At 49.0% G+C, this 72,089-nt stretch overlaps 1 protein-coding gene across 2 annotated transcripts; it reads right to left on the reverse strand.

Moving 5' to 3' along the window:
• Window positions 1–7,708: 7,708 nt before the first annotated feature.
• LOC122369405 (homeotic protein proboscipedia-like) lies at window positions 7,709–44,471 on the reverse strand. Of its 2 annotated transcripts, none has more exons than XM_043344169.1 (2): window positions 43,742–44,471; window positions 7,709–10,351 (listed from the first exon to the last, which is right to left on the reverse strand). In XM_043344169.1, exons 1-2 carry the CDS (start codon window positions 43,950–43,952, stop codon window positions 8,694–8,696), a joined length of 1,869 nt encoding a protein of 622 aa, XP_043200104.1. In that variant the 5' UTR covers window positions 43,953–44,471; the 3' UTR covers window positions 7,709–8,693. The 2 variants fall into 2 exon arrangements, with proteins under 2 accessions (XP_043200104.1, XP_043200187.1); XM_043344252.1 differs by lacking the exon at window positions 43,742–44,471 and adding an exon at window positions 31,500–31,991.
• Between the last annotated feature and the right edge of the window lie 27,618 nt (window positions 44,472–72,089).

Below are 72,089 nucleotides of genomic sequence, written 5' to 3' on the forward strand. Positions count from 1 at the left end.
TACAAACCGGGCTCAGCTGAGACGGCAAACTAACAGTTGATGGAACTTTCACAATCTACAGGCATGAAATCTACATTACATCCTAGTATGAAAAGCGTCCAACCATTACCATACAGGACACCAACTTCACGAAGCCTTTCCAGTTTCCATCCCGACCAGGGCGCCACACCCGTCAGTGACCGGCCCGGCGAACGGAAGCTTCTCTCTGCTGCCAATAGATAGCGCGCAGCTTCTCCGGACTATCGGTGTCGCCCCAGAGACCCGTCATAAATCTTATCCCAGCACGTGGTTCCTGACTACTTGTAAACATAGCACCGGCGCACGTGCGCTTACGGCGTCGTTAATATGTATGCTTGGCAAACTTTCGACACTAATGTAAAAGACGTTTGGGACAATTTTGCTGAGAGGAGCATGGACTTTCGCTGTGCCAAAATGCCTAGGTATAAGTAATAGGTGTCCAGCTCATGTGCAGGCAAAGATGGAAAATATTGAAAAATATTAAATAGATACGAAACTGAGCTGTCCGACCCAAGCACTGGCGCTGCCGGATGTCAACGATCCCGTGGAGATATTTCACTTAGCTTTGGAGAGGGTATTTCTAACACCAAACGATTTTTCATCGCCGCGTGTGTTGACTGGTAAAACGTAAGATAGATGGCTTACGCTTGGAAAATTCCAGCATTTTGATGCCGGCCGCCCTGACCGGGTCATGGATACTTTCCGGATTGAGGACTTTTTGAGGACTTTGTCATCACGTGATTTATCGTGGGCTGCCATATTTCACTTCATAATTTCGCACCATGTTTCAATTTTTACGACATTCGCAGATTTATTGCCGCCGTAAATTGTACCAAGGCGTCGTAAATTCTCCAAAACACCGAACTCTGATTGCTGTAATAATGTAAAATACCATGAAAGAGTTAGCAAAATTATATTGTTTGAAAATAATTGAATTTGAGGGGCCGATTGAAGATGACGAATGGCGCGTCGCACCGGGCGTGTGTACGTGCGTCGCATCCGACGCTGACGGCGCGACGGGTGGCGCGCGCGCGCGTGCGACCGGCGCGGGGCCGCTGCTGCCAGAGGAAGCGGCGACGAGCCGTCCAGATAAAGGGGGAGAGCGCCGAGAGGAAGCCCGATGATGGATGGCCCGGCAGAAGGCTACAGCACGATGACAAAGCAAAGCTGCGGGGGACACGTAAAAATGAGAGGCGCGCCGCTCGCCGCCGGTCGATGGCGGCCGCTTGACGTCCCCGCCGGCGACTGGAATCGATCGTCGCCGGCGTCGAACTGCCGCGACGCGACGCGACGCGCCATGTCTGTCGCGCGCGACGAACGGCGGCAGAGCGGAGAGGGGAGAGGTGCCGGGGACCGGCGCAGTGGGCCGTCCCCAGAGACGGGTCACCGGCGGCCGTACACGGCGATTACTTAGTAAATGAAACGGGGGATTTGAGCTTAATGCTCTTTGATTATTTTGTAACTGTTTTTAATCATTTGATGCTTTTCACTAGGTATTTGAATGCTAGGTATTGGTCGCAACGATAGTAAAACAACAATCCTTTAAGGCATTATTCTGAATTCTAGGTCATAACGATAAAAAAACATTTTACGACAGCAGTAAGCTAATGACGGATAATTGTTACAATATGTTTATTTGAACACTGACCACAGGGTCTCGCATGCAACGGTTTGCAGAATATGAACAGAAGGTGCTACGTCAAAAGCGATACGGGGACTAGAGACATAAGCTACAGAACAAAAGTTATGTTTTATCGTTGTCTTTTTTTTTGAAGAGCATGGCCTTATTTTCTCTGCCCTTGTTTCTCAGCTTCGTTAGAAAGATAAATGAACAAGCATTCAAAACATTTCCCCGGTAATGCGGAACAATAGTGCAGTAGCCGCAGCATAGCGTTACAGTATGGAGAGCCTTCTCACGAAGCGTGGGACTGTCGGGTGCAAGAAAGAACTGTCAATGCTGACTGAGCGCGGCCACAATTTATCAGAGACGGGGACAAAGGCATCACAAACAATTACTTAGACCGGCGCCAATTTAGCTTATATGCTCCATCTGGCGTCTCCCATACGGGCGACTTCACCCGGCTGGACTTAATTCGGGCCGCCGCCTGCCAACGGATGGCCCCAAATGGCCACGTTCACGAGAACGCATCCGTCAACATACGTGGCGACTGCCGCGGCCGGCCGGCCGGCCAAACTGCAAGTAACGGCGCGCCGTTTGTAATGTGTGGTTACGTGCTGTTCGGACCGTGGGGCGTGGCGGTGCAGGCTACCACGGCCGTTCAAAGCGGCCATCAACGACACACCAGCCCAGCCCGGCCGCCACAAAACATGTGATGTTGGTGGTTCAGCACCCACAAAACACAACTCTGCTGGTATGTTACGGGCTTACCGGGACAACACTGGAAAAATGTGGCGTGTTTGGAAATTCACAGTAGTTATTCATGGCATCCACGATCCATACAAAATAGTTCGAGCATATTATTTATAACAAATGTAGAATATTGTCTCGCACATGATCGTTTATGAAATTTATGAAACATTTAAAACTTTTAACATTGGTACCATTTACATACTCACTAATGTATTCTTATATATGTCTCTTTCCGTCCTCTTATCAGTGTATGCAGAGATAAATGTAAAGGTATGGAATCCGCCATTTAATGAATGCATTGAATGACGGATATCAAGCTTGCTTTTGAAACTTTGTTCATAAGTTTGAATGCAAATATGCAAGTCCAATTACCCCCCAAAAATAATGTGCACCACCTCATCATACCTCCGCATGCGACACACTTCATTCAGCCCGAATTCCTGTATTGCGCTTCCCCGTTCATCGGTTTTAGTTCAGACCAGACACGAAACCAGCCCTAGAAGAAAGTATATGGTACTATTGTTGCTATTATTGTTATACTATTGTTATACTAAGTACAGAAGGGTCCGAAGCGTCTCTCCTTCACGATCTGCCATTAGCTAAGCATCGCAATGTTGAACGATTGGTCACCTACCGATTGATACAACTGGTTTCTGCAATAAAGAGATACGCTTATTGCAGCGTGCAGAGTCCTACACGATGTTGTTGACTGCATCACAAATAATCAAAATTTCTAGCGCTTTGCTTTTCCTCCCAGTGTTCTGATCACAAACGGATTCGAATAAGCCTTCCTACGCGTTGTCCGTTTTGTAATGTCCGTGTAGGAAAACGTCATTCAGGCCGTAGAAGGCGGTAAGTCACACTGTCTTCAAGCTAAGCAGTCTGCTAATTTTCTATCAAGTTAAAAGTGTTTCAGCCTAGCATAAATGGATGAACGAGAAAGTACTTTTCTTGGGCCTATGTCCAAGGTGCTGAACGTAAATTATGCAATGCAAGACGTAAAAAACACAAAATTGTGATGGCCCATGTTGGCTCTTCTGAAATGTCCTCTTCTGACAAATCACCATGCTTGCCTCTGTAAGTGTCTTAACCACATAGCTCGGATGCGACTCTTTGAGCTGACTGAACTCCTATCGATACGCGTGCAACTGAGCAGGCTCTCGATTGGCGTGTGTCCCGATAAGCGGCGAATCTGCCAGCCTCCGCGGTAGGCGTCCGGTTCGGTCAGTTTGGTATCGCTCTGTCAATCTACCGACACGGGAAGAGGCTGGGTAGATGGGGATGAGTTACCCCGTCTGAGCTGGCCAGATCGGCACTGTCTATCTACCGACTCGGGGAGAGACTGGGTAGATAGGGATGAGCACCGCCACGGTATATAGAGAACTGAGCACCGCCTGACCTGAAGAGCACACCGATGAGAGTTGGGCAGCTCGAACTAGTTTCGAACGCGGAAGACGCTGGACAGTTGAGGAATCAGTTATTGTGATAAAGTTTGTGTAGTGTGTAGCGAGATGTAGATCAGATGAAAAGCAAGTAATCCGTTTACACAGTACATTACATGGCGTTTCTCTTGATGACTGCACTGGGTCAGGTGCTCTATAGCTTTTCATTGTTCAAAATAAGAATATAATTTCATTACCCACACGATTAATCATTAGGAAAGTAAGGTACCCTGTCAACACCTTTCGGTGCGAGCCACCTTAACCAGTAATTCCCTGCCTGTCCCACAAATGACCGCCAGCTATTTGTCAGTTCCCGAAGAAAGCAGCGTGCAATGCTCAACTGCCGACCAGCCCTGCCCGATCTCCCACGAACTCACCAAAGAGTGCAGCGTAATCGCTGTGCACCCGGCGAACATATGACATGGAAACTGACACAGTCCAGTGACGGCGCAGCGGAAATGTCACAGCGTGAGATGACAAATCGCTGTATACATGCTTGAATGACAGTGCCACCGCTGAAAAATGTACATGATTTGTGACTTGCTGTTTTGAACACATGCAAGGCGCAGTTTGGGTATGAGGTTCCACTTGCGTTCCTGTCGGCACAGTCATTTTCTTTATTATAGGCATCCAGGGTCATTAGAGCGACAACTTGCACCATTGGAGCGAAATATCACATCCTTTTGTTGCACAACCTCTCATCCTTTCACAACAGATTTGCCAAAGATTAGCTGAGTGATGTGTTGATTTCACTCGTTTATGTTTGAATTGTTATCAAGAAATGAAGATATAAAGGATTTCAAGCATATTACGGTCAAGGATCATCAACAAATGTATCTCGACCACGGAGCGACTTCAACATGTTTGTGAGAGAAACGCAAAGAATGTAAATAACAATAAGCAAGTGAAGATGTCATTCAAACACTGCACGCTGCACAGTGCATACTGGTAGATCCAAGGATTCAAGGGGGACAATTGCCCCTCCCGCACTGTCCGAAACTGACAAAAATGCTCTCGGCGTATTTACATAGAGAGAAAACTTAACAAGTTTTATTAGAGAAAAAGATTGTTTTGCATTGCACAGCAACGATTCAGAAAGCGAAACCTAGGGGGTTTTCTTTTTTTACAAATAGGATAATCTTTTCGGCGAGTATGGGTATGCCCGCGCGGCGTCCTAAACAATCGCTCTGAATCAGCCAGTGACACTTTAATAGCCCTTTCTATTGGATATAGCTAAGACAACAGTGATCTGTCAGCGGTCTTGTAACAACTCCGCACTTCAATGTTTTCCTCCTCTCACAGTGCAGTGTTCTCTCATCGCGTGACCCCGACAACCGGCGTATACCTGTATAGCTGTGACCCCGCCGCCCGCCACCGCTGCCGTCTGGACCCGCTAAAGTACCTGTTGCGGAGAGCCTCCGCGTCCGCCGGACCGACAGCCATTGTGACGCTGACCGGTACCGTAGCCGCGTATTAAGTCATCCATCTACGGCGCTAATCATACGAATCCTCCTCACCGGCATCAATAGTTCTCACCCGAGACGGCGCGGCGCGCTCTCGAGTGAGAACAATCGCACACACGCACCTGCAGTACGCCGATAGACACCGCACAGACAGGCAGACAGACGGACAAACCCGAGTCGCAAAAAATGAGCCCAATTGCCGGCTGGTCGTTTGATTAATCGTCGCCGAGGTAACCAGAGGGCGGATATGGCTAAAAGATAATTTCGGCCGTTTTTTTCTTCCGCGTGCGCCGCGCAGAGCGTCATCAGTGAGAGACGGTTTTTGTTGTGGAAGCCAGGCGGCTGTGCGGCAGTGCTGCGGCCCAAGGCCTTCAGCAGCAGGATATCATTACAGACCGGCCGCTGTAATGATGGCAGGCATGCGAGCGGCGCCGGCGACGGTGACGGCACGGCGCCGGCAGTGACAACGCGATCCCGGGCCGCCGCCGCCGCCCCCGCCCCCTCCACGGCGCGGCGGCGGCGCGGTGCTCTACCACTGCGCTGGTTAGCTATAGCGGTTGGACCTATGCGGGTCTGGTGAAGGATTAGGGGTTTGACAGCGAGCGTCAGTTATATGCAGCCGCACCCTGACCTGGGGTCACTAATTTGGCGGCACTTAGCCTGGATTTCACCAGGGAACTGTGCTATTACGAGGGATTGTGACAGAGAGCTTCCGATCGGTGCGCTACAATGTAGGACAGTGGTGGATGCCTTTTGAAGGTTAACAATGATAGGCATAGATAATTTTCCTACATTTGCTTGATAGAGCGTATTGGTAAACAAACTAGTTTTTTTTTCGAACGTGCATTCAAACTTACTCGTACAAACTACAGCCATATTAGCTTAAAAAAAAATCATGAATGAAATTGCACCCTGCATCCCAGGTTTTGAGTGCGTTTTTTTCCAGCTCCATTGCATTCAAATCAGCATTAGGACCACTACTTTGGTCTGTTCACCGTCCTGAATTTGCAGCCTCCCCCGTCGTTCTATCTGGACTCGCAGTGCGCTCCCACCCCGGTAAAAAGGTGCCGGCGAGAGAGGCGGGGTGAGCGGGGAGGGAGCGGGGAGCGGCCGGCCGGCTGAGCCGGCCGTTCTCTAGCCGCCAGATAACCCCGACAGGCCCTTGTCAAATGGAGCCGATTGGTCCATTCAGGACATCGATAGCGTCCGTCACCGGCTCGCGGCCCCGACCGGTTCGCCGGGGGGGGGGGGGAGGAGGGGCGGAGAGCTTCGTCATCGTCAGAGGTCTGCACGCGGCTGGTGGGCTGGAGTGGCTGGTCGGTGGGGACCCACAGGCTGTTTACTGGGAGCTGCTCTGCTGTCAGGTCAGAGTAATGTTCAATGAGAGGTATGATGCTGCATTCTGGTTAGAGTGGGAGCGTTATACTGCCTCCGACGATATAGCATTCCATTATTGTTTCCCAAACGTTTGTTTTATTGAATGGCAATGATAAAGACTGATGAGGGTATAATGCTATTGAAGTTTCAGTATCAGTGAGGTGTGCTTGAAATTGTAGAAATAGCCTGCCAAGTACCTACCCTAAATACTTAAATTTGAATGCACAAATGACATTCGATGCGAGACCAAATCCACGATTTTTCTGTGACAATTACACGTCACCTACGCAATATTGAAATCAAAGTTGATTTGATTTCAAATCATTTCAGAAAGAAAAATCCGTCAATAAAAAACTATCGTGATCAGTCTGAAATGCAGCTAGATGACGCCCCCAAGCCACACCTTTTTGTCCGTCAGTTCTCATTGCATCACCTTACAACCCACGCCTCGCAAGTCGCAGGCCTGCTAAACGGGGTCACACATCCCTCGCAGCCAATGGGTTGACGACTGGGCCCCTGTCATTGGACCATCAGATCAGATACGGTGCCGGGCTCGTGCTAGCCGTTACCATGAGACTGGGTTCTGTGGCATCCCGCAGAGACCCGACGCAAAGAAGGCGCGGCCGTCATCTACACAGAGGGGTGCATCCTACCTGACCGCTCAATTAGTGAGGCTCGGCGATCATGTGACCAGACACTGTTGCCAACGCAGGCGTGTGGTGAGAGACAGCAACGTGTCGCGAAGTGTCGAGAGACCAGTGATGCAGGGGTACTCGTGACGTCGTGTTAGTGTGACGTCAGGAGACGACGTCGTAAGACCCGCAGGAGAGCCGAAGAATAACAGTGATTTGTCATGCTGCTGGCCGAGCTCCGTCGCGACATCGGGCGTGTGTTTCTTGTCAGGACTTCCGGTCATTTGAGAGCCTTCCATCACCTACCCGCCAGTGCTGAGCTGTCCTGCACCCCAGTCCGAGTTATCTCGGACCTCAGCTCATCACCAGGCGCCCCTGAATCAGCAATGTTGCAACAGGCCGCGATGTTCACCGATGTTTTATTTCACGCATTGCCACATGACCAGCCACAAACGACACAACAATCAGGTTGCCTATTGCCCCGAGCGAGCGCTCACTGCGCGCCGATCACGCGTCCCGTGCACCCTGCAACGATAACATCCAAACGTCTCTAGTTAGGGCATTCGCTCGCCGCCGCCCGGCCGGCGCTATTCTAGTCTGTGTGACCGCCAGGGTCGCCTTGGGCGAGCCGTGCGTCGCGAATATGCCTGGGGCGCCGAACGCGGCGCAGTCAGTCCGCGGCAAGGCGTGAGTCGTGGGGTCAGTGGCGCAGGTCGCGCGGATAGCCAAGTGTTGCTGGTTAGCTAGGAATTGCCAGAGAGTATTACACGCAACGCAGAATAAGATCAGCGAGTCCTTAAATACGAGCAGTAACAAAATAAGAAGTACAACAAACTGAATTAGAAGCGCGTTCAAAAAGCATGAAGAAGTTACACATTGAAAATACCAGTTAAATATAAAACAAACAGCGAGATAGTGCGCCTCTGACAATGGTGCCAACGTTCTGATCACGGTCATTATGGATCAAGTTCAACTCGACCCTCACTCAGACATGACGACAGCATAAGAAACAATCTAACACAGCTCCGCGGAGAACCCAAGTCACGAGTGCCGCCTCCAACTTCCAGGGAATCCGCGGCCCCCACTCGACGTCCGACTCCCCAGTCCAGCTGTCTCAATCACTGTCTACGTCACCGAATAATACTGCCTGCTTCTCAGAGCGCCCTTCAGTAAAGCCCACACTTTGTATCGCACCTTTGCCACGCGGCTATCGCCAGCCTAGCACCGTCTCTTGCAGGACCTCGTCCCAAGAACGGGAGGTCCCAGCATCACGCATCAGACTGCCTACCACACAGTGACCCTGTTAGCCAGAAGCTTCCACCATCGTCGTCAGCGTCGCAGCTGACGCTGCCGCCACTACAGCATACAACAGCCCACACAGCGGCAGTCGCTACTCCTTGCAGATCGTTGGGAAGTAGTGCGACGAATCGTCCGTCATCAGTTTCGACAAGAAGTTGAAGTCGGTGGCGGTGCTGTCGCCGCTGCTGTCGAAGTAGCCGTACTCGGCGCTCGCCTGAGATCCCGACCCCGCGGCGTACTCGCCGTAGCCGCCGCCGTGCTCGCCGTACTGGCCGTAGAAAGCGGCGTGCTTTGGGTCACCCTTGGCGGTGAACTCGGCGATTTTCTGTACCTCCTCTGGCGTGCCCTGCGTCTTATAGTCCATCGCCGCCTTCGGAGGCACGGGCGCCGCGTACTCCACTGGACACATTTTGTGCCCGGTCGTGACGTAGCCGGTCGATTTGGCCACGGCGGCGTACTGCGGTCCGTAGCTGTTGGCAGCGTACTGGACGTAGCCCTGCTGCTGCTGAGCGGCCGTGGCGTGCACGGCGTAGCCGTTCTGGTACCCGGTGTACTCGCCGTACTGCATGTACTGCCCGCCGGATTGGTCGTAGCCGGGGCACGGCCGGCCGTACCCGGCGTACTGGTCGCCGTATCCATCACTGTAGCCGCGCTGGTACGGGTACTGTCCTGCGGCGGCGGCGGCGGCGGCGGGTCGCGGGCCTCGGGCGGTCGTCGGGTACCCCTGGGTCGGGTAGCCGCTCGGCCCTGGCCGCCCGCCCCCGGCGGGGAACCCACCGTACTGCTGGTAGTAGACCGCCGCCTGGTCCGGTCTCTGGTACTGCTGCTGGTGCGCCGCATACGTCTGCGGGTGGCGCGCCGCTCGCGCCGGCTGCGCCACATACGCCGCGGCTGGCGGTGGCACTTGCGGCGGGACTGGCGGGACTCCGGGCGATACCTGGGCGGCGGGAGCAGCCGCAGGTGGAGAGACAGCCCCGGCGAACTGACCAGCGGCGACCGCCACAGGTCCGACCGGTCCGACAGGACCAACGGGACCCACGGGACCGCTGATGTGACCCATCGGACCGGCGACCTGACCCACTGGACCACCGGCGGCGCTGGCCGAGGCAGTGGGGTTCGGAGCGGGTCCCGCGGACACCATATCTGCCGGAGGCGAGGCCATGGTTTCGGGCGAGCCGGCTCCTTGCAGAGACGTGGGCGAGAAGCCCGCCGGACTCTCGGGGCCTGGTCTCGGTGAGTCGCGACGACTCTCCGAGCCGGACACTGTGTCCTCCGCTGGACTGGCTGCCGCCTCCGCCGCCGCCGCCGCCGCCGTCGCTGCAGGCGTCACCGCCTCCGGACTGGCCTGCTGAGTGTCCTCGGTGCTGCTGTTGTTGTTGTTCCTCTCGCTCTTCATCTCCTCGGTCTTCTCGATGAGGCGCTTCTGGTAGTCGGGCGGCAGGTCGGGGGCTCGGCAGAAGCCGTTGACGCCGCACTCCTCCTCGCACCGCTGCTTCTCCACCTTCTGCAGGGCTCGCTCCTCCTCCGAGTCACCGTTCTTCGTCAGCGTCTGCCGCTTGTGCTTCATGCGCCGGTTCTGGAACCAGACCTTCACCTGCCGCTCGGTGAGGTCGAGGCTGGCGGCGATCTCGATCCGGCGCGGCCGACACAGGTACTTGTTGAAGTGGAACTCCTTCTCGAGCTCGAGCAGCTGGTTGTTGGTGTAGGCAGTGCGCAGGCGGCGCGGCAGTCCGTTCTCTTGCACGGCAGCTGCGAACAAACAGAATGGAGGAACGTCAGTGGGCTGATCCCGGTATCTGGGCGATAGGAGGGATGGTTAGGTGATGGCGGGTCTTGTGGCTGTTGTTATAGAGGATTTGAGTCAGCAGCGTCACATAAAGAATACTACTTTTTAACGCAGTTTTGGCGGTGATTTCACGAGTTGTTGCAGACTTTGAACGAATCATTCATAAATGCTGCCAGTATTGTGGTTTACCTGCACACACATCATTCGAGACAACTACTTCGTCTGCATGCATTCGCAGGCGTTTGAGTATGTTCATCAGGTTAGTCATTAGTGACTGTTACAAACGTGCAATGACAGGACATGCTCGAATCACACTACAACAAAAGCCTCAACAGCCAACAGGTGCTATTGATGCTCCAATAGTCATACTAGTCATTACATAACAGTCATGACCCACCCACCCCACATCACATTCTTCGATATGCGCGCGACTCATCTCAGGACTATCAGCCACTGGGTCATTTACATTCCTATGCACTCCCATCAGGAATCACTATTTAGCCCACTCCATTGTCCATGCTGTCACTGCACAGCAGAACGAGGTCGGTTTCTAAATCAGAACGCCGCCATGATTTGAGAAGCAGTGATTGCATTCAGCCGCTCCTTTCTCTCCCCCGGGCGTCCAACCGTCCCAGCGCAGCTCGTCTCAGCGCAACTCGCCCCTTCTCCCTAGCCCCTCGCAGTCCGCGCCGCCAGGAGCCAACAATGCAGTGTTGCCGCGGCCAGATTTTACAGCGTACCAAGAGCGCATCCAAATCGTACCAGATTGGCTGTTTCTGGCTGCGTACCGTACCAGATCGTAGTAGGTCAAAACGTTTTTAGTTCATTACTATAAAATAGCCATAATTGCGGTATGTTCATGCCAGTAAGTAATTTATGACCCATTTGACCCAGTAATTCGACTCATTCGTCTCCCCGCGTCGCCCCATACAGGCAGAAAGGTGCTCTTCTGAAAGCCCGAATTCATGTGTAGGTACCTAAAATTGGCCTAAAAATAAGATCGAAATTCTGCCCTTTCGAAAGGGGGAGGGGGCACTTAAGTGTACCGTTGAGACTGGCGATTGTACCCAGGATCCTAGCTTGCAGTGAAGGAGCGAAAATTGCCACAGTATTATGCCAGTGATAATGGAAAATTATTATTTGTTGGGTGTCATTTAGTTTTCCAACCAAATCGCACAATTTTGGGTCACTGATTCAAACAAGGCTCTTTCCTTATCACTTTGACCGTCGACGCAACTCACATTTCACTGTTCACAATACATTACAACTCCGATTTCCAACTCACGACACAAACTCTTATATGGCCTTGGATGCAACCTGTAAGAATCTTGGATACAACTGCCTCAGCCTGCAGCCGACGGCCCGTCCTTGGCAGCCGGCGTGGCGCGCGAATTTCCCACTTGTTTACTTCTGCTAGCACACGCAACAGTAATAGGTAGGCCTATTAATAATTCCGAATTTGATGCATGACAAATTATGATAAGAAACACCATCCTCCCTGACTAAAATAATTGTTTTTTTTTAGCTCGAAAGAAATATTAAAATGCCAAGAATGCATTTCGGCGAAAAAGTACCAGATTTCGTTCCGGCGTACCTCGGTACCAGAAAGGTCGAAAAAGTACCAGATCTGGTACTATAGTACCAGGACGGCAACACTGCAACAATGACGGACTTAACGCCACCGATCCCCCGGGATTTCAGCCGCAAACGTCGCTCGCAAACTTTGCTCGCCCGCCAGTGGCGAAATAAAAATGCCGCACAAAAACGCCCCGTGATGGATGGCCCACCCCCGGCGCAGGAGTCTATCCGAGAAATCAGTGCATCGGTGAGCCGAAAAACAGAGCTGCGGTCAAAAACGTGGGCCTCGGGGGCTGGACAAGTTGCCGGCTGATGGCTCTTTGTTTTCTCGCTGATTACCAGTCACCGGTTTGATAGACTAGTGGAGCGAAAAAGCGGCGTAAAGGAGCGATGAGAAGTTCGTTAGGCGGAGGTGAGGGTACCGCACCTGCCAGCAGTTATGTGCATTGTAGATTTATTTTTGTTTATTATCTCAATGGTTTTGCAAGGAAGCTGTTTTTGTGCACAAGATCTCAGGGTTGAACAACATAATAGTGTTAATTATATTTGTCATAATTTAGGGACTGCCTAGATATTAAAGGTTTAGTTCCATTTCTAACTCGTTGAAATTGAAGTTCAAGTTCTAATGTGCACTGATGCAATACTCTTTGTTGGATTTTAATTCTCCTGGTCATGATAACGAACAGCATGAGCGTCAACACCACCTCTAATATAATAAATGACCGGAATACCGCACCGAAACCATTACTCAGTGCGATCTGTAGCACAAAGAGTGTGACGCACAATGCGTTCAACTCATAATGGAGCCAACAAAACACAATCTGGGTTTTTGCGTGCGGCGTACGGGCGATCATTAAAGTGTAATTTGCGCACGACATATGTAGGCTCTGCACCTTTATTACGCCGAGACCATCATGCGAGATGTGGCGGCCGGTGTGCTTCTTATACGGGGGCGATTATCAAACACCATCAAGGCGTTGCCATCAATGGTAGAAACCGCCATGATTAACCGAAACGAAAGGGCATAATGTTGCGCTGGTGACTGGTGAAATGGTTCAAACTCTTTCTCCCACCTCTCTCACATGAAGTCGCAACGAAGCCATTTTTGTAAGCATTGAAGTCCAATAGACACAATGTGCACCATTTAGGGAGAAGTTTGAGTTATTAATGGTTAATAAGCGGTATATAACTTGTCGCGACATGGATGGAAACCAGAAATCGAGCGACGTTGCCACGCGGATGAAACAATGAACAAATGAAATTCAAAATCAAAAGAACGACTCGAGTCCAACTACTCCCTCAGAGACAACACTTCTTCAAAAGTTTTGCATCATTCACCAAACAACAGCGGAATCAGCTGCTCTCGAGAAGGCTCCATTTTTGGAAATCCGTCCAAGTTTGCATGTGAATCCGCCCAATATCCTGGTGAGGGTTGGTTTTAGCTGGCCATGTCTAAACTCCAAGCCGTCTCGCTCTGGCCCGTTTCAGGGAACGCTGCCCTTAGTTCCGGCTTTGTGTCCATTGTCCTGCAATCTCGCCGTATTTTAGGAGAATGTCTATGTCACATGCCGCATTGTGTGCAATCATAAACATATCCTTTTGCGGCGGCCGCTCTTTCAGCTGTAGTTATGGAGTGGCCGACGAGTTTGGACGACTCCCAGAGCTCACGGTACGGTGTCGGCGCCGTTCCGAGAAAAAGTTCGGTGTTTCTAGCCGTGTGCGAGGGCGGCTCTAAAAGAAGACCGGGCGATAAGATGAAGTCAGATACAGACAGATCGGATCTGACAACTGACGAGGTGGAACACAGTGTGATTGAGTGCAATAGAACATTCCGACTGCTGGTAGAGCTCAGAGAGAGATGAATTGTAATTCTGGGTGATAACACGGGGAGAAAGGCAGCCATTCCGTCAGATTTATAGGAGGAATGATCAGGAGACATGCGAGACAATCCGAGAATTTTAGTACGCAGCGTCTTGAATACGACTGACTTCGCGACAACACTCACACTGAACATGACACATAACGAAATTCGACCAGAGTGACCGCAATACAGAACAGAATAGGATCGAACGGGGTACCGCGATACAGGACGGGACCGGGGCCGGACAGGACAGGCGACCAGTCACTGTCCGTGGCACCCTTCCCTGTCCGTCGCACCGAGCACGCCCACCAGTCGGGGTGCTGGCACTCAGCCAGGACACCATGCATAGAGGCAGGTCGCGACACCGCGGCTGTCTGCCGCTGCCGCTGTGCAGGAAGACTGGAGCGGGATCACTACCGCTTCCGTCCGCAATAGCTATTTCATAGGTTCATCAGGAAAATATTGATTTTTGTTAAAGTAGGCATTATGGATGTTCTTCTATCAAGTGCTATTTATCGGTATGCTTGTGGTGATACCAAGGCCCTATATACCGGCGATACATGGATTATCAGGCCCTAACATAGTAAGTGTTGTCAAGGGACACTTATGTCGATTCCTAACGCCGAAATGAAATATTCTGGCACCAGCGTCCACTGAATCAACTGTGGCATAGGTCGCTTATCATTCGTTTTGAAACCCCCTCAATGGTCCCAGGTCACGGTATCAGGCGGGGGGGGGGGGGAGGTTGTCGTGACCGCCGTCACAGACAAAAAGACTCGCCAGTGACCAATAATTAGAACGGGAGCCATCGATTCGATCATGGCTGGGAGTTGCAACTCCTGGGCTCAAGCTCAATCTTATAAACGCCGTGGAATGGATATGGCAGCACTGGCTGAAGATCAGCTGCAGAAAATGACTATCAAATGCAAAATGGTTTTCACGCATTTCAGTCCATCGTATCTTGACAGTCCAAAGAATCATTTCGTTGAATCGGATAACCGTTTGTCACCACTTTGGTATCACTCTAAATGTTACCAAATGCCGTGAATAGAATAGTACGGCATTTTAAAAGATTGGGCTCTCGCTGACCAGTGACTGCAAGTTTGAGTGGTCACTAAGAAGCGAGCATACGAATAAGGAAGGTGCGACCACGTCCCCGTATTCCGTACTGTGTCCGAAGTAATGCTCCATAATATCGGATCTAAATCATATACGGACCAGTATCTACTGGCTGCTGACTTGAGGCTTGTAGCAGCTGTTGGGTAAAGCTCAGCAGGGCCCGGCAGAAGTCGCAAAAAGATACCGCACAACAATTCGGAACAAATTTCTACCCGTAAATCATAGCATCCACTATAGTAGGTAAAGAGAACACATGTAAAATGTATTTTTTCCCTTCAGTCCCTTTGGTCTTATTCAACCGTCATCAAAGCTATCAAGGTTCATCGTTCGTAATCGTATGCATATGTTTTCACAGGCTGCATACTGCATAGTTGCATACGTGTTCAAACATATGCGAGACATATTCCGAAGGGATAATTGTCCTACAATTAATGACATTAATATATGATTTCAAGCTTTTACGACTAGACATCTTAATTCAAGGTAGGTACGTTTTTCGGCTACTAGTCGTTTATTGTTTTCGTTTCGAATTTTCGACCTTCGCATCGAGGTCGTTGTCAAGAAACATGTTTGATGTTCGTTGTCAAGAAACATGTTTGATGTTTCTTGACAACGACCTCGATGCGAAGGTCGAAAATTCGAAACGAAAACAATAAACGACTAGTAGCCGAAAAACGTACCTACCTTGAATTAATGACATTATCGATCTGACTTCAACAAACAGGCATGCAACAACGCCGTTTATCGTAATTGCAATGCTCGAATAGGTGCCTTTGAACCAAGAACGAAAGATTGGCTAACAACTATACATTCACACGTATCGATTTTAGTATACCAACAACAACCGTTTTTTTTTTGTGTCAAGCTTAACCTCGTCTACCTTTATAAAAGAAAGGTAACGAGCCGGCTTAGAAATTCCCAACGATCTAGCAAAGTTGCATGGATGAAGAAGCAAATTTTAATTGTGTTCATGGGCCCCGGTTGTTTCTTGAATACACATTGCATGCATTTAATACACATTTCAAATGTTTTTCCTACTAAATACATTTTTGCGGTTCAAAATTTAGGTGATGCATGTTCAGAACCACGCATTTCGCTGCAAAGGGCAGCACAAGTGGCGATAACATCAGATAAACGTCAGTGTACGCCTGCATGGTCTGAACTTCAGGAACAATGCTGGCTCCCATGAAAGCATGGCATTGCATTCGAGTGAGCATAAAGCGATAGAGCACGCTCAAAGAATAGCCATTGGCCAAGCATTGAATGCTTACTAGCCAGGACACTGGGCACCTCACACAAGCCTCGTGTGATATGTCCAACACGAGAAATTACCAGCATAAGCACAGTGTTATAAAACTAAGGTGTGAAACTTTTGACGACCAAGACGAGTGTAGACATATCAAATAAAAACAAACTCTGTCATCAACTTCCCTGAACTCATCAGATCTGTAGCAACATGCGCAGTCCTGTACCACGATAGCCGATTCCCTTACACAACGATGCAGTTTCCATTCTCCATCCGCGCTACATTCTGGCTGGTAGGAATGCGAGCACATCCTCTAACCCCCACCACATCTGACAGCCGCCAGTCGATGCGTATGTCGCCGGATGAGGGGGGGGGGGGAGGGGGTGGCAGGGGTGACGGACGACCCCGCCGCAGCCGGTCCGCTCCCAACCCACCAACGGTCTAATATGGACAGCGCTTGACGGGCCCCTCAGAGACTCTTTCTGCCATTCCCAAACGGAAAAATGGGCCTAAAAGTCCTCGCAGAGCCGTCCGGATCGTCAAATTATGCAAACTGTCGCCGGCTATATCGCACTGACTCGGCCAGTATTTAGCAAATAGTTTTGCAGAGACGAAACTTTATTAGCGGTTTTATTTGATGCGACCGTGTCGAGGCCCCGCAACGGCCGCAGTTATTGCAGGAATTATGAGGACGCGAATATTTCCAGCGTCAGAGTCCGACCGTTTCGCCGGTTTATGGAATGAAAAATAGACGCGGGTGGCACATGGACTCTCTAACGGGCTGACATTTTTCTCCTGGGATAAAAACCGGTGGCCCTGCAGAGGCGGAGGGCAGCCGCCTCGTCGGCGGCATCCAGGCGAATAGATGGTGCGGACACGGGCGCCAGGACCCACAGCCGTGAGCAACAGAGAGCCGGGCCGAGCAACAGCACTACGCCGAGAGCGAGGCGCAGGGCGGCGCACTATGTTTTAACTCTGGATCAAAACTGGCCAGGGCTCGTAACTAAGAAACTATATGAGATACAGACGTGTTTTTGGGCTCAAACGAAACGTTGGAGACTAACGATCATTTAAAGTGCAAAATGTGTCGGACCAGATGCTTATGTACTTGTTTATGACGTCACAAGTGTCACGAAACATATACAAATATTGTGTCATATTCTAGCTATGAATGCACGAGCATTTAGGTGTCTGTAAAGTTGTAATCGTATCTGTAAAAGTAATCGTAAGTCTGAGCAAGGCTCATCGACGAGGCAAGTCAAGGTTGAGGACATGACCTTGTTAATTAGCGTTGATGACCTCAGATGACCTTGAATGCTCTTATATAGGACTTATTCATATAGGACCTACGTCCTACAATCTTTATATTTATTTCAAAAACATTTTCGAACGTATGTTTTGATATCAACTTGATGTTAACCCTGTCTCCACTTAAGTAAGTTCAGAGTCCTGTACCTATGTTTACGTCACATGACGCCAGGGGCGGATCCAGCTAATCCGTTTGGAGAGGGCAAAAGTTTCCGACCCATTCGGTGACCTCGACCCACCGCCGCGCCGGTGACTTTACAACGCTTCACTACCTCTGCAATCTGCATGTGTGCAGTTAAGGGAGTCCCATCTGTTATCAGCATACCGACCTAAATAATGAGCAGCGAGCGGTCAGCTCCATCCCTCAAAATGATTGGGACAAAAAGACCTGCTTTTCGTCCAGATAGGCATCGACGCTGTATTATATTTCTCATCATCAAAAGCTTTGGGAGCGGCAAAAGGATAGTCTTACCCACACTATTCAGCTATGGGGAGGGCAAATACCCACTAGTTATGCCCTTCACTGGATCCACCATCGCAGGACGTGAAATGGTAGAATGTATCCCAAAATTTCTTACCAATTCCTATTGTATGGTGCGTTATGTAACATGCAACGTGCATGTAAAAGCACTTCATTGCCATACTAACTGACGCTTACCGCAGCAAACTGATGCTTTTTCATAAAGGTGGACAGTACTAATGATACCATACCACCTACATCGAACGTAGTAATACTGACTGAAGAGGCCGATGGTAACCCTGCCGAACGCAAACAGGTAATGGACGACCAAAAGCCGATCATCGTGATCAGCGGTCTGTGGCAGGTCTCATACAGTCACCTTTCAGCTCACAGTCCCATCTTAAACTGGGCACAATGAATATTTAATTGCGCTTCATCAGGTACTAAAATATGTTTGTAAACTATCAAAGAAGCATGTGTAGCGACCATACAGCTCCAGAGCCCATCTATGAATTTACTGCATACTTAATTAATTACACCGATAATGCTGTTGATATTTAAGAAATGTATGTATATTTCATAGGAATGCTCGCAGTTTTTGAATGAACAACTGTCATTCACCGACATTGTCCGGTCTCCGGTTCCGGAGACCCTTTGTTTTCTTCTCGCGACACATGAAAATGCAGCTGGCACGTGTCGTAGGGGGTCGTGCCGTCAGCTGATTACGCCCCAGGGTACGGCAGGTCGCACACAGGTCGGCGACCTTCCATGGGACACCAACTCGTCACAACAGACGAGAGAATGAACGAGGAGCACTAGCATTTTCCCTTGACGCACGCTAGCGACCGTCCCATGGCTCAGCAGGAGCAGACGTGACTCGTTCAAAAAAGTTTTCACCCCCAACACCGGCGCACTCAGGCGCAGCTGAAATTTTGAGGGCATATAGACAACTCCTTGACCCACAGTATGGTGGTAGTCCGAGACCGTACACTAGCGTACAATTTTTTTGTAGCTCTATTAGAACATTGACATTTTTCAAAAAAAGTGTGCCAATGTAAGGGCTGACGGGAATCAATAAATGTAACACATATATGCATTATAATTATACAAATTATGACTCATTACAAAGCCAAAAGCTCGCGCTATCGTTTGGTACCCAAATTATATAGTTTTGTCAATCCAAAGCTCGACGATGTTGACGTGAAGCAAGGCGACTGTTTCTGCGTTTGTTCGCCGAAGTTTAGCTCTCGAGAATTGTCTGACTTTGTTGTACATTTTCAACGTTTTCAAAAGTAAAGAGAATAAAAGTTTCCGTCGTTAAAGATGCTCTGATCATTTTTGAACACGATAGTGGCCAAATGAAAACGTTTAAAAATAGTCGATATTTCGCGTCCTGGCCAGTTTTTGGCCAGAGTTAAAACACGGTGCGGCGGGGCGGCGGGGCCTCCCACCCAGCGCGCTCCGCCAGCGACGTTCATCACCAACCACCCATCCGAAAATCTGCCGAGTGGAGATGTTTAAAGCCGGTGAAGAGAGATGCGACTCGCCGCCGCGCTGGCAGGAAGATATGTGCCAGGCGACCGACAGAGAAAATGTCACTGGTGTGTGAGTGACGGCACGGCTTCTCTGTGGCAGCCGGCTCGGAGAAAAAGCTCGCCGGGAGGCGAATAAACGCACAGACGGATAGAAATGTCGGACAGAAGTCTCCGACGGGCCGCCGCGGACGCGCGCCGGCCAACTGAGGCGAAAGTTGTCGGCGGATATGAAAGGTCATCTCTGAAGCAGCTCATTCAGCCGGAAATAAGATAGGAAAACGTTATCCGCGAACGCAGGCGGAGCTTTACGCGTGCGTGAATCTACTTGTAGGTGCTGCTGGTCCCAAGTATTTATAGAGGACTTATGGTAAGACGATAAAGAAGACCACTGCAGTGGTGTTCTTTATTGTTTCGTTCTTTATCTCCAGTGCAGTGCAGAGAACGGAGAACAAAGTTATAAGAGATGTGAGATAAGCGGTACTAAGTTAGCAAAAAGCGTCTCAGTCTTACATTTACCTATAGTGTGCTTGATACATGCTTCCTTTATACTGCAACTGAGTCATCTCACGAATATGAAAGCTCTACGACTGTCGACTTACAATGATGCTATAATCTAGACGTCACATTCGACATTGCATACTTGAAATTCCACAGCTCAGCACCAAGTAATTCCAGGTTTATCAAGGCCACTTGATCCAAAATCCTGTCTCAACAAGAATCTGCCTATAACTCTGCCGATTCTTCTCCTCAGAAGCGACGGGCACTGGACAAACTCAAGTGTCGCGCGAAAGTAGGAAATCAATTTCCAATCAATCACCATTCGTCGAACCATGTCATCGAGCCCGTGGGAGACACTCGAGGTCAACTGGGGTCAGCGACGACCGGGGTCGACCGGTCACCATTTCGTGGCGGCGCCGCCCCGATCAGAAACGGGGCCGTCGGTGGGCCCTTTGTCCGGTAATTTTTTGGTAGATCTGTGATCGGCCGCTCGCGTGAGACCGGCCGGCCGACAGTCGGCGCCACTGTGTTTGGGTCCGATCCGCCGATTAATGCTAATCAGAGGACGACAGCCGCCGCCGCTGCCGCCGCTGCTGCCTCCTCGTCCGGCGCCGCGCCCGAGAAAATTAATTTCTGACTGCGGGGCAGGCCTGTGCGCCGCCGCGGCGGCGGCGGCGGCCGGGAGGGTCGCGTCTGAACTGGGCCGGTGTCGGGTCGGCGCTCTGATGTCGGCTGTCACGCAGTGGCAACCATCGACACGAACTGACGAGGTCCGACTGGCGCTGACACGAACCGGCCAGGTCCGAGCACATGGAGCCGACACGAACACCGCACTCTGGGCTAGGCACGACACGCTGAGGACAGAGTGTGCACAGGCTGAATGAGTGCGGCTGGCAGGTAAGAGCCGTAACGCACAATCGAGCAGAATGTAATACGGCGGTGAAATAGACACGCTCTGAACAGCCATCTGCGTATGCCAACTTAGAGCATTGCCGCATATGAATCAAGAGGTCTTATTGCAGATATAGGTATAACTTGAACTTTGCCCTAAAACGTTGAGAGAAGAGAATCTGACTAATTTTATCGTTAAGTTACATGCTTCAACAATTGCATATGGTGTCCAAATAATGTTTTCCTTGCGAAGAAATAGTCCACTTGAAGAGGACACCTCATTATTCGTATTCAACATTCTCAGGAGCATTACTTTTATGGCCCATTTCGCATAAACATAACTTTAAAAACCAGTTTTCTTCACCCCATTTTATCAATTCCTTAGGGGTCTCTAGTACCGATCATCGCATTAGATTACATCCAAAAGGAAATGACGCCCTCCTATCCACCCTTGCGTTTCTTCTGATAACGTCTCGCTCCCAACTTCCAACTTTGACGACTCTCTTTGGCAGCGCCGACACCACATCCCTGTTTTCGACCCTAATCAAACCTCCCCGCTAGACAGTAGGCTCAAACCCGGTCTGTCGGCCTTCCCAAGTGCAGGCTCCATTTGCAATTCATACTGATAATGAGGGCCGACTCAGTGTGGCCAGTCATCGCGGCAGCGCCGGGGGGCACCTGTAACAATCAGGTGTGCCGGCGAGGCTGCCGCACGGTCTGCCGACGGGCCCCGTGAGCCGTCGGCTCGGCGCCGCCCCGCCGTCCCAGCGGCCGCCGTCCATTTTAATCGGCCCGTGCCGCCGCCGTGCCGCCGTGCCGCCGTGCCGCCGCCGCGCCGTGTCCTTTTTTGCCGTCCGCTGGCCGGCCCGCGTCGGCTTCATTGGTTGCACGGACAATGAAGGTGGTGCGTGGTGGACGGAGCGGTCGGCAGCGGTCAGGTGTCGGCCATTATTGTCGGCCGCCGCCGCCGCACCGCCGCCGCCACCGCCGCCGCCGCCGCCGCCGCCGCGACGGGCAGCGGTGGCCGCGGAAGCAGTAGCAGCGACGAAATCCGACACGCAGGCGGGCAGGACGATACAGCGATAGCGCGATTGGTGGGGATACGGAAAACCGACACAACACATGTGATCATTATTTGCGGATGTCCGTAGGCATTAAATGGCGTTTATGCCAGTGAATGGTAAATGTAGATAATAGATATATTTGATTGTATCATCTAAAAAATAGCCTAGCTGAGCAACAAAGAAATATTTGCGGTTTTATTACGGTGAATAGAATCTATATTACTATTTGAGGAGGGTGCGTCTGTCCGTTACCGAGGTCCCGACTTGGTCGTGCTTTGCGTGGACTACAGGCCAGACCGTTGCACCTAACGCGGTGAAATTTGCACAACTTATAGATCAAGGATGCGCGACGTGCCTTTGAGGGGTCTCAGCTCGATCGGATTGATAGGGAGTGCGTGGCGCGTGCTCAAAAAGTGCAAATTCGCGTCATAGACTTTACATGTATAAATCGGCGTGCGAAATCGGGCGAAAACAGCTAATTTTGGCCGACACGAGTCCGGTCCCGGTGCAATATCTTGGTGACCAGGGGTCCGACCGGCACGGGGAAAACAGCATCGTGTAGATAATTGAATGGGCAATTGAATGGTGTGCGATACAGAGGATAGCACGCGCCACGTGCACCGGGGAGGGCACTTTTATTGGAAAAATTGCGGTTTTTGACGGACTTTGGGATTACATTTATTTTTAGGTGACCGTCAGACGGAGCGAGTTGAACCAACGCCTATAGGCAAGAGAAATGTACCGCCTCTCATGGAAAAATTGTGAAAAGCTGATTGATCCAAATCAAGGTGGTACAAATCACGGGAGAAAATGGTGTTTGTCAATTTTGTGCCACTTTATTAATCACACGGGTTTTGCTCCTTGACCTGATATATCTGGCAATTAAAAATGGCACCGTTGGAAAGAGCATTCAATTCTGTCCAAGATTCAGTCTTCATTTTTGCATGAGGATCAACAGTATTCTTAAAAATGTAAATGTTCCAAACCATTACATTGTCATTTTTTAGCGAAATTCATCGATTGCCCTCAAAAGACTTCATGTCAGTTTTCGAATCATTGTTAAGTAGAACGCATGATAATACGACACGGGCACCTCGATGCAATGTATCTTTTTTGTTTTATTACAAAATGCTTGGCCGTCAAAAAGCAATCGAACGAAATGGATGCCAACCAAATCGACACAGACCAACCCAATACCCACGGGTCAAAAATAACCCTTCTTCGCGTTGCGGAGCACGCGGGTAACCCTAGTATAAACACTGTTTGATTACATTTTTTTTTTCTAGCAGTTGGCAAACGGAGCACACCGTAAAAGAACGCATGGCGTAAAACATTGTTTTGCTGACTGCATAATAATAACTGCCTCAATCTGTCAATGACCAAATGTGATTGGAAATCTAAAACCAAAGACGCTAAAAATAAGACTAAGTTGTTAGTTCTGTCTGAATGAAAAACATATTTGACAATTCCTTCTCAGAAATATGTATGCCTATCTGAGGCCTGTTTCACTAAAAACTTGCGATTGCAAGTGTTTGAACTTTACAATTCATGAGCATTTTTGCAAACTATGTAAAATCGGATTTCACTAAACTTTATCACCAGCGGCACCTCCGATAAAAATAGTTGGTAAATAAACTTGTAAACAGTAAAATTGTTTTTAATCAAGAACTATAACGTGTTACAGATATTGCTTCTTTTTATCAAACTATGTCTAGTATTCATGTCAAAAATTGCAGGAATAAATTAAAAATAATGATGCTGTTTCTGAATGGTATAAATGATAGATCACAATATATTATTATTGAAAGAAAATAACACGCAAAACATTTGACAGCAGAAGACTGTTGAATGCAATTGTGGCGCGCGAATGACAAAACATGACGATATTTATTTATTGCTCATAGCTGGTTCGTAGGGATTGTGCTAAGTAAAAAAGAGCATATAATGACTCAGCATATCATATTTGTTTTAAATAATTGATTGCTTTGCATCATTGCACAAAAAGTAATAAAATTCCAAAGGTAAGAGCCACTGGAATTTCTGGTTTGTAAGTACAACGTTTTCTTTCAAGTTTTTGGTCTTTGTGAAACAGAAAGTTTGCGATTTCGATGTTTCTTACAAACTTTTTTCTTGTAAAAAAGTTGGTAAATTTTAAACTCAAAATTCATGCCCGAAGGTTTCGTGAAATCCAAATTTCAAATGTTGGTAATTATTTCTTTTAAACTCAAGTTTTTTCTTTGTAATTACATACTTTATTTGTTAGTGAAACAGGCCTCTGATAAGCAAAATTGAAACAAGTGATAATTTTGACTCGATTACTCCATGGTGCAATTATTGACGGTGATAGAAATAAATACATCTGAAACATAAAACATATGACAAGCAATTTGCTTTTACCGGTGCAAAAGCTATGGTAGACCTATAAGACATTTAAACACTTACTTCTTATAATTCATCTGTCCCAGCTAAGAATTCATATTTACAGCTATACATTAATGACAGATGCATTCATTTTGTATTGATTACCATCCATGATAGATCGGATAATAATTACCATATGTAGATAACATGATTCATGTTATCTATGCAATTACATAAAAACAATTGGTACAATATATTCCTGCCTGGGGCCGGGATGGTTCAATCAATGTCAAAGTTTTTTTAGCGAAAGTCTGAGGGCCGTTAGGCCCGATGTGCTTTTGCTAAAAAAAGCGAGGTGACAGTTATTGAATTCGCGACCTTAGGGCTGGGAGATGTTTCCCATACTTGTCAAAAAGCTCACAACTATATGATAGTGACGTCAGCAGCCGTGTGAGTCAACGTGTTTAACCACACCTCTTGAACCACACGGATTGCCTAATATTAAAGCATTGCATTTAACTTTGAAAATTGTGGTACAGTGCATGTGCCGATGTCTCGATTTGAAGACAACACCAAGACAACACGGACGCACGGACAACCAGAACCGGGCCATGAATGAAATACAGGGCCAAAATGCAATGATTTGTGGTGGCTCGTAAGCTGCAAAAACCAAGAACCAAAATCAAGTCGATTTAGTCATGCAATGTAGCAGGTATGGAAAAAATCAAATACCAGATGCCTTCAAAAACACAAAGGCTTTCGGTTTCAAGAACCTTGTTCACTGTGTATCATATATCAGAAAAGTGAAAACGCCGTCTAGCGAGCTAGAAGTTGTTGCTGTTATTTCCTCAGATCCCGCGATTTGCAAAGTAGGGATGAATATAACACAGGAACAGAAGACAATTTGTTTTTTTTTGACAACCCAAACTATTGGTTGTTTGTATGATAAATGACACCAAGTTACCAGGTAGACGATGCCAGACCGAAAGGCGAACCGCATTCAGCCGCGCCTGACCCTTAATCATTCCGACCCTTCAATAGGTAAAATTGCCCCCGCTTAGACACAAGTCATGCGAGCTCTATTTGGCCGTCCGGTTGCATGCAAGGGGTGATTGAGTTCTAAAACATTTTCGCTCTGAAAGCGCTGCATCACTGGCTCAGTCAGGAGTACAATGATAAATTTACGTCTGTTCTTTGTCAAGTAGTTTATGGAACGTGGCCGAAAACCAAGATGAATAGCGCCGACACCCTGCACGCCACAAAGGCGATTAATCTCCCGAGAACGCGCCGGAATTGAATATGCAAAAGTCGTAATAAGTAATTACAGAACCATATTAACTGTGCGCTTAAACTCGTCAGAACAAGCCGCGTCTCTCTCTCTCTCTCACTCTCTCTCTCTCTCTCTCTCTCTCTCTCTCTCTCTCTCTCTCTCTCTCTCTCTCTAATCTTTCCCTCTCCCCTCTCTCTTTTCTCTTCCTCCTTCTCTTCGGACTCTTTCATCACGGTAATCACGCACAGTACCTACGGAAGCATGAAGGCTGCATTTACCCCTCATCCAGATGTTGACTCGTACTTATATCGGATCGCGCGACGCCTGCAGTGCTCAATGTTGCAGAGTCACTTCGAGCAACAAGCCGCGCTTCGAGCGGCCGTCGGTCGTCGGTGCGTCGTTTTTGTCTCGTTCGCGTCACTCTCGTCGCCGTCGGCCGCGACGCGTCGATTGACAAACGAGCTATTTGTTGTGTTTTAGAGCCGATGAAACGGCTGTCGCAGAAGAGAAATGGCGTCGGCAGGACGAATTGTCGCCGTCGGCCGGTCGGACGAAAGAGACGTTAGCGTAACGGAAGAGAGGTCCCGATGGCGTTCGTAGTAATGCGTGATGGAAAGCTGTCAAGAATATTTTCGTCTCTACCCAGTCCACCGGATAGAGTGACAACTTCTGCATGATATCGAGCCCTGCCCAGATTTGCTCGAGCACAAGACACTCCAAGAGCATAAATAAACTGGCACTGAGCGGTTTCATCAATCACTCTACCCCCGGGTGAGCGGTGCAGAGCAGAGACCGCTCGCCGCGCACCGGCCTGCCGGGGACCGGTCTGAAAACCCGACCCGCACCACCCCCGCGTGGGGGGGGGGGGGGGCAGTCAGCCGGGGAGGAGGTGTCTGCGGCTCAGCTGACCGCCACGCCCCCGGGGCAGCATATTTACGTCTGGACAACGAGTTGCGGGAAAAGTGCTGATTTTGCCGCAGTTTTAGGAGCCGGTTATTAGGCTGGATTTTCGGGTTACTTTTTCGTTCTGATTACTGTATTTCATGGTGTTTGGCTTTTGAATATTTAAGTTCTTTCAGAGAAATATTAATTGCCTTACAGCTTTTGTGAAAATGTTTCAGTTTTTATGAGCCGACCGCTAGAGTCCTAAAATAATACATCAGCACTACAATTATTGTAAACAAACAAATGGAGCACCACTTGGCTCCGTTCTGCTCCGTTCCAAGGCCTTTTTTAAGCTTATCTGGTGGCTTTCGAACTCTTGAGTCTTGTATGTCGTTTTGTTGTAAGTTTTGAATCTCTTGTGACTGAATTATATCATACTAAAGAAGCATGTTGACTGAAAACAATCCCAAGTTGATGTATACAGGAGGCTAAGAGTCCTGAGTTGTGAGTCCTGAGTAATATCAGGTTGAAGTTAGGAAATGTTGGTTGATAAACGCAAGTTGATCTGGCTCACTTATCAGCAAGAAAAAGTAAAATTAAAAGAGCTTTTTGGCCGAAAACAAGCTATAATATTGCAGGAGATCAATACTGAAGAACACGCGCAGTATCAAGCCAGAAAATGTTGGCTGATGAACGCGTATTGATGTATTGGTATGCATATTGAAATATTACTTACAGGCTACAGCAGCAAGATCAATGAGTGCTAACTGCCAAGTGAAAAAAATCTAGAATAAACAAACCCGGGCAGCTTTACTTTGCTATCCAGATGGTAATGTGCAACTCAGTGTCTGGCAAATGAAACATGCGATCATTCTATTGCTACTGGAAGAGAAAGCTTGGATCACTAAATCAGCTTTATAATGTTTAATTTGATGTTCATCATTACTTTGCATTTCTTGAAAAAGGATTTAAAGGTAGTGTGCCAGCTTTCCTGGACCGTATGGAGTTAATGGCCCAGATAAGGAGAACCGGATTTTTAGAACTTATCCATACCTTCAAAACTCATGGATACGTCTTCAATTCTTCAAATTTTGAGTACCCCAGTGCGAAATTCGCCCCGACGGGTTGTCGGTCGTACCCCAACCACATTTCACACCACTATGAACAATAAATGCACACACTGAAATCGCTATTACCGATATGCTCATCCAATCAAGTTTCGATAAACCCGTTCATCATCATCTCCTGCGGTTTCGAACACGCCTGTTAGGTGGTGCGGTATAGACCGCGCCCAAAGCCAGGGCCCCGGTAACGTGAGGTAGCCGAGTCGGGGCAGCGTGCGCTGACCCAAGCCGGGGCCGCGCGTCCTCCCGGTGTCATGTGATAGCCCGGGGCTGCCCGCGGGGATGCGGTAGACCGCGCCCAAAGCTGCGGCCCCGGCTTGGGTCAGCGCACGCTGCCCCGACTCGGCTAACTCACGTTACCTTGGCCCTGGCTTTGGGCGCGGCTTCTGCTCATACTTTGTGGTGCGGTGGTGGTGCGTCGGGCCGCGCGCTCTGACTTCGGCCAAGAAAAATGCGTCAGCTGATCATTGTCATTTCTGCCACTTGCGTGTGATGAAATGGGGTCATAACTTAAGAGACGGCTTTTTCATATCAATTATTTTACATAAAATCATATTTCAAACCATAAATAATGTTCGACAGCCAAATAAAAGAAACAATACCAATACAGGCTTACAGTTTAAGGCTCGACATTGTGTTGTTTACGATTAGACAGCTGATAACTCATTCCCGTACGTCGTAACTCTATAATGACCTTTGCTTATTGTCACATGTGCGCCGCATTCGCGATTGTTGCCGACGCCTGTTTGCAGGTCAGCCCACTACAGTTGTTATACATATTGAAAAACCGATAAACTTTTAGGCGAAAAAGGCACTATTCCAGGCCCATTTTTGATTTTCTTTGCGATATTAGGTAAAAACAGAAGCTTCTTATCCTAGGAAAAATAAAAATGGGAAATCTTTCAAAGGTGGCACACTACCTTTAAGTAAAATTGTCAATGTGACAATCCATGCAACGATGTGATCATATCATGTGTTCCGTGATGGTGATTATTGGTCTAATATACAAAAGCAAAGCTGTCAGCATTTCTTTCTGTGGATGGCCAGAAGGGACTCAGAACTTGAGAAGTATTAGTTTTCTTCACAGGGCTGGGATAAAAAGTACTGCCAGGGTAATCTTCCAGAAAGGAACTTTATTTTGACTTGGTATGAGATGTAGGCACAAGTAGGTAGGTGCTCAGTACCTATAGTTTAGTAGTTATGTAGGTTTAGTTGGGTTAGCTAATATTAGGTCATGTTAGTTTTTTTAATTTGCCAAGTGTCCATAAAAATGTGACCTGATCAATTCATACCTGACTAACCTGACCTAACCTCAATCATCACACTTATTTGCAACTTACCCAAGACCTGCATAGCATTAGCACCCAGTTATAGGTACTAGGTACTCACCCTAACTCAATCTTACCTGCTAACCTTCAACTTGATAACAGTTAGCTCTAAGCTCACCTTGCCAAACCACATCCAGGGAAACAGCCAAATGAGGAACTGGCTCATTGGGTGGCTGTTGTGAGTCTGTGCATTTTAAGTGTTTCTTCTCTGAAGCTGCTCTGCACTGCTGTATGCCATGTTAGATGCTCAGAAAAATGTGGGAAGTGATAACTAAGCTAGTTTAGTGCTTTGTTCATGCTTGAGACATCAACAAGTACAAATCCTGCGGGGGTACAGCTATGAGCTAGGTGAGTATGTTATTTGAATATGCTGTTTGACTGTAGTAAATATACAAACAATCACAGGGTCACAGTTATATTCAATCTCCGCATAAACATACAACAAAACGCCCATAGCCTCACTCCGAGCACACAACAAATAACTTAAGCCAAAAAATGCTTTGATTTACAGGATAGGTATACAATATATCCTCTGTCCTTGGGGATCTTGCTGCAAAGTTTGAGTTGAAGTAAGATGACTAAACTTCAGGTATGATTAACTTTTTCTTCTTAGCCACTGCTTATGTACGAGAAAGATTAAATGCTTGGTTGATCAACGCCTTGAAAATTTAATGATCCATCTTCAATTCGACATGAAGGCACAAAGAAAATAGTTCCCACTTCTCTCTCCTCTTGGAATAGGTACACAAAGCAAAACATTTAATAACTTCTTCTTCTTAGTGGAGGGACATGGACAAGAGCAATTATCATAGCTCAAGCTTCCCTTCTAGTTAACCTCTGGCAGTTGGCACTGATCACACGGACACCTTTGATCCAAGATAAAATTGAAATGTGTTAATCTGTCTAGTCAATCATGGAAGGAACGGATGAACTTGAGGTCAATATGATATTTTGCGATATACATCATCTTCACCTTGGAACTTTTTTGCAGGTTTGCTTCATATTTTGTAACAAACGCGCAAAAACTGCAATAAAACAGCACTATATGCTTCTGGACAAAATACAATAAAAGTAAAAACTTAGCTCTGATGGTATTCATTCTCGGCCAAAATCTAATAACAAAATATTTTATTGTAAGAACTAAATTTCGGCTAAAAACAACGCACGTTTCAAAAAAGAATCATTCCAATGACGGTCCATTATTGCGGTCCTGAAATCGCCACTATTTCCGGCCTCTCCAACGCAACTCGTTGTCCAGACGTAAATATGCCCCGGGGCATCACGGGCCACTGCCGCCTGGGTCAACACCCGGCGGGCCGGCGGCGAGACGCCAGGTCACCGGTTGAAAGGCGCCGCCGGCGGCAGTGATTGATGTCCTAGCGGCCCGTACCAGGTCGGGGACAGCACTGGAGACAGACTGGGCGGTTGGGGCGGACGCGTCTCGGACGGACTCCTAACGGCGATTAGAAGCTCACAGCATCCTTGCTGGAGGCTCAGGACGTTGAAGTTCGGTGGTCAAAAGGATTCCAGTTGGTAGGTGTTATTTATGTTTTACTGTGGCAAAATACATTCAGACATTCGGGATATGTATAAAAATGCCGATACATTATATGGACTGCAGGATTTTTTTCTCTCTTGGAAAGGCAGAGCTATCAAAATAAAGCAAACTCTGTCCAATAACTTTGCTGAACATTTTCATTCAAAATAAATCGACCACCATTACGTCAAGGCCAATAAAAATCCAACCTTTTCCAAACACAAATATCACTAATTTGCTATCATTTAGTGCATTTGATCACAGCGGCCAGCTACGGATTCGTAAGAAAATACAACAGCAGGTGAAACAACAGCTTTAACCGAAGATCGTGTAAGGACTGTATTTTAACGTAAACGTGGGAGGCTCACTTCACGATACTCGTTACAAACGATGAGTTTTCCAAATGTCACCAACCTGTCGCGGCCAGTTAGGTCGAACACGTGGGAAATGCGGTTCATGGCAGCAATTTTGACATATAAATGTAAAAATGTGAGAAAACGCCAGCAGAGCGGCACGATGCTCCGTAGAAGCAATTTGATATAACTTGAAGCACGCAGAACGTGGATGTTCTGTAACGCCGTTCTCAAAGCTACGAGGCCTGCAAGGCATGTTTGACCGAAGCAAGTGCTTGGAAAATGGTGCAGTTGTGACCTCCACAGGTGAGGGTGAAAATAAATGCCTACCTTCAATGCCTGTAGCAGCAAATAAAAATGGATCAAAGTTAAAGAAACATGTCTGGTCCCAGCAGACCTGGCCTCTCCTCAATTAAGCAATAGGCTGGCAATTAGGCAAATAAACACTGCCTTTATATTGATATTCAACGAGGATCACGAGAGCAAAATGTATAAGTTAGCAATGTCAATATGTCACCAGCCTATTGGCCGGTAGCAGACAAAAATTGAAAAAGTGACTTGCCAAAAACAAAAAGAAAACTTGCAGCCAGCTTCAGTAATGACTTTATCTCTTGACCGATGAACACTTGGCAGACAATAGCGTTACCTTTACAGCCTTTAATGGCCCGGAAAGTCGCACAAAGTCAAACTGACCTCCATAAGTGCAGAGAGCCCTGGGGCGTTTTCTGACGAAGGGAAGGAGCATCTGGGCGTGTGCCGCGATCAGCTTGCTACTCTGTTTGAGGGCGAAGCACCTCTCTCCAGTGAGGCACTCACGATGCTTTTCGCCGATATGCGCCACTCTCACCATTTTCGGTTTCAAATAAATACACACACTCAAATAATATACACGACGGAATAAATAGAAATAAATAAAAACATAGGAATTACTCCAGTAAAATTTAAAAACAGCAGCCACCACCACCCTCCCCGGCGGCGGGAGTTGGGAGACTGCCGGCGACACGTGATACGAGCGACCTCCAGTGGGTCACTCGCCAGACAATGCCCCAGGCGAGGTCAGAGCGCGCGCATGGGCGGTGTCAGGGTAGGAAACTAGTGGGGTAAGCTACACTGAGGCAATGGAAGGTGTCCGCAACGAGAAGGAATACGAATATACTTTAGTAGGAAGACGGCAGCTCAGTGCCCGCATCAGACTAGCGCTCACCATTCATTCTCTTCGAAAGCTTTGCTCCACCCCTCCCTACACACAACACATGTCGTGTCGCCACTGCCGACTCCAAAATGGCGTCGGTTGCTGCCCCCGGGAATGCAGGCGCCATCGTGGCGTGCCGCGGTGCACAGTGCGGCGTGCCGTCATGCACTGTGCACCGACCATGCACGGCGGGGCTCCTCTCAGTGCACGCCAGCGGGCGTCACCGCCGCGGCGGCACGCCATCGAGGCAAGTGCAAGCGCCGCCACTGCGCCGCCACTGAGAGCGGGGTTCCACAATTGTGACCGTTGTCGGTGCTTTTACGTATGTGTGTTGATTTCGAGATAGCAATGGATTGGTGAGGGACATGTCGAGAGCTTCACGATCCGTGAATGTTACGTGAATGTGCATTGGATACTTTGCCTGAATATCAGATGCTTGAACCTCAATTATTTCAGCTAACACCAAATGGAAAATTATCCCAAATCGAAACTCATAACATATGCAGCTTCAAGAAACGTACTAAACGCTCCTCCAGTAGTTTGTCGTTAATCTCAAGTCACCAGAGGCGAATCTGGTCAGTCCAAACGGTTCGTGCTACTGGAAGAGGCTTACTCTTTGCAAACCATCGAACAGACCTTTTGCTGCCCATTAATTATTTCATTCAGAGTCTCTCCTCTCCTCTCCGCTTTGGGCTAAACGGGTGTCCAGCCGCGATGACTGCCCGTCCCAGCCGCGATGACTGCCCGTCCGAGCCGCGATGACGGGCCGTCAACAGTCACACAGCAGATGGCCGATCTGTTTTAGTCTGCCTTTACACACACCGTCACACATACACACAGACACGCACTTTTAAATAGGGGGTGCTGCTGGCATACGATTACAGCATTGTCAGCGATCCGCGCCCGAGCGAGGCTCATCCATAGCGTTCGGTTTTCGAACGCTCTTATCATACAAATGGAGAGCCACCTGTCAGCAAACAGCATGACGCCCCATTGAGATGGAGAGTTGTCATTATACACTACTGCGCTGTTTGAGTAACGCCGAGAGGAGCACCGTAGTGCCGTTAGTCACGTGACCCATCCGTCTTCAAATGTATGAGCGGCGCAGTGCGCACCGAGTCACTAAAACCGGACCGATGAGAGTCTGGCCGCCCCCCCTCTCTCTCCCCCTCTCGCTGGGTTACGATCACGTCATAGAGCGCAATGAATCGCTCTCACATCTCACATTAACCAAACAGTGACTGTGCTGTCGGTGCGTCCCGGGCTAGGCGAGACGCACACGCGCCGCATTGGCCGCCGGCTCTCCCTTCTGCTGTGGTGACGGTCGCGGCAGGGTGCCATAGGCTACCCCTTCCGGGCGGGCCGGCCGCTGCCCATCCATTTGTCTCCCCCTGAATAGGCCGGCAGAGGCAGCCAGCTCTGGGCATACGGCGGCGGCGGCGGCGGCGGCGGCGGCGGCAGACCCATCGGCACCGCCCGGCCATCCATCAACATTGAGCGGCGGTGTCAGAGGTGGATTTTCTACTCTGACTTCTGGCCAGTATGCAAATCCATCGGTCAGAAGAGACAGAGCCCGAGGGGAGTGCGCCGGGACGCGCGCGTGCCAGGGGGGAGTGTCGAGAGCGGCGGACGCGGCCCCACGACGGTGGGAGGGACGCGACGATTTGCAGGTGATCGACACAGCGGGATGTCTGTGTGTGGGCACTGGAGAATACTCAGGACCCCGAGCTATGCGCAAAGGTGATGCCAGTGTTGGCATTGGAGAGCTAAGGATGCGAAGCTGTTATTGCGTGTGGTGTAAATGATAGAAACTTCAGATGTCGTCGTGAAAGCTGAGAGAATGCTTGTTTGCTCTCAACATTCTTAGCAGCTACCATATAGTGTCGCATATGCTAGTTCGGACCATCAAGAGACATGTGTGACGTGTGTCGGCATTGTGTTGCATAAATAGAAATGCAATATGCGAGCCATACCCCTCATCCATTATACGCTCACAATGCCAGACCCCTACTTCATGTTTTATTGGGAATATCGAGATAAAAGTGTAGGTTATTGTCCAAATATAGAAGTGTAACACACCCGTTGCTCCTGTACCGCTCAGTTGACAGCTCACACAACTTAACCAGAGGTTAAAGCCATGAGCAAGGTCACATAGCGTGTTTGGACGCCACCTTCCCCGGTCTTCATTACAGGAAGTACATAACATTTAAGGATGGTAAATGTGGTAACATGATAGCCCAAACGGTGTCTTATACCACAGCTACACCAAAATATGCAGTTTAGAAGAAGCAGACCGGGACCAAGACATTCAAAGTCTGTTGCATAATCTGTTTTGTAATTGTAAACTTTGCAGACGTGTTAACGCCATTTGGGCCAGTTGGAACATATACTGGCACTCAAAGATGTCATATCACCTCACTGCGGTCCGTGTTTTCTTATGCATGTCATATCCCTTAGTTGGGTGTTGGATGACGCTGCGTGGGCTGTGTTGCTTCCTTGAAGAATATACCCTTCTCGACGGAGTCAACGGAATTATTGTCACGACCAGCTCAATTAAAATTTGAAGCAATGAATACCGTGACCTTTATAAATTTTCACATCTTATAAACAACTTAAGAAGCTTCTTTGCCAGGCACAAATACAATCCATTCACACACACTCGCCATCCTGCGGTGTCGTCAGTTCATGTAAGGTCGTTGGGCGCGCACCAATTGCCACTTTTCATATGCAGTCGGCAGCTATAAACATTGCCTCAAACGGCGACCCGACCTCGACCAACGACCATCAGTCGGGCGCAACCAACACCGACGCGAAGTGCCCGAACGAGAAAAGTTGCCCGTTTTAACGAGAGGTCCCTGAGGGCGACAGAGCGACCGCTCTGAATCTCAACGAATGACGTCGACATCTGCCACCGGCTCTTCAGAGAGCACATGCCGGCTGGCACAATCTGACGCCAGTCTGGCAGCAATCTGACGCCAATCTGGCAGCGCTATCCGTCGCTCCGTTCGCGGGGGGAGGACAGCTCCTGGTGACAGTTGGACGACTCTCACCGGCCGGTCGCGGTCAGACCTCTGTGGCCACTCAGCCGCACTGATTGTGGCCAATTGCTCCCCGTTACCTGAATGCTGGCCGAGGGCGGGGGCGGCAGCGGCGGGGGCGGGGGCGGCGGCGGCGGCGGGGGCGGCACGCCGGACGTTCTGGGACCCAGAGCTCTCTGACACGCAGCGGCTGCGGCGACACGGCGACCGCCGCGCTTCCCGGCCGCGCCGAATAATTATGTGACAGACGACACACAAATACGGCTAAATGGAAAATAATTACGGCCGCGGCGGGCGTATTTACATAAACAGGGCCCGGCTGCGGGCGGCGCGGCGGCCGCGCGGCTGTCCCGGCGCGGCGCGGCACTGTCGGCGGCCCCGGACAGAGCTGTTGGATGTCGGCCGGTGCGCCGAAACTGTCTCCCACCGAGTCAGCCGCTGACGAGCGTGTCAGCGGCGCGTTTTTCGACGGAGCTCGCCGGAAAGCTGATAGATGAGCTCACTCCGACACCAGAGCTCACGGTAGGACCGAGGCTCCGTCTCACGTCATGATCCACGCAGTGTTTCCCAGCGGGACTTCAACGCTCTCACATACCGGTGACCAGCACATGCCAGTGTCGCATACCAGGTTCACGCCCTAAAACGGCGTCGTAGATACTCAGCAAGTCCCTCAGCCACAAAAACTTTTGTCACCTCTCCAGTTGTTTTCAGCATCTGACGCCGGTCTCTGCAGGCTACTGTATTACTCTGGGAGGGAGCCGCGGCGGCCGCAATTTCAGTCATCGATCACGGGCGCACTGTAATGTCGCTATATTCCGCACACTCTGGCCAGCCGCGCGGTACGATTTGGAAGGGAGATTAGCCGCTGGCCGCCTCCGAGAGAGCCACCACTCATGAAAATGCATGGCAGCCGCGCGATCGGCCGCGCGGGGCTGCGGCGCTGCCGCCACCGCCGCCACCGCCACCGCCGCGGCAGCTCAATTGATAGACAAAAAGTGCCACGGCCGAGCGAGCACCAGGAGTCTCGGCCGGGCCAAACGTCAGATTGATGGGGCCGCTCGCTTAGCGATGGAGGGCACGGTCAGAACAGCGCGCCTCCGGCGATGGGACGCGACGGCGCGGAAGCGCGGGCGGGGCGCCGGTCGCGGCTCGTCGCTCGCGCCAGTTTTACACCGACGTCGAATAATGACTAATGTCGGGGATGTCGGTATCGACGGTGCGGCGTCAGGGTCTCCACGGCAGCGGCGGCGGCGGGCATCCATCACCGCCGACTGAGGTGGCGGACCGGTGACGGACCGTCATCAGGCGTCATCCGCCGCCGGCGCGGCGTCATCCGCCGGCAGGGAGCGGCGTCATCCGCCGGCCGGCGCGGCGTCATCCTGATGGAGCGGCGTTTGTGCGCGTCGGCGGCGAATGCGACACTGTCCGGCTCGTGTCAGCAGGCGATATCGGTCGTGGAGGTTATCGCTCAGAGTCAGTTCCACTGTGTGACGATGAAACACGGAGGTGCTGACTAGTGATGCACTTTCATAAAATTGGAAAACCGCGATACAAACGAAATGCCAGTCAACACCATCGAGAAATATAAAAAAATGAGAATAATGACAACGTAGTACCAAATTCAGAGCATCTTACACCTTAGTGACGAAAGAAGGATCATAATACGAACAAATACCAAAAATATTTGGATTGGAATACTGAATACAAACTTAGCATCGGTTCAGTATCGGTATACCAAAAAGTTTGTATCTGATTGACGTGCATGTCAACTGAGATGACAGGTGACAGTTGTTACATGTCACCTATATTGTCATAACAGTGATGGGGTCATGACACGGCTCATCGCTGGGTCCCGTGTCAGATGTTTGGCGCGCCACAACACACGAGCCGTGAGTGTCAAACATCAGTGCGCCAGCTCATGGCATCAGCGCGCCTGTCACTTCAGCGGCTTGCAGAGCGGGGAGGGACTTCCTTATATGGTTAGCTGCATCAGAGATTCGTAGGTGGCGATTATGTAATATCCACCAGTATAACGCCTTTTGTGGCGACTAACGGAGCGAGCGAGAGGGTGGGCCTTGCACGTGCGAAATTGCGAGGGGGTACCTCCAACTGACTTGTGCACGGCACCTTACTAACCGGTCTCTAGCGATGTGCCAAATTTGAGCACAATCGGCCCAGCCGTTCTCGAGATCTGGAAGCGGCACCCTGCACGTGCGCACGTGCAAAATGGGTCCCAACTGACTTGTACACGGCACCCTACTAACTGCTCCGTAACCGTGTACCAAATTTGAGCGCAATCGGTCCAGCCGTTCTCGAGATCTGGAAACGACCCCTGCACGTGCGCACGTGCAGCAGCACCCCAACTCTGGCACATGGATATGCATTGCCTAGTGGGTGCCTACCTACATGCCAACTCTCAGCGCAATCGGCCCAGTAGTTACCGAGATATTGCAACAATTACAAAAGTGACACCTCTTGGTTTTGCACGTGGCACGTGCATAAGGGGTCACCCACATGCATCGGGAATAGTGCAATACTTGGTAGAAGGAATGAAGCTACCCTACAAAAATTACCGCATGTAAATCGGTCAAGTGGTTGCTGAGATATAAGCCTCGCAAAAGCGTGACCACGGCCGGCCGGCCGGCCGCTCATACTCAGAAATTTCCGTTAATCTAAGGAAAGACTACGCTCGCTTCGCTCGCTCCGTAATTATGCTATTGGCACTATTGTCGCGCTTGAGCATTTGTCTTGATGGTAAGTGGAATGTGAAGAGGCCAAAAGGCGGTAATTTTCTTGCATCAAACGCCTTGCATCAAACATCATCGATCATTTTCCTCTTACCAAGCCTATGCTTCATAGAGTGCTGATTGTTAGATTTGCAAAGCGAAATTGCATCTAAAAGCAATTCATTTTAAACATTATAAGACATCGTTCCTCCACCTGGTGACGGAGGGGTGAGCGAATAAGTGAGGAAGTTCTTTCTCGGAATCCTTGTAACTTTAAAGATAATATTTGTAATTTTTTGTGCAATCAACCTCCTTGACAGATGAAAATTCGAATGAAATCCAACCGAATTGGAGATAGGAAATTCAACAGTGAAGGATGCATATATATTGCAGCATTTTAGGCTATTAAGCATTCATGTAATTGGAATTACGAATATTTCGCAACTTAAATGCTCTTTACTGCTCGCGTTATGAGGCATTTTCAGGTGTGGGCCAGTATAACTGACAATCTTCTTCGGATGTGCTCAGATAGATGGTTCAGTTGAGGTAGCTCTAACCGTTTGCAGGAATGAAATATTGTATTGTTTTATGTATCACGTGATTATAAATGTTAATATTGTACATTTAATCTGCCCACCCATCAAGTCACTTGTTAACAAAGTCAAAGTCGTAGCAAAGTGGTTTTCGACTACATTTCCCTCCATTGGTGTTCTTGCATTCTCATGTGTGTTTTAGTCTATCGCGGGTTGGCTGCTGTTAGCGGGACATTTGTATGCCTGACTCGCCATATCCAAGTCATGAACAGTGCTATTACTCTAGCATTTATTGTCTCTACTGATGCAAAATTATATTAAGATCGCGATGGAATGTACACCACATTAATTTTGTCGATTTTATTAAAGGTTACGTGGGGTCGTGGCTGCCCCGGTTTCCTTAAAAGGTTTTTGATCAGTCGCTGGAGGTTAATTAATGCGCTGCACACTATACAGTCTCAGTGTCCCTGTCAAGGCTGTCAGCATGACATTCAAATACAGCTCAGCGACTAAATGATATACTACCTTAGTGGCATTTCACAGCTCTCTCAAACAGCGTATTTGCTTTTTTATTCGCTAACGTCATTTGTGTCAACTTCAGATCAAATCAAATTACTCTTCATTTGTCAGATCGTTTCTGGAACTTCTTGCAGAGTGTCAAACAAGGTTCTGTCGTCGATAATTCATTCGGCCAAAGTAAGCTCTCGCTGACAGCCATCATAAGTGGATGAACAAAACCAGACACAGCCTGTCCCATTGCAAATTCCTGTCGCTTATTCTACTGCCGTGAATGATAATGTATGCTATTCATACATCAGTGCTGCAAACGATAGCGATTGATGTGCGCTTCATGTAACCATATTTTCTTTTTATGAGCTCACCCGTTCTGATTTCGAAGTGACACAATTCGTTTTCTGCTGTCTAACTTTCGTGCATGAAGACGTGACTGTCGGTTGAACCGAGTGGCACTCCCATTTATGTAGCGATCACGATGCATCGTGCACGGTTGCAAAGGTGAGATGAGACGGAAACGGATGTCAAGGGTGTGTGTGGAAGAGCCGTTATGCATATAGGTCTATTTATGTTGTAGTGAGTCGAAAAACAGCTACAGTATCTGTGACTTAAAAATAACCTCTTTTATTGTTTAAATTGTCGCCTGACGCCATTTTTCAGAAACCAACTGCAGTGGTCAACTTTCGCAAAACCATCTGCAATGGTCAAATTTCGTATGGTGTTTACTTAGCGTCAACGATTGAATTAGTTGCAATGTAAACCAGAAGGGATAAAAAGAAAATTCAGCCAATAACGAAACCCTTTATCGAACTGAATGAGCCAAGTGCAGAGGAAGGTGTGAACAGTGCGTGGGTCGGGATCCGGTCACGATCCTCCTCATCACGCCCTCCTCTCCTATACAGACCCGTCACGAGCAGCCCGGACAGACCGTCGGCGCCCCTCGTGACTGCGGTGTGACGTAGAGCACTTCACGGATAGGCTTTTTAGGATCCGGCCCGGCCCATATCCGGCAAGTCATATCCAGATCCGCCCATTATCCGCCTTTCTTTGAATATCAGAATCCGGCCCACCCATGGCCCGTATTGCAGCCAAACTTCCAAAAAATATCCGTAATAATCCGTTTCACCAATAACTGGTTTCACCCAAAACTGGACTAACAAATTCAATCTAAGGGACCAGACAGCCATACAAGTCTTGTGACAAGTGAGTGTCATAAAATGATGCCTATTACTTTAATCAAACCTCTGCTGCCGCTTAACACATTAGGTTAATTTTTAACTTCAATGTTGAATGTTAAAATTTTGATCCGTTTTGATCCGGGTTCAACCTTCAATTCCCAAATCCGGCCCGCCCATATCCGTTCTTTTTTAACAAATTTAGAATCCAATCCTATCCGGTCCGCGGATTTATCCGTGGATAACGGATTTATCCAGCCCATGAAGTGCTCTAGTGTGACGCTCCCGTGTCACGCAGTCCCCGCGTCACGTCACGTCGCTACACGCCCCCCTATAAAGGAAGTGTGACATCACGGAAAGGTGTGATGACGCATCCCTAGCATAAGTGTCTCCAGACACTAGCGGATGCGAAGGGGGGACATTTGGGGTAAATGCTCCCTCGCAGTGCCTGAAATCGATGAAAATTTGTCGTTTTTTTCTAGAAAAGAAAAAGCTTATTAACTTTTAATAAAGAAAGTTTGTTTTAAATTGCACAACAGTGCATAAGGAATGGAAAGCCGATGAGTTTCTGGAATTTGGAGAAACTTTTTTTTGGGTGGGGGCATGTCCCCTCCTCCCCGCTACGTCCGAGATCACCTTTCTGGATGCGCCTCCAGGCTCATATGAGATGTGAGCATGAAAGGATGAAGGGTCATGTGGGCTGGCCTCAAGGATGTAAACGGTGGCCAGGCCCAGGACAGCCCGTTTTTCCACGACGGTTTTTAAATGCAATGCGTATTGTGTATGGTGTAAGTACACGCATCTGACATGTAGAGTAAAATATCTAAGGAAAATGAATAAAAACGATGACATATCAGTTTGTACATCTTTTGGTTCCCCAAAATATAGCCATTTGTGTCTTCATGTCAGTTGGCACATACAAATGATTGCAAATTATATTTTCATATTTCCTTCTCCTAATCAATGACTTCACATTCAATTTCAAAACGCACATCCAATTTTCAAAAATAATGCTTTGAGAAAAGAATAGATAACAACATGCCGGTGACATCAATGGTGACCAAAGCCAAGATAATCTAATTTCAAGAATGCTTTGCTGTGCAGATCAACGGAGAGTCCGTCTGCGATTCGAATATCACATCAACTGAATTAGCCGTGTTGCTAGGCATATGAAGTAACTTTGACAACGTTAACATTTAACCCGCGCCGTGCTGGGGGGGGGGGCGTTTTTACGCCCCCCCCCTCAGGTTTTTCGCGAATATCTCAAAAACGGCGGCGCGCAGCGCCGCCGTTTTTGGTACACGTGTTCCTACATCATTTCCGCACATGTTGTGAAAATTTCAGACCTAGGCCGTTCAAGGTCAGGTCACCAGGTCACGTCAAGTGACCTTACCTCAGAAAAAGTTCAAAGGCTCGCTATAGCTACACCGACTGAACGATCACTTTGAAACTTTCAGCGATTGATATGAGTAACAGTATGTATAAAATGTATATCTCGGATTTTTGATATCTGTGACCTAAGGTCAGGTCAATTTTGCGACCTCTCCATTATAAGTCAATGGGAGAAAATTGAAATGCGCCTCTTTTGGACGAATATCGTTCAAAACGCTCTCAAACATCGGTTCATAGGTAAACATGACACACTGAATAGGAAAAATGCACCAGTGACCCCTCTGTGTGCCCCTGAGGTCATCTCAGGTCATGATTGGTCGCCAGCAGTTTTTTGGCTATAACTTTTGATAGAGACGTGCTAGAGCGGTGAAAACACGTCAGATGTGTTCAGCTCGACGATACGGATCGACTGATATGCAACATGACCCTTTTCGGTCAGGTCATGACCTTGACCTGAGGTCAAATTTTCAAAATCACCTTTCAAGGTCAACGAATAGTTCATTCGACGCGTCTCGACGAGAGGAACACGATGCTGGCAAAAGTAATGTCATGGCGCTTATGAGTCAAAAGTTATTGACGAAAAAACGTTTTTCGTAAAAACGGCTATTTTTGGAGTTTTTGCCCTCTGGAGGCTAAACCGTTGACCTGAGGTCAAATCTGAGAACATTACTCAGAAAGGTCTGTAAAAGGGCTATCGAATGCGCTTTTCCGCGGCGCTGTAGCTCTATCGGTTCCCGAGATAGCCGTTGGCAGTTTCCAAAATGTTGAAATAGTCAACATTTTACCTTTGGTGACCTCTGGTGACCTGACCTTTGACCTGACCCAAAAAATGACCGAAGTGTTTTCGTCCTTATTTTTGACGCTCTTTCGATTGCCGCTTACCGCGTGTCGCTACGTGGCCCAGGAGCCGAGTTAGACGGGGGGGCGTGAAAACGCCCCCCCCCCCAGCACTCGGCGGAAAGTTCAGGCCACCAGCACGGCGCGGGTTAAGAGCGAACAGCCATGGCTGTGGAACAATTAACGTCTGAGAAAACAATAAAATGAAAGCAGCATGTTTCAATTAGCTCCTAAGCTAAACATGCCAAAAGTAGCTCAAAATATGTTTATTAGCGGACACAAGGTATATTGTTCTTGCCCTATTGGACCTTCTATAACAAGTCATCAGACAGTGGAATTTTGTCACTATAGCTATAGGCTTGCGTCCGGAGTAGTCCGTCGACAGCAACAATGGAGCACTCAGTACAATCGGAATGTTTGAGCGGACGAATAGACAACATTTTAATCCACCATAAATGTACCAATGCGCAGGGGACAATGCTGCATGACCGCCAGTTTTTGACCCCTGCATTGACGGCAACAGTTCATGGGACGTTGGACGTGACTGAGGATGTCGAGTCATGTTTGTACAACAGAACATCTATGAACTGAGCTCTCGATCCATCTCATTTCGACAACAGGGATATGAAAAGCCGACGGGAAGCATACGCCCAACGTTGTATGTATGCGGAAATTAAAATAACGGACACACCTTTTCCACAACACATTCGATCCCGTGGTTTGTTCACTTGCAAACGGATGTAAGGACATTTCACTTACGTAATGCTTGCCAATGCGTGATGGCAATGTCTTTTACTTTGCGAGTAGTACTTTGACATTTCTCATATGATTTCTCCAGGTTCCTTAGCCACTGCATGGACTACCTTTCTAGCACTACCTACCAATCATTCTGAAAGTTTTCATTTTGATGCAAAATACGTCGGGTTTAACCAGCGTCATGCGTTTGTTTCACACTAGAGACGATCTTCCCACCCAAACTCGATTTGTTTGTGCCCTATTTTATCTATTGATTCAATCACTCACTTCACGCGGCACCCAAAATGCATCAAGCACTGCTTCGTCCACCATGCATCAGACATAAAACCAACAGCTTATGATCCACCACGTGAAACATTTGATCAGTCCATGCACAAGCAATATTGCGAATTTGCAACAGCTATGTTACATACAGCGTGTCCCTACACCCGTATCTGTGAACGCATTTTCATCATTACGAGCATGCATACGGCTTTGCAAGACATGCGTGCCTCTAGATCAGCGCCGAGGAATCTGCTCATACATCACGAGCAAAGGGACGATCATGCAACAGCCCTTCGCCAATGTCCACCGCACATCATTAGGCCCCTGTCCCCTTCCCGCATCTCAAACCTGACCACCTCCCTCTCTCTCTCTCTCTCTCTCTCTCTCTCTCTCTCTCTCTCTCTCTCTCTCTCTCTCTCTCTCTCTCTCTCTCTCTCTCTCTCTCTCTCTCTCTCTCTCTCTCTCTCTCTCTCTCTCTCTCTCTCTCTCTCTCTCTCACCCGCTCCTACCTGGCTGCGCCTTCTTCTGCGGCTTCTTCTCCTTCATCCAGGGATACTCGGTGACGTCCTGCATGCCGGCGCCCATGTCGTCGAGGAAGCCGGCCGGCGCCCCCAGCGGCGTCATCTCCGGCAGCGTCTCCTGCAGCAGCGGGTTGATGGAGCACATGTACTCGGCCATCGAGGGCTGAGATCCGATGAAGCCCGTCTCAGAAGTCGCCATGCCGCCCGGCGCGCATAGCACTCGGACGCTGCTACCGTAGGGTTGCGCGAGAGTAGGCGCAGAACATTCCGCGCGGAAGGGCGGTGGCGGAACGGTGGGGTTGGATATCACGGTTAGTCACGGTCGTGGGTTTGAGACGAGTTTTTGTCACTGGTGTCCTTCACGTCGGAATGGTGTGGTCCTTGAGACGGCCGGATCGGTTGTGGACCAAAATGAAAGAGTGGCACACGGGTATTCACGAAACAGAATCACGAATCCTCACGAACGGTCACGAGCCCAGACGAGTGTTCACGAGTCCACAGGGAATCACGGTTCTTCAAGTCTCTCCCGAATCACGATTCTTCGCGGCCGTCCGGAGCGCACCCCCGCGGCCGCCGCCTCGCGTCTCACCGCGGCCACGCCGGTATGAATATTGCAGCGCGGCGCACGCGGCGGCCCACCAGCCATGTGACGGCCCACTCAGCTGACGAGCGGCCGCCGCCGCCGCCGCCGCCGCCGAGCGCACGCAACGCGTCACGTGAGTGCGCCGACCAATCACAAGCCAGCTAACCCGATCGGGCCTAGCGGCGCGCTTTGTCGGCCTTTTTAAAACCCACCCCCATGCGTGAGGTGCGGTAGGGAGGTGGGACCAGGGCGGGGCGGGGGTGGGGCGGACGGGGCATGGCACGGGCTGAGGTGAGATCAAACGACCCGCCGGCGACATCAAGGGCGCCGATTTGGGAAAGTTGGGCTGAGGATGAACTAGTGGGGGAGGACAGTAACGAATGAGGGTTTTCGGTGGGATGAATCGAGCGGTGCCTGGTTTTTTTTTCTACTAATAGTCCGTTACCCATGATCAGGCAACCAGGAGTGCCCCCACCCTCAGTCCCAGCGACGCAAAGAACCCTTACGTTAACACCAAAATAAAAATCAAAGTTGAAAAGTCGCGGCACTCCCTGCTAAGAAGAGGAAAAAACATAAAAGAAGCGGAATTGACTACGTATGATATTATTTAACTTGGTTAGTAGATACAGAGAGCCATAGTAGTTAATGCCAAATCTAGCATCAACTGTCCGCTAAGGGTTCAATCGTACATTGTTAGTGAGGAACACGCACACACTCACTTGGAAGGGGACATTAGTGGGGTAAATCAGGTCTGGTCTAATTCATGCATGTTGTCTTGCCATCCCTCCCGATGCCCTCCAGCTAAGCCGAGCTTGTTGCAAGAGAGTCATCGGGAGAGATGGGGCCTGATATGGTGATTATATGCGAGCAAACATTTCCATGCCAACACTCTCCCAGTCTCACACTCCTGCGGCCCGCCTGGCCAGGCCAGGGCGGTATCATTCACCAATGCGTGAGGAATGGTCCGCCCCGGCCCCGGGGGGAACTCAACGTTGCCTCCCCAGCCGGGGAGATCTGTGGGGTACCTCCCCAGGGCATATTTCAAGGCACTTACTGCGTCCCATTTTGGGACGCAGCCCCCTCGCCTTGGGAAACGGAAACTGTCGACGTTTGATGTAACAGGGTTTCGTTCAGTTATGTTTGTGCCGTATGCTTGCTTTCATGGCCTGCGATCATGGCGTCCCTACGGATCACACGAAGTATTGCAACAGCGAAGTGTTGATACACTTGAAGAAAATTATATTTGTTTTAGGGAAGCAAGCATAATCCAAATCAGATATAAAATGATTGCATTCGTTTTATCTTCTAAGCATTCAGATAGTTTCTATAAGACTGAAGTTGCGATTTGATTTAGAGCCGGGAGTCTGCAACACGTTTCGATGGTGACCTCGGCCATGCTGCACTCAATTTCACGGCGAACTTTCTACCGTGCGTAGAATCTTTAGCAGCTCGAGTGATGTAGCACAGACCTTGTCAAGGAGGGCTTTTGGATGAAAGCGTAGCAGGCAAACCTTAGCAAACCTTAGCAAACCCTAAACCCTAGCTTTTCACCCATTTTTATTATTATTTTATACATACAACATCCACGTGCATCGTGACTTTTCAGCTGAGATGAATATGAGACGAACTTAGAGAACTAGAACTAAGCCTAGCCTACTTAAAAAGTTTATGATAGGTTCAAGGTGGGGACGGAACACGGCGCACTGGATGCCTTGTTCATTCACAACCAGATCGAGTTGGCCTCCTCAAACTTCCTGTCGGTGGACCAGATACAGACATCGTCTGGCGACTCGACGCTGTCCATCAGGGGAGCAGTGACGGCGGCCGGTGGCAAGAAGCAGGGATTCGTCGGATGCTCTTGTCAAAAACGATGCATATCAAAGCATTGTTCTTGTACGATATCGGAGCTGTGTAAATAATGTTAAGTGTCATGGAAGCACACAGTGCAGAAATAAAAAGTGATTATGTGCATCGACTTTTTAAGTGTGTCCATTAGCAAAATTTACGGCGTGTTCATCAGCATACCATATAGCATAACGCAAATAACCGGTTCGCTCCTGGTGGCCGTCGTGAACGGACGTCCGAGAGTGGCGCGGCGGAGACATTTAATCAGACCAGAGGACGAGGACGATTGTTTTTCAGTCTTTTCAGTTTATTTAAGATTAGGCTGAGGTAGGGGTCGAGGGCCTCATCCTCTTATTCATCTTTCTTTAAAGGATTAAAAAACTATTTCTTTTCTTTGTTTTGAACTTTATTAACCTTGAGCTACTTTTTTCTTTGTACCCTAGCTTATCTGATTCTCGAGTTGTGTTTGGGATGAGTGGTCTGGGGAAAATGGATGAAGTTACTGCGCTCATTACAGAAAAAAATAGAAAAAGCCAAAAAAGAACTAAATGAAAAATTAAAAAAAATGTGGATGATCTGAAAGCTGAGCTCGAGGTACTCAAAAAAGAGAACCTTGATTTGAAAGGTCAACTCACAGAATTGTGTATTGTGTATTGTGTATTCAAAGGCCGTTCCACAAAGTGGCTCTTAGGGCCCAGTCAATACAAACTCAATGAAACAAAGCATATTAAAAAGGGTAAAAACTTAGACATGCATCTGTCATAAATATCAAATCAGGCTTTAAAATGATCACACAAGGAGCGCCTGGTCGGACCTGAGGTTACATCTCGTGGAAGCTCATTCCACGATACCGCGGCCCTGTATGGGAAGAGCCGCCTCGCTATGGTGAGCCGATAGTGGGGCAGCTCCAGCACCGACACCCCCGCGGCAGCGCTGCGCGTCACGCGCTCCGATACGTCGGCACGAGTGCGAAACATCGCACGCAGGGGGCCGGGCGCGGAAACAACGTGGAGAGCGCGATATACGTTCAGCGCGTCACGACGCGCGATCATCTCCCGAATGTCCGGCCAGCCGAGCGCGGCGAGGGCGGGGCCGACATGGTCGTGTCGGCGGAGACCTGTAACCAGCCGAGCTGCGAAATGGAGGACCAGAAATGGAAAGAACCTTAGACAAAAACGAACAATAGGTACAACAGAAAAACATCCTTGATCCTGGGGGGAGGAGGAGTTCCACTACCTTAGACTGATCGACCAGAAACCACTGCACAGAAACTCGGGCTTTGGCTGCAGAAATTATCAAAAAGAAACTCAATGTCAACATGAATGGCACAATAGTTGCATGTCACCGTCTGAGGAACAAAAAAAAGGATGCTGGTCAAATTCCAGGACCTGGATGACCATGAGGCCGTGTACCAGGCTAGATTCGAGCAGGTCAACGAGTCAGAGAAGGTGATCATACATGAGAACCTCACTGAAAAAAGGGCCAACATGGTAAAAACTCTAGGACAAATGAGGGAAAAAGAGGAAGTCACCAACTACCACACAAAAATGGAAACATTTATGCTACACTGTAAAAAATATTGACTAGCCCCTCGTCAAATGATTCTCAACGCTAAATGTCGGGGGTACAGACTAGTTTTGCATCCTACTTTTGACACACGCTGCGAGCCCCTGGCTTGTTTTGTGTTCGTCAGATGACAGTTACCAGGTGTCGGTTAGTTTTTACCACGTCCCAAAAATAGCTGGAGCGTTTCTGCCTTGTTTTGGAAGCAGGTCCTCGTTAATGCTGTGTGTGATAACAAAGTACCTAGTAACAATAATAGCGAAAAACAATGTCAAAACGAGGGCGGCTTGTTTAGTGACGATGTTCAAAAGAAGCACCGTCTTGTTCCTACTTAACGAATGAAGCCGAAACTAGGTCAAAACTAACGTATTGCTATACATTTGAACCCCACGACGAACCCCCCAACTAGGCCCTAATCAACCCATAGTCAGATGACCAGCAGATCCTACGCCGCCCAATCCAGCCATCGAATTTGCCTGCGAATTCGTTTGAAGACCATCATATTCTTAAATATCGGTGGTCTTCAAACGAAATCCCTTACCGGTTTGATGACGAATTCATCCGGCCCATTCCAAAAACGCTCAAGATAAAATGAAAGTGTATTTTTGAAATAATGTGCTTTCTTGCAATGCACCTTTCGTATATCAAGCGAACATTTCACTTCCAGCGCCCGTTTACAGTTATCAATCGAATCAGAAGCATGCACATATCGATAGATCTGAACCTAAGAACACAGAAGACATTTTGTAGAGTACCTGTCTGAGCCTATGCAGTGGAGCCCGTGAGCCGCCCAACCGCAGCTGCCTCATGAACTTGATGATAGGTCTGAACCTCAGATTGGCCAGAGCTTGGCCGTCAATAACCAGCTTATTTATATCCACAGTTGTAGTGACTTAGGGTTTGGAATTTGCCAAACCTAAGTTTTGATTACCAAGAGAAGTTTTGTACTTCTTGCACTTGCCTTTTCTTCATAACTTTGGCGGAAATCGTCGTAGTGAAACTTCAGTGTTCCGTTAGCTGTCCGTTCTTGAGAGAGTTGGCCAGGCCGGACACCGGGGGCGGCTCCACAACTTTTGAAAAATCAAACCTAAGTCCTATTGCACTGCATGGAGAGCAATTCATTTAAAATCGCTCTTGTCCCCCCCCCCCCACGACAACTTTGCAAACGTCTCTGCGCGATTTAGTTGAGAATAATGGCTTATGGCCAGTTATTGAATCAGAACGTCGATCACTGCAGGTCATATATCGGAAAGCAATTCTTCATAACTAGACACTGCACAAATGGAAACGATACAGGTTTGCCCAGTGATAAACACTCGCACTTCACAGACGCACGCACGCACCCCCGACCGGACGCGGCACGGCACACGGCGCAACCGGCACCGGGTAAGCCGGGAACGCATTAAGTGAAGGATTCACAGGTGCGCAACTTTATTGCGAACAATAAAAACCTACCGCAAACGATTAAAAAAAAAGTTTTAGGGCAATCGGAAACACAAATGTATTGACTTATAGAAATAAAATTGTCATTCACCTTCCAAATAACCCAACAATTTATTTGCCGTAAAAAGTGTCTGGAAATGGAAAGTTGCAAACATGATTCAGCAAGTAGGGAAACGCAGCAGCTACCTGGCGAATAATCTCAGGCTGGTTTAGTGACGAGTGCATTGCTACGGCTTGTTCCGCACCCTTCACAGATTACTATGACAAAACTACCCCTAGTATTTTGATCATCCTGAGGCTGGCTTTCACCTAATAATTTGATGAGGGTCTTCCTCGTTTCGGATTGAGGCGAAAACAAACGTCAAACAACCTTGATAGTTAATTCAGCACTTCAAAACAAAGGTACACCTAGGGTATCATTACAATACCGGATCATAACGATCTGGATAGTTCTCAGCCTGTAAGCTAACTAAGCGGTAACTAGTCAAGTGGTAGGTACCGGAAGCATTGACAACCTGGTGACTGTTTCGAGACCCTTGTTTTGACACATAGCTCGTCAATATTTTTTACAGTGTAGAAACTCCCGAGACAAGAAGTACACACTCATTAAACCCTGGTACACAGTTGAAAACATCAGAGATACACTAGAAAAGACACAAACCAAAACAGCAGCTCCCGACCGGTTCATGAGATCACAGACGCTTGAAAACATTCCACAGGGAAGGGTGGCCAACAGGGCTGCTGACTTGGGGGAGTTTGTGGTGACGTGACCACCAACAGAACAAAAATAAATGCTTACATCATTAAAGGTAGTGTGCCAGCTTTCTTGGACCGTATGGAGTTAATGGCCCAGATAAGGAGAACCGGATTTTTAGAACTTATCCATACCTTCAAAACTCATGGAAACGTCTTAAATTCTTCAAATTTTGAGTACCCCAGTGCGAAATTCGCCCCGACGGGTTGTCGGTCGTACCCCAACCACATTTCACACCACTATGAACAATAAATGCACACACTGAAATCGCTATTACCGATATGCTCATCCAATCAAGTTTCGATAAACCCGTTCATCATCATCTCCTGCGGTTTCGAACACGCCTGGTAGGTGGCTTCTGATGCTCGTCGAGGTCGGAATTTCCAAATACGCGTGGTGCGTCGGGCCGCGCGCTCTGACTTCGGCCAATAAAAATGCGTCAGCTGATCATTGTCATTTCTGCCAATTGCGTGTGGTGAAATGGGGTCATAACTTATAAGACGGCTTTTTCATATCAATTATTTTACATAAAATCATATTTCAAACCATAAATAATGTTCGACAGCCAAATAAAAGAAACAGTACCAATACGGGCTTACAGTTTAAGGCTCGACAGTGTGTTGTCTACGATTAGACAGCTGATAACTCATTCCCGTACAGTCTGTCTTAAAAGTACCGCGCAAAGTGACGGTGGATCCATCAAGCCTGACCGAGGAAGGGCCTGCTATAATTTGAAAGTCACCGAACCAATGGAGCTGGGGAATGGACGAGGATGTCCATTGCTTCGGTGACTCAAATTTGGCAGTCCTTCATCGGTCAGGCTTGATGGATCCACCGTCACTTTGCGCGGTACTTTTAAGACAGACTGTACGTCGTATGGTCGTAACACTATAATGACCTTTGCTTATTGTCACAAGTGCGCCGCATTCGCGATTGTTGCCCGACGCCTGTTTGCAGGTGAGCCCACTACAGTTGTTATACATATCTAAAAACCGATAAACTTTTAGGCGAAAAAGGCACTATTCCAGGCCCATTTTTGATTTTTTTGCGATATTAGGTAAAAACAGAAGCTTCTTATCCTAGGAAAAATAAAATGGGAAATCTTTCAAAGGTGGCACACTACCTTTAAGCACTTGGGAGCTCGGGGTCTTTTCAGATAGTAACCTAACGATTCACAGCAAATACTTGCGAGCCACGTCTCAAGTGGAAGTATGCGGCGCACACGGCTTTTTCAGTTAGTTCAATTAGTTCACGGCTTTTTCAATTAGTTCATGAAATAACGTCGAAGTTGTGTACGATAAGCATGTCTCATTCCTTCATCCCCCTGCCCGTTACACCACCTTTCGTCACCTCTGAGCACCTTTCATGACCCCATGATCCGCCACCCCTCCTCCCCCTTGTCCTCCCCCTCCTCTGTCTCCCCCTCTGCTCGTGTTGCCGCCCGCACGCGCAGTGGCGCGGCGCGGTGCCTTTGATGTCACCCGACACGGCGGCGACAGGTAGCCCAAGCGACACCCGAGCTGCCAATGGGACTATCACCATGGGAGGCCGCAGTGGGAGGGCTACTGGGGGTTCGGAAGTCTGAAGTGTACGAGTAAGGAATCAAAGTCGGCAAACATTTGAGGAATTACCGTATACCTAACCAGCGTCTTCCGGACTGTGATTAATGGTGGTTAGTGGATAAGCTACTAGTCGAGCAGGTTGCCAAATGATATAGGCAGATAAGTATAGGCAGGAAGACAATCACTTATCAATTATTCGTTGATGTAGCAAGCGGTATGAAGTTGAACTGTTCAAAATATGTGTAGCTTACTTTAAAGGGACAGTATCACCATTTTGATGAAATTTGACATTGCATAGGCCCCACCTTTCTGGTCCGGGAACTGAAGACCGATCCTCGAAGCTCCACACCGTTATCCCGCTATCGCCGCTCAAAGTACGAAAGGTGTACCACACTTTGAATCGTGCTTCACTATCTTCACTGTTTAAATGTTTGCGCCGTTTTGAATTGACCGCCAGTAATAAAACTTTTACCCTGGTCATTTCATCAAATTTTATAAAGCCAAAACGTTTTTCGCACTTATTCATCACCGTTAAATTCATTAAATAGTCGTAGGCAATTTCCGCTGTTTCCTTCGGATTCTAGCGGCTCAACAAAGGAATTCCTCCAGCTTGAATCACAATCTCCCTCCAATGTATGACGTTTATCACGTGATTGTCACGTGATATTTTCTCCCATTGTCAATTGTCACGTCCAATTGTCACTCCCTCCAATTGTCACGTTATATTTTTATAGGCAATACCTAAGGCTACCTCTCCCTAAGGACAACTCAATCAGAAGAACGACCGCGTAAGCGTAGCGTCAATAATGTATTATCTGCGCCAGTTCTGTAGTAATTTTGCATGCTTCCAAACTGGCGGCCATGCTTGTATAGTGGTGGTTCGCTCATGAAAATGAATCATGAAAATGAAATGTGGTTGCAATATTTTTCACCGAGTTCGGTCCTCAAATTATGTTTTTCTGATTCAGAAAAATAAGAAATGCTAGTAAAAAAAAATCAGCTCCATACATGGATTTTTTTTTTCGATGATACTGTCCCTTTAAGCATCGCACATTTTTTAAACCACTAAATGAAAACAATGAACAAATCATTCCGAAGTCACTTTGGTGACGAGAGTGTCGCTCACATTAAACCTGCGGCCTGCTTCCGGCTCGACTTCCGGATTGAGGTCGAAATCAGCCTCTGGCTGACTGGATCTGGCCGATAACGATCCGTTCGTGACCTCCGGTCGGGTCAGTGTCGCGCACTGCCCCGCCAGCTCACACGCCAGGGCGGACGCTTCTGCATGACGAACGTGGTGAGCCGCGCCGGGTTGGCTCTTGCCCCACTCTCCCCCACGGGCGCCCTAAACGAAGGGTATTGCACTATAACTCTTAGCATTGAGTCAGCAGGGCTGCTCAAACCAAAGAAACCAGAAAACGAAGATGAAGACACGACCCCCAGTGCAGACAAGCATCACGCTGAGGAAAGGCGTAAAGTGCAAGATAAGCAGATTGAATAGTAGAAATAGCAAGATGTGTTCAAGCAAACGAACTCAACCAAGTCTAGAAAGACATTCCAAGCCATGTCAAAGTAAGCTAAAGAAGTCTCTTACACCGTTCTAACACAAGAAGGATGATCCGAGTTCCCCCAAGGGAGGAAAAATTTCGTAGGCAGTGATCGACTGGAGCACGACCTCAGGCCGAAAGAGAAAAATTCCATTTTCTTTGTCATTATCTATTCAATATCTTTCATTGTCTAGTACAAAATGTATCAACGATGCCTGCTCACCAGGAGAAGAATATCGAACCCTGTCCAACGACAACTAATCATCAGAGGAAACCGAGGATAGCCAAAAGTACCAAAACGCTGGCAGAGCCGCCCTCCCAGCTCGGCGACCCAGCCAGCTCTGTGAAGGGCCGGCCCGACCGACCAGCTCACTCCGGCCGGCCGCAGGTCACGTGACCGGTCAGTGCCCCAGGCAAAGGTCAGCTGACTGCCCAATGCCTGCCCTCCGCCCCGCTATGCTGACCGGGACAGGGTGGCCGCTAGAGGTCCACGCGGCTGCAGTGTTCCACAGCCTTGCCGCCCCACAGCCATGGCAGTGGCACTGCCACAGACGCGCATAGCCACGACAAACTGCGGCCAGCCAGCCGTCAGTGCCTGTGGGTGTTACCCTCTTTTTTTACAAATGCCAACTATATTGTAAAAAAAAAGACAAAAAAAGCATTGCAATGTTCATCGTATTCTCAAACTCAGTGCTTGCATATTGGACATGGTTTATTCTACGCCAGCTCGATGGTCAATCGTCGTCGATTTTGCATTGCATTACGCCTGTTTGCTGGATACTATTACGTTTGTTGAGTTCTCCAAGACAATCTTGTTCAAATTTCAAGCTATGGCCTACTCTTACTTTGGACGGCGTTTTGAATGTGAAAAGCAGAAAAATGCTGCTGCGCCTGAGACTGAGGGGTGATCAATTAAGAATACATAAAGTCAGCAGAGTTATAAATTTACTGAACCCTTTTAATCTATGAAATTTATCATGAATATAAGGATTGGAAATGCATAAGGGATTGTTTCACGCGCGATAAAAGTTAGTACCGACATGAGCTTTACAGTCATGGTGTGGATTTCTCCGGAATCAGAGTCGGTCGCCGGACGGAGTCGATTTTTGGAAGCCGGAGTTGGAGTCAGAGTCGACTAGGATTCATTCAATTCGCAGCCCTGACAGTTAATGCTCATTTGTTAGAGCTTTAGTACGAGTCGACTGCGGTGGTTATTTGGTCTTGGATGTGTAAAACAAAATTTGACTTTATTTCGCTCACAAACTGGCCGCCTAAGCCATAGTTGTGACAATGCTAATTTGTTATCTGACCTGACATTTGAGCTCATCGATGATCTCAACCTCCGCAGATTGTAGTTTATTTTAACAATACAGTTCCGATGCTATGATATGTTCTACTATGTGTGAAAACTGCAGGGATGCGGAGCCGGAGTCGGAGCCGGAGCCGGAGCCGGCATATTTTGCCCGGAGCCAGAACCGGAGCCGGAGCCGTGAAACAATATAGTCCGGAGCCGGAGCCGTCAAAAAGGGGGGCGACTCCGGCTCCTTTCTTAAGAGGAAACAATTATTTACCTAGTTCGGTTTGACAGTACAAGGTGTAAAACAATGTGGTATTCAAAATAGCCTTGTTATACAAATACAGAAGCAACGTGTACGAATCCCATTGCCTTTTTTCTTCCACCCGTATTTAATTGATCGCATAGGGGATGTACTGAGTAGAAGTCGGAGCCGGAGCCGCCGGAGCCGGAGCCGGATCATTTTACTCGGAGCCGGAGCCGGAGCCGGAGTCGCCATGACATTTCACCCGGAGCCGGAGCCGGAGCCGTCTGAAATTTCCACGGCTCCGCATCCCTGGTGAAAAGGCTTTGTGAAGCCCCCGTCGATAGCGTTACGGAATAATCCCTAGTCAGACGCGGGCACCTCAGCCCGCTTCAGCCCCTTCAGCCCTAATAGTCTGCGCAGCAAGAAGTAATATAATCAGTGCTGATGTTGAATGAACCCGTCCATTAGTGACATTTTCTTGTTGAGCTACAGTTGTTCATTGTTTTTCTGCTGTATTTGCCCTAAACCATTCAATTCGGCTGGCGTTGTCCCATTACTTCGTTCTGCATACATGTTGCGCAAGAAAAAGAGAAAATGTTTTACTTTTTGCTGGTTTATTTTACATATTTACAAAAAAGCATACACACATATTACACAAGTTACGTCACGTACACAACGGAACATTTACAACATGACAAAATCACGCACATACGCCGGTCACCGAATCAGGCACCACTGCGAGATCGGCACGAGGACGTCGGACGTCTCTTCAGGGACGTCGGACATCAGAGGCTCCTCTTGGCCCAGCTGGGCCAGTACTCCGGCATCAGGATGTGCATGGTCTCGCCGACTAGGCTGTAGCACAGCTCGCAGTCGAACTGGTTGCTGCAGAACCTCCATGGATGAGTCTGGCAGGCGTAGGCCGCTGTGATGATGGTACAGACGTAGCAGCCGCACATCTCGCTGACCAAGCGGCTGTGGTCGTAGAGCAGGTGGCCCATCGCTGCGCGGGCCTCGTAGCCGTCTGTGTAGGTGTGGGCTCCCGGCTCCAGGTTGAGGAACGACATGAAGAAGTCCCGCTTCAGCTGACCGATGTAGCTCGTCTCCATGCTCTTTCAGCAGACTCTTCAACAGGGCAGTGTCTTCGGCTTCCTCTTGGTCGTGGATCTGCGTCTTTGGACAGCTGGACCGTGAATGACCAGCGACACCAAAACCTGGCATTATATACCCAGGTTTCGGACGCACTAGAGGGAGTAACGCAGTGACATCGGTCCGCCCGCTGTCTCTATACCTGACCCCCACCGGAGAAGACTTACCCTTCTAATCCCCCAGGTAACGGGTCACGAGGGCGCTATCTGGCGGTCTTAATCGGGTCTTAACCCTCGCCCGCACATGGGGGGGGGGGGTGGTTGCCACCCCCCAGGCAGTCTTTCTGCTCTGCACTCAACATTTTTATAGCTAGAAGACTGATTTTTCGTATAGCTGCTCGTCTATCCTTTCTTGATGTCCACTGCAAATTTCAAGTTTCTGTGATTTTTGGTTTCGGAGATATGACCTTGTTTTTCAGGTCATGTCATGACCCAAATGGCCAATTCTCAACATCTTGCGTTTACCATGGGCCTTGTGAGCTTTTGACACCCTGATTTCGGCCTTTTTTGCCAGTCTTACCTCCCACCTATCATGGAACATGTTTTTCGACGATGTACAGGGGTCAAGGTCAGGGTCAAGGTCAACCTAGGTCATCTAAGATAATTGCGTTTTAGGCAAGCTGAATTTACTTTTTGTGAAGTTTTTTGACTGCATTTTTGGTAAAAGCTTCTCAGATCATGATTTCATGTGATATGGACCCAAAAACAATCGGTGCACACATCAGTATACACACAGACACACACAGACATACAAACACATATAATTGACCTTGACCTAACTTGACCTGAAATGACCTCAGCAGCAAAATTCTGGTCGGATAGTGTGACAAAGAGGTTCTAGCTGGCTTGGCACCAGAAAACAGCATCGTCATCGGTATTTGATAAGCAGCGCACTTGATATCCAACGGTGACCAAAAACAGCAACATTTTTTAGTTTGACCTGACCTGGAAGGTCAATGACTGACCTGAGAAGGTAAAACTGGGTATCATTGGATTCGTCTCTTCCCAAAGAATCTTTTTGGTCTTTACTGCTAAGCTCTATCTCCAACAGGAACGAAATGGCGCGGGGGGGTGGCAACCACCCCCCCCCCCCATGTGCGTTCTAGGATGGGAAAATGGCATGTGCGGGCGAGGGTTAATCGGGTAATTTCATCAAAATGTGAGAGGTAGGGTGTTATTTCGCGATTTTTTTTTGGTCGATCTGTCGTGGAGCCATAGGCCTGAGAGCTCTTCCAGCGAAACCTTTTTTGGGTCGAAAATGGCAGAACATGACGTCATTCTGACGTCATTTGAGGCCAACCTATCGTAGCCGTTGGATTTTTTTGGTCACAATGTGTCAAATTGATGCCCAAGAGGGTCCTGAAAGTTTGGTGACGATCGGCGCAGTGGTTTTGGAGATATATTAAAAAGTCTGGAGGAGGGGGGGGGGGCAAAAATGCCCCTCTCCCACCACGGCGCGGGTTAACTGCCGAGCCGGGCTGGGAGGTGTCTGAACAGCCCCTTTAGTATTAAGGATCCTTTTTCATGCATCTTTTCTGCACCTGCTGTGAAAGTTTCGACTCTAAGGCACAATAGCAGATACAATTTGAGTCAAAAGTTACAGATGAATTTTTCGCAAAACGTCAATTTGAAGAGTTTCTGTCCTCTGGGTGCTAAGCCGTTGATCAAAGATAAAAAATGGGGCACTCAATGTGATGAATGTTAAGGGGCTATTGAATTTGCTTTTGCGCAGCGCTGTAGTTTTATTTGTTCTCGAGCTACGTGTCGATTGCTGTTGGAATAGGCGAAATTGGGCTTTGATGACCTCTGGTGACATCACCCCGGACCTGACTTGGAATCGTGACTAGAATACTATCCTCATGATTTTCGACTCCCTTCCGAACGCCACACATCGCGTATTACTATACGTGGAAGGGGCTGAGTTTGACGGTGGTGTTCAAACACCCCGGCGCCGGTTAGGTGTGATAACAATCTTACGAGGGCGGCTGCCTGTGACGTCATGAGAACCGCGGACAGCAATACCCTCATCTGGTACCAAGGTGTCCCCTATAATCCTCTTATCCCTGCTAGAGTTACATGATTTAGTGGAACATATCATTTCAGGAGAGTGAAAGGTCAGGTGGGACCTTTCACAGCTCCTAGCGGGGGTCCGTCTGCTAATTGAGGGTACCACGTCTGCCGCTGAGGAATGAATGTAGACGCAATATAGGTAGAGACACGGGGATTACGCGGCTGGTTAATCACGAGGGAATTACAAGGGTATCCTTAGTCAGAGATCAGAGTCATTAATACCAAAACAGACTGACATTTATGTAGGTAGTGCCAACTGGTAGTTTTCTCCTTGCCAAAGTGCCGGTCAACATTCAGATGAGGCTGTCATTTAGACGTCGTATTGCGTTTCTTTCATTGTGTAATGCCATCAGGAATGGAGCAGCATCCAGTATCCAGATAACACTGTTTAATAATGTAATTTGGAACATCAACATTCTCTTTGCTAATGTAATCTGTTACATTTTATGAAGCACTTTGAATGGCGTTCGAGCGTTAAATTAAAATTTAGCCCAACAGACATTATAAAATAGCATAATAGGGAATAAAATGTGCTGGTATTTATTGACTTGTCCAGTAACTAGCCTGCGCATGACTGTAGTATATTCTTTACCGCGAAGGCTGTAAGGGACTCTTCAGAACTCACCTCCTTTTACCTTAGAAACTCCGCGCCCGATTTTCAAAATTCACTCAGCATTTGATAGCCCTGCAAAAACTGTCGAAAGCAAACTAATCATAGGGTCACCGGTGACATCACAGGTCGGGTTTAATGAAAAGGTGTCAGCACTACAGGGTTGCGGAGTCAGAGTCCGAGTCAGAGTCGGAAGTCTATTTTAGAAAACGGAGACGCGGTCGGAGTCGGAGTCACCGAAAATCCATCGACTCCGCGGCCCTGGTCAACAGTTAGGAATGTTCACAATGCGGGCTCAAGAAGTAACCAATTACCACTAAATAAACAATATCGAGCTCATGTCTAGTTTAGTCCACACAATCATGAAGGTATGCTGAGCATTTTCTGTGGGTATCGAGAGTATAATAGGCATTTTCAGGTCAAAGCTAGGTCAGATTAGGTCACAAAGGGCTGCGAAACTTATGCTTGCGTAAGGTCACGGTGCATATGTTTTATGTTTGGTTTGTGCTATATCAAGTCGAAAATACTTTCACAATCGGTTCAGAATTATTTTCAGCTGGTTAGCGCTAGCAGCAAAACTCAAATTGCAAGTATTCTGCAGCAGAAAAGTACTTATCAGATATCTTTCGAGCTCAGGATCACGATGGTTTTGCATATTTTGGTGTATCGGTATCCTAAAGGTATACTGAGCATTTCATTTGAAGTGTTAATGATCAGTAATATTTGCAAGACATCGGGCGTTTTTTTTTTTAAAGAGTAGCTCATCGGCATGTGTCCTACGTATTACATATGAAAATTGCAAATGCGACATAGAAGTTTGATAGCGCTGTGCACGCAATGTCATTTTATGCAAGTGGTTCGTGCTTATAGTTCAAAAACTAGCGATTGCCGTAAGCATATTTCCCATACATGCAACATTGCACGTTTAAATCGAGAAAGCCAGGCATTAAAATGGCACGTGCATTATACTGCACTTTTGAAACATACGAGAAGTCAATGCTGATTGGTTTCCGAGACATGCAGGAAAATATGTTTTCCTGCACCTTTCGACGTTTTCCTGCACCCCTCGACGTTTTCCTGCACCTCTCAAATGTATGACGTCATTATGAATGACGTCACATCATAAAGTTGAAGGGCGTCATTTTGCTCCTTATAACTTCATTTTATCTATCGTCCATTTTATTTGATTGGCTTATGATATACCTACCTACATTGTGTTTGATGCAAGGATTTTATTATTTGTCATGAATAAAGTGAAACATCACCATATAAAACTTAAACTTTGACGCTATTTCGCAACAAACCAAAGCCACGAAAGACTCAACAAGGTTGAAATTGGGGCGTTTTGGTTCCTCCAAAAAATTTGCAACGCTCCCATGCTACGCATGTATGGGAAAGGGGAATATTTGTTTCTGGTCCCTAAAAAGCTGTTTCTGGCACCTAATTGCTGATCAGCCCCAAAATGCTTATTCGACCCTAATATCTGAATCTGGCACCTAATTGCTTCCACACAGCCTAAAGTTGCCAGATCGCCTAGTTGAACTCCGTATTTGCTGTTTGCTGATTCAGCACCAAAACCAAAACATCCAGCACCTATTTTATTCCACGTTTGCCTACCTAATTCGCGTAACTTTCCTGATTTTATGTATCCTAACAACATGAACGTTGCATTCGGTGATGTCAAGTGCCATTTTCGCCAGTGGAGATAATGATTAATGCCATTTCTAGCCAAAAGAGAATCACTAGCCAGCTATGGTGCAGAATAGCAAGACGCTCCTATACCAGCCCGCTATGTAGAGACTAGAGATTATTGCACCCTCAGCCATTTTAACGTGAAAAGTTTGGATCCGTCACTTCCAGCCAGGCTCTCAGGTCATAAACTGGAGTAAAGCAAAATGTCAACTCTGAACATACATGCCACGCAACCGGCCCTCTTTTCAATATTATTAGCTTTCTGCAATCATCGTCTGACTCCATCTCGATCAAACGCAGCATCCGGTTTCTACAGGGGCGTTTGACTGACCGGCCACACAATAACCAAAAACAAAATCAAAGCTTCATGCACACATATGACATAAGTAAGAAACGGATGAAAAAGGCACAACCACGGCACACAACTCTGCGCGGCAAACAACGGACAATGTCCCACGCAAGATCCCGCGTTTCTTCAGCGGCCTTGAACGGAATGAAAACATTACATTTCTTTTTTTGAGCTATTTGATGACGTCAAAAAATACAATACCCGTTTTAATGGTCAAAATCGAGACAATTACTCACAAAAATGTTTCCCTTTAAGCATTACAAATAAATACTTTTGAATATTTAAATGGCATTGTTTTTTTCAAACAAATCAATATTATTTGCTTACTTAAACGTCATATACAATGCTGAGATCACTACGGGGCTGTCTTAGAGTGTAGCTGCACTGGCAACCTTTAGGCTAGACTCCAGGGGTCATTATACCAGAACAACATGATTCTACCAGCCAGTAGTTAATTTTTCTACTAGATTGGTGCTACGCTCAGCATTTAGGTGCCAGATTCAGAAAAAAGAGTAAGGCGTACCGATGAATAGGTGCCAGAAACAGCTAATTAAGGTCATTTTCCATGATTGGTGCTGGTATCTACCAAATAGGTGCTGAGGACCAATTTTGGGGCGAGCCAGCTTTTAGGTGCCAGAAATAGCTTTTCTGGGACGCAATTAAATGGCGTCCTATGGGAAATAGCTTCCTGCCCTGAGCTGAGAGAATTTAATGTTGTCACCAGTTGTCACCTCGTATTTTAATCGAAAGTACCTCGGGCCTACCGGCCCTCGGTACTTTCAATTAAAAAACTCGGTGACACCATTAAATTTTCCCAGCCCCGGGCAGGAATGTAGGTATTGTCTTGCATCAAAATCGGCCGAGCATGACGTCACTCTGATGTCTTTTCTGGGCGGCATATGGTAGCTATGATAATTTCCTTGGGATTGAAGATGTTAAATTGATATAGTCGACGGTACTTATATTTCGGTGTTCATACGTTGAGTGGTCTTGAAGATGTTGCAGAAAAACCGAAGAGGGGCCGTAGGACACTGTATCCGAAGGTTGGGACTTTTCAATTAGACAATCACTATTCTTTAGAATTGTGATTTTCTATTGAAAATCCCAACCTGAGCTACCTCTCTAGGGGGGTGTTTAGCGTTTCTGCCGCGATTTAGGACATCTTGATACCCTCGAAAACGGCTCGTTAGATTTTCTTGCCATTTTCAGCGTTTGGTCCCCTATGGGGGAGCTACCGGCTGGTACCGGTTGCTTGAAATATAATTAACCCGTTTTGGGGTAATCGGCACGTGCATTTTCCCATAGGGTTAACATGGGGAAAAATTGAAAATGCGATTTGCGCAAAATCTGTTCAGTAATATTTGTCCACATTTTTAGGGTCAGTTCTTTGGCTGGCACCTCACCTTCTGGGGGTAATTATTTAAAATATAAATGACAAAATTTCGGGTAATCGACGCCGACAGTTACCCCATGTTGAGCCTATGGCATTTTCGAAAAATTATTTTCAAATCGATTTTGCCAAAAATTTCCACGTTAGATTTTGAAAATGTTCGAATATGTTGTGTCCCGGGGTGTCGGCTACCACGTGGTATGGGTCAGATATGGGGCGATTGAAAAGCACGTGCCACGTGCAAACGTGTTTGATGGGGTAACCTCGTGGTAAATGCGACATTGGCCAACTGGGGGTCCTATGGCGTGGAAACCACTCCACCTAGCGACACCAAATCAGTGCAGCCGGTGAGCAGATGAGTCCAGCTTGTCGCACTAGTGGTCACGTGGCCCACGTGCTATTGCACGTGCCGTGGCACGGGGTCAATTTTGGTGCTTAAATATACTAGCATTGTGAAATGCAAGGAATGGGGGAAATAGCCGTCAGGCCGTCAGGTTTTATGATAGGGTCGATCTGAAAACGGGTATAGGCACAGAATGAAGGGGGCTAAAAAACTGCTATCTCGGATTTTTTGTAAAATGAAAAATTCAAAATTCTGGGGAAATTATATATTCAAAGGTGAAATTTCCCTAAATTTTCCCGTTTTTCGAGTTTAGCCGTCCACTGTTCAGAGACGGTGACACCGGCCGGGGTCATCTTTTACATGCTGATGGCCACGTCGATGGGTCATCACGTGGCGTGAGCGGTGAAGCTATCAGAGGTCCGGCACGTGCCACGTGGCCACGTGTTTGAGTCGCGTACCTCCCAGATTATCGTGTGTTTGCCGATTTGTGGCCTTATAGCACGAAAACAGCACAAGCCAGGAACACTGAAATGGTGCAATCAGTGAGGGGACAAGTCCTGCTTACACCACCGGCGGTCACATGGCACACGTGCAAATTTGGGCACCTCCTTTGCGGAGATATCTTACAGTGAAATATTCAAATGTGCATAACATTGTCAGTTTAAGTCCGATTAGGCTAGAATTTGGTGGGTGGATGAAATGTTAAGCGACAGGAACAAATGCGCCACGTTTGACTCAGTGCGCCACGTTTGTCTCAAAGCGCCATTTTTGCCGCAAATCGCAGAATGTGCGTATCTTTGTCGAACATTGGACGATTAGGATGCGCTGTAATTAAGGGATGGCTGCTTAAACGGCAGATATGAATGCACCACATTTGCCGCAGAGCGCCATATTTGTCTTAATGCGTCAGTCATTGACCTCTATAATACCTAATAGAGGTCAATAGAGGTCAATGGCGTCAGTGTTTGCGTTTAACGGACGGCGGTCGTTTTTTTGTGGCGGTGTTTGCGTTTTTCCGGTGTTAGGCGGTGGGCGGCCGTTTTTGCGTTTTTTTGCGGTGTTTGCGTTTGGCGGCGGGCGGCCGTTTTTTTGCGGCGTTTTGCGGTTGGCGGCGGGCGTTGCGGGCGTTTTTTTGCGGCGGTGTTTGCGTTTTTTGCGGTTTTTGTGTTTGGCGGCGGGCGGGCGGGCGATGCGGGTGTTTTTGCGGTGTTTGCGTTTGGCGGCGGGCGGCCGTTTTTGCGGCGGTGTGTGGCGGTTGGCCGTTTCTTTTGCGGCGTTTTGCGGTTTGCGGCGGGCGGCTTTCTGCAGCGTTTTGCGGTCGCCGGCGGCCGGCCGTTATTTGCGGTGTTGCGGTTTGCGGCGGGCGGTCGTTTTTTGCGGCGTTTCGCGGTTGGCGGCGGGCGATGCGGTTTTTTTTGCGGCGGCGGGGTTTGCGTTTTTTTGCGGTTTTCGCGTTTTGCGGCGGACGGGCGTTTTTTGGCGTTTGGGGTGCGTGCGATGCGGGCGGTTTTGATTTTTTTGCTGCGTTTTTTGAGTTTTTTTTTGCGGTTTTCGCGGGCGATTTTTTTGCGGCATTTGCGTTGGCGTTTTGGCGTCCGTTTTGCGCGTTTTGCGGTGTTTGCGTTTGGCGGCGGGCGGGCGGTTTTTCACAATTCAAGTCCCAACCTTCGGATCCGCAGTGCTGTTCGACAAGCGCTGCCCGGGCCTACAATGGTACATGAGTCATTCTTAGTCATGAGTGGGTTCACAAAGGTGGAGTTGACAGAAATGGTGTAGGAAGATTCGCACCTAGACATTATGAAGGTTATGTAATGTCGATTTCAGCCCTGCATTTTCCCCCAGACCCAATAACGACCGCCAGATGGAGCCCTCGTAACCCGTTACCTGGGGGATTATAAGGGTAAGTCTTTTCCGGTGGGGGTCAGGTATAGAGGCAGCGGGCGGTCTGATGTCACTGCGCTACTCTCTATAGTGCGTCCAAAACCTGGGTATATAATGCCAGGTTTTGGTGTCGCTGGTCATTCACGCTCTAGCTGTCCAAGGACGCAGATCCACGACCAAGAGGAAGCCGAAGACACTAAGAAGCCGAAGAAGCCGCTGGAAAGAGCATGGAGCTTAACTGCTACAACCAGCTGAAGGGCGACTTCTTCAAGTGGCTCATAAACGCGGTGCCGTTAGCCCACACCTACACGGACCGGCACGAGGCCCGCAAGGCGATGGGCCACCTGCTCTACGACCACAGTTGCATGGTCAGCGAGATATGCAGCTGCTACGTGTGCACAGTCATCACGGCGGCCTACGACTGCGAGTCTCACCAGTGGAGGTTCTGCAGCAACCAGTTCGACTGCATGCTGTGCTATAACCTGGTCGGAGAGACCATGCACATCCTGCTGCCGGAGTACTGGCCCCACTGGGCCAAGAAGAGCGTCTGAAGTTCGACGTCCGACGACTGAGGAGACGTCCGACGTCCTCCTGCCGATCTCGAAGTGGTGCGTTGTTCAGTGACCGCGTGGGTGCGTGATTTTGTATTGTATGAAGTTTCTGTCGATGTATGTGACGTTATTTGTGCCTGTGTATGCTTTTCGTGTAAATATGTACAATAAACCGCAAAAAGTAAATACGATCTCTTTTACTCGCGAAACGACGAGCACGAACGAAACGATGAATGGCACGAGAGCTGATACGTGACGAGCTGGTACAGATGAGGCGGGGAAAAACAACGGAAAAACAAGCAACAACTGCAGCTAGGAGCACATCACTAAATAAATAGAGGGGGGCTTACATTTAATGCTATTGCTTCTGCTTGAGCCTGCTCAGATCCTTCAGCATTCGATGCAATAATCTTTCATAGCTCAACAAACAAGATTTTTAGGAAGCAGGCTGTAAACCCGCACTTGAATGGTAGTTTTTTTTTCGAGGCGAATGACGAAAGTTCCTCATATATAGTCGGTTCATGCACAAAGCAGAGCATTTCAAAGTACATAATTGAAATGCTGTCGAAGTAAATTTTATTTTGTGGAGCTGAATGACGTTACCAGTTAGATAAATCCTTTACATTTGACATGTTAACCCTCGCTGGCACAGGCCATTTTGCGTCCTTCGACGGTTATAGGGGGGGGGGGGGGGGGACGACCCCCTTCGCGTTTGGCCCCTAATTGAGCTAGAGCCTCGCAGAAAAAACATCGTGTAGGCCGTCACAAGACGAAGCCAACGGTACCCGGTTTTAAGGTCATTGGTCAAATGGTGACCTCTGAGGTCAGGTCAATGTCCCAAAAGTCGGGAAAATCGAGACCTGTTAGAACGTCGTAAAGTGTGGCTAGTATGGGTTTTCGGGGTGCTGATCACGAATATCATGTTGGTTTTATCACAGATGTTGCCTTCATGCATTTAGGCCAGGTCGGGTCAGGTCAGGTCAAGCAGTAGGGGGTCCTGCCGGAATTTGATCCGAAACGATCAAATTTGCCCATTCTAAAATTCGCAGTAGGTGTCAACCGCATCTGACAGCTCTTCGTAACATGTTACGACGGCACCAACACTACTTCGTAAATGTTCAAATGGTTGCTAAATTCGAATTAAGCTCCAAAAACTAGCATAGAAACATGTAAAAAAGTGAACCGAAGTCATCAAAGGTCAATGACCTAACCTGACCTTCAATTGACCTTGACACCCACCCTTATGCATGGGACCAACATCATATCACATGTTTGAACGCTTAAAACCACGAAAAGATTGCAAACGCGCGGCTAATGCGAGCCGACATACTCGTACGCCGAATAGCGATTCCGGCAAAACATGACTCGAAAAGTAGGTCACAGGTCAAAGGTCACTTAGGTCAGGGTCATGAAGTTTCCAGGGTGAGTGTCAAAGCTAGCAACGCGAGGGTACTGAAAGTTTTGTCGCGCTCGGCCGCTTTTTACGTGAGTTATTTGTGAAAAAACTTATGGGAGCTGCATCAACCCCTCCCCCTGTGCCGGCGAGAGTTAACAGAACGTTATGACTCTGGAGCCAACTTTTTGAATCGCGGTAGGCTATATTGTTGCTTACGCACTCATACAGGGATGTAGACAGGGCTGAAGAGTAAATATATTTTTTGGAAACTTAGAATCCGAACCCTGCGTTCTGAAATTGACTACGATTCAGACTTTTGATATTTGTCTTGAAGTCTACATCATGATAGTGAAGTTGATGTCGGATATGTTTTTTCTTGCCCGAAACGATCAAATTTGCCCATTCTAAAATCCGAATTATAGATATTCTCTATTAATAACAAAGTGAATTAAAAACAGATTCTGGAGTAGCCACACTCTCTTGCTTTTCGCGCAGAAAACGCAGGAACAAAACAGAAGCATGTCGCAAGCTCCGACAAAATATGTCTTGTAAAAGTCAACGAACGCAATATTTTCCAGCGTTTAGGTGTAGAGCACGAATTTGAACCATGCATGCCGAACTGTTGGGAAAGTTTCGGAGCCAGGTGGCAATGTCGTGATTATAACAAGCAAAAACACTTTTCACAAACACGTCAATTTTAAGAGTTTTTGCCCTCGCCCTCGCCGGAAGCTAAATCGCTTAGCTAAGATCAAATCTGAAGGTACTGTACGCACATAAAGAACGCTGAGAGCGCTTTCGAAAGCGCTCTTCCACGGCACTGAAGCTGAATTCGTTCTCGAGCTATGCGCCTATTTGTCAAAAATGATTGGAATAGGCAAAATTTGACGTAACTGGTGACCTTACCTATGGCATGACCTAAAAACCATTTGAACTATTTTCGTCATGATTTTTGACGCTCTTTCGAACTCCGCTTACTGCGTGTCGCTGCGTGGCCAAAAAGCCGAGTTAGACGGTGATATTTACCCCCCCCCCCCCCCTAGGTGCGGGTGACGCCGAGCACCGCGACAGGCCAATGGCAGATTAACTGTGATAGCAATCTACCAGGGCAGCCGTCTGGGGGGGGGGGGGGGGGGTCAGGAGCCGCGGACCGCAATACCAAGGTGTCCCCTATAATCCTCTTATCCCTGATAGTTACATAATTTAGTGGACCGTATCACTTCGGGATAGTGATAGGGTCAGGCGGGACCTTTCACAGCTCCTAGCAGGGGTTCGTGTGCTAATTGAGGGGCACCGGCTGCCTAAGTAGGTAGAATGGAAACCCAGGGATTACGCGGCTGGCTAATCACACAAGGATGGCAAACATATCCCTGTATAGAGACCAGAGTCATTAATACGAAAACACCAGAGTCATTAATACGAAACATGCCGAGGCCGACATTTGAACATCGCCGGCTAGTCACTTTTCTTTTGCGAAATTAACATTCAGATGAATTCGTTAACTATCCAGATAACATTGCTCGAAAATAAATTCTAAGTGCTCATATGCTCCAGTTGCCAATCACTTTTGTTTTGTTTTACGAAGCACTTTCAATGGTGACTATCGTTAACTAAAAGTTCAACCCGAAAAATATCTTTTTTCAGAAATGCGTTGTCATTTATAAGTCGGTTCCGAAAGTAAATGTAAAATACTAGAATAGGGCAGGGGCGGATCCAAGGGGGGGGGGGTCACATGGGTCATGGCCCCCCCCTTGAGGCCCGGGGGCCCAAAGACCTTCCAGGGGCACCACCGGCCTATCAGGGGTATCACAGTCCTGACAGGGGCACCACAGGACCGCCAGGGGCACCACAGGACCGCCAGGGGCACCACAGGCCTAGCAGGGACACCACGGGCCTGGTGCCCCTGGGCCCTGACAGGACTGTAACGCCCCTGACAAGCCTGAAGTGTCCCCGGCAGGCACGTGGTGCCCCTGACAGGCTTGAGGCGCCCCTGCAAGGCCGGTGGTGCCCCTGGCAGGCCTGTGGTGTCCATGGCAGGCCTGTGGTGCCTTTGCTAGGCCTCTGGTGCCCCTGACAGGCTTGTAATGCCCCTGGAAGGACTGTGGTGCCCCTGGGCCCTGACAAGCCTGAGGTGCCCCTGACAGGCCAGAGGTGCCCTTGCTAGGCCTGTGGTGCCCCTGGCAGGCCTCTGGTGCCCCTGACAGGCTTGCGGTGCCCTTGGAAGGACTGTGGTGTCCCTGGGCCCTGACAAGCCTGAGGTGCCCCTGACAGGCCCGTGGTGCCCTTGTTAGGCCTGTGGTGCCCTTGTTAGGCCTGTGGTGCCCCTGGCAGGCCTCTGGTGCCCTTGCTAGGCCGCTGGTGCCCCTGGCAGGCCTCTGGTGCCCTTGCTAGGCCGCTGGTGCCCCTGGCAGGCCTCTGGTGCCCAGCTGCGCCCGGAGAGGACTGGTGCCCCTGAAAAGTCTGAAGTGCCCCTCGGCAGACCCGTCGTGCCCCTGACAGGCCCAAGGTGCCCCTGCGAGGCCGGTGGTGCCCCTGGCAGGCCTCTGGTGCCCCTGGCAGGTCTGTGGTGCCCCTGGCAGGTCTGTGGCGCCCCTGGCAGACCTGTGTTGACTGGTGCCCCTGCTAGGTCGCTGGTGCCCCTCACAGACCTGTGGTGCCGCTGGGCCTTGACAAGCCTGAGATGCCTGGCTATGACAGGCTCGTGGTGCCCCTGATAGACCAGTGGTGCCCTTGCTAGGCCTGTAGTGCCCCTGGCAGGCCTCTGGTGCCCCTGCTACCCCTGCGCCCTGAGAGGACTATGGTGCCCCTGAAAAGCCTGAAGTGCCTCTCGACAGGCCCGTGGTGCCCCTGGGCCCTGACAGGCCCAAGTTACCCCTGCGAGGTCGGTGGTGCTCCTGGCAGGCCTCTGGTGCCCCTGGCAGGTCTGTGGTGCCCCTGGCAGGCCTGTGTTGACTGGTGCCCCTGCTAGGCCGCTGGTGCCCCTCACAGACCTGCGGTGCCCCTGGAAGGACTGTGGTGCCCCTGCCCCTAGGGGTGCTCATGGGCCCAACAGGCCCGTTGTGCCCCTGACAGGCCTGTCGTGTATACTTGCTAGACCTGTGGTGCCCCTGCTTCCTGGCAGGCCTGTGGTGCCCCTGGCGGGCCTGTGGCGCCCCTACAAGGCCGTAGGTGCCCCTGACAGGTTTGTGGTGTCCCTGGAAGGACTTTGGTGCCCCTGACAAGCCTGAAGTGTCAAGGACAGACCCTTTAGACGCCAGGGTCAAGTTCGTCGGACTGACAACGATTTGCTTACCTGATAACGTTCCTGGTAAGTACTCATTACTCAGCGTCCACAACATATATACACATAGCACATTCATATATACTTGCTTACAATTGGTAAATGTGGTTGTGGCTAAGAGGTAAGATACTGACTAAAAATAAAAAATAAAAATAAAAAACTGAAAATGGGGGCACCACCAAAATGAAGTGGACGAAATCCGTTGAGTTTTTAATTTTGGGTATAGGTAGGGGCACCACTTCGATTCATGACCCTCCCCTTGGAGTTTTCCTGGATCCGCCCCTGGAATAGGGTAATATGATTTTTATTTGTTTTATTCAAACCTGGTTCAATAAATCCACAATGAACTACAATACAGACCTCTTGTCACTTGGACCAGATTTAATATCAAACGCTGACATCACAACTTTCCCGGGATCGTCATCGTTTTCCCTCCAGATATTTCTCTCTCCGTGAAGACCCTACCGTGGATCTGTATACGGACTACTATCCGTGGATCTGTCTACTGACATCTCTACTGACATCTCTACTGACGACTCTACTGACGGCTCTATTGGCATATCTACTGACGTTCCTTCTGGTGGCTCTACGACGCCTCTACTGTCCGCTCGCCACTCGCGGGGACTTTCCCGGGATCGTCATCGTTTTCCCTCCAGATATTTCTCTCTCCGTGAAGACCCTACCGTGGATCTTCTCGCGGGAAAGTCCCCCGCGAGTGGCGAGCGGCTACAATCGTCCCTATTCCGAAAGCAAATAAGGACAAGAAGCTACTAGCCAACTACCGGCCCATCGCCCTGACGAGTTGCGTGAGCAAACTGGCGGAGAGGCTTGTCTTGGCGAGATTGACCTTCTTGACCGATGCACGAGGACTAGTCCCCCCCGAACAAGTGGGGTTCAGAGCGGGACGGTCCGCGGAGGATAGCATCGGTCGGCTAGTCCAAGATGTACAGGATGGATGGCAGAAACCGAAGAGAGACAAGCGATCAAAGAAACAAGACGCAGATACGTCTCAGAAGTACGTCCTGACAGCCTTCGATTTCAGCAGAGCCTACGACGTGGTGGACCATAAGCTACTCCGGCTCAGGCTCCTAGAATGCGGCCTGCCCCTGTGCCTCGTCAAATGGGTGTGGGGGTGGCTGCGCGACCGGAGAGTGAGGGTGGAGGTCCAGGGAGCTCTGTCCAACGAGAGGATCTTCAGGGCAGGCCTGCCTCAAGGGAGCGTCCTGTCGCCCCAGTTGTTTCTGTTGTGGGCGGCGGGGCTGGCACAGTGCCTCAGGGCCCCTGGGGCCTCCCCCTACATCTATGCGGATGACACAGCGGTTTTGTGCTCTGGGGGGACGATGGAACTGGCGAAGAGTCGGGCACAGGCGGCCGCGGATGCTCTGGTCGCCTGGGCACACCGGAACAAAATGCTAGTCGCCGGGGAAAAGACACAAATGCTGGTGCTATCGCAGAATGCCAAAGACTCCGTCGGATGCACCATCAAGGTGGCAGGGAAGACGGTGTCGGCGAGCGATACACTGGTCCTCCTCGGGATCGAACTCGACCGTCGTCTTCAATTTGGCGCACACTGCAAGAAAGTCAGGAAGAAGGTCCGCCCCCGCGTCGCCCACCTGAGGCGGTTGTCGGGTCGAAGCTGGGGACTAGACGAAGACATTCTCAGAACGATAGCCAGTGGGTACGTGAGAGGAGCCATGGAACACGCTGCCGCGGCCTGGCTACCTGCGGCGGCCCCCTCTCACGCAGAACTCCTGGAACGCGAACTGCGAGCGGCGGCCCGGATCGTGACGGGGTGCCCGAGATCTACACCGAGCCACGCACTGATGGCGGAGGCGAGGCTCGCCCCGATGACGGAGAGGAAGCAGACGCTCGCAGCTCGGCTACTGACGAGAGCGCTGGCGCTCCCTCCGAACGACCCCCTGCGAGCGACAGCTGAGGCCGCGGCCCCGGCGCGCCTGTCCTCGGTCAGAGGATAGAGGTCGCTGGGCCGCCAAGCCTGGGCCGATGCAGGGATCTCGGCACCGATCGAGCCGATTCTCCCACCGAGAGTACCACCATGGGAGCAGCAGGGAGCGCGCATCTCCTTCACACTGGACGTCGGCCCGCTGAGGACAGGTGCGACGGCGGAGGAGAAGGAGAGGACTGCCGCCCAGCACCTAGCATCCCTACCACAGTGCGCGGTGTGGATGTGGTCGGACGGGTCCGCGGAGGGCGGCACAAGGAACGGAGGGGCTGGAGCAGTCATCATGTGGCCGGATGAGGAGATACTGGAGCTAAGAGCTCCGGCGGGTGACTTCTGCTCCAGTTACCGTGCAGAAATGCTCGCCTTAGTTACGGGCCTGGAGACCCTAACATCACGCACCAAAGATAGCGACCTACCACTGATCATCTGCTCCGACAGCATGTCGGCACTGGCGACCCTGCGGAATGGCCTCGCCGCCCAGACGTCACCGCTGGGGACGGCGGCCTGGAGAGCTCTACTGCAGCTAGCCAAAGATGGTCGAGAAATCAGGGCCCAGTGGGTCCCTTCTCACTGTGGCATACACGGCAATGAAGAGGCGGACAGAGTGGCCCGGGAAGCAGCCCAGCTCCCTCAAGAAAGGACGCCCATCGACACGAGGACGATCACCAGTACCGTGGCGAGAATGGCTAGGGACAAGACAATCCAGTCCTGGCCCCCCGGCTGGTTCAAGTCTCTGATGGGCGACCGCCGGCCCCCGTCCACGGCCGGCCTGGAACGGGAGAGCGCGGTAGAAGTCCACCAGCTCCGCGCGGGCCACTGGGCAGGCTC

This window comes from Amphibalanus amphitrite, unplaced genomic scaffold, assembly GCF_019059575.1.
Source record: "Amphibalanus amphitrite isolate SeventyFive unplaced genomic scaffold, NRLGWU_Aamphi_draft 000003F_arrow, whole genome shotgun sequence".
NCBI lineage: Eukaryota > Metazoa > Arthropoda > Thecostraca > Balanomorpha > Balanidae > Amphibalanus > Amphibalanus amphitrite.

Bases quoted from the DNA above. Each gene is read 5' to 3' on its own strand.
- LOC122369405 (XM_043344169.1), bottom strand. From the start codon at position 43,952: ATGGCGACTTCTGAGACGGGCTTCATCGGATCTCAGCCCTCGATGGCC. The intron at 10,352-43,741 runs GTAGGAGCGGGT...GTTTGTTCGCAG, and splicing joins GCAGAAGAAGGCGCAGCCAG to CTGCCGTGCAAGAGAACGGA.